Source organism: Hemitrygon akajei, unplaced genomic scaffold, assembly GCF_048418815.1.
Source record: "Hemitrygon akajei unplaced genomic scaffold, sHemAka1.3 Scf000119, whole genome shotgun sequence".
In the NCBI taxonomy this organism is placed as follows: Eukaryota; Metazoa; Chordata; class Chondrichthyes; order Myliobatiformes; family Dasyatidae; genus Hemitrygon; species Hemitrygon akajei.
In genome coordinates, this window is record NW_027332005.1 from 395,354 (window position 1) to 467,442 (window position 72,089).

At 46.2% G+C, this 72,089-nt stretch overlaps 1 protein-coding gene and 2 non-coding genes across 3 annotated transcripts; 1 reads left to right on the forward strand and 2 right to left on the reverse strand.

Annotated features, from left to right (window-relative positions):
• Window positions 1–3,722: 3,722 nt before the first annotated feature.
• On the forward strand, window positions 3,723–33,447 carry LOC140723570 (NACHT, LRR and PYD domains-containing protein 3-like). Its single transcript, XM_073038142.1, has 7 exons — window positions 3,723–3,802; window positions 17,685–17,776; window positions 18,790–18,956; window positions 24,076–24,247; window positions 24,346–24,411; window positions 30,611–32,378; window positions 33,357–33,447. Exons 2-7 carry the CDS (start codon window positions 17,767–17,769, stop codon window positions 33,445–33,447), a joined length of 2,274 nt encoding a protein of 757 aa, XP_072894243.1. The 5' UTR covers window positions 3,723–3,802; window positions 17,685–17,766.
• Window positions 33,448–54,695: 21,248 nt separating this feature from the next.
• Window positions 54,696–54,768, reverse strand: trnav-cac (transfer RNA valine (anticodon CAC)). Its single transcript has one exon. It is a non-coding gene; the product is annotated as a tRNA-Val (tRNA).
• A 14,472-nt stretch (window positions 54,769–69,240) lies between these two features.
• trnav-uac (transfer RNA valine (anticodon UAC)) lies at window positions 69,241–69,313 on the reverse strand. The gene has a single exon. It is a non-coding gene; the product is annotated as a tRNA-Val (tRNA).
• Between the last annotated feature and the right edge of the window lie 2,776 nt (window positions 69,314–72,089).

The following is a 72,089-nucleotide window of genomic DNA, read 5'->3' on the forward strand; positions in this document are numbered from 1 at the left end:
TCACCCCAAACCTCCCCCCAGTTTTGAGAACCACAACTAAATTATCCCACAGACCGGGTTCGGACTCAAAGCTCCAACCGGGGCAACCGGCCCCCGATTTCCACAGACCAGATCAGGCCTGCCGCCCGACCAGGAGAACAACCAGCAAGCACTGGGATCGGCACTACGCCTGCAGCTGCCGAAGGTGCCCACAGCGCCCCTGCGCGTCGCCGTAGGTTACTACAGCGCCAGCAGCGGCTGGAGACCGACAACGCGGACGATTCAGCGGTCCGTCCGTTCACTGGGAGACGCCCGATATCCACATCAACACCATCCAATCGACTCTGGGTGAACCAGGATGACTAACAAACATAATTCCTCTCAGCCCTCAGTTTTCTGAATGATTCTCTGTCTTTTAGAGGACAGAGTACCTAAGGTCTACATTGTCAGAGTGTTTAGTTTCCCAGGAGACAAAGATTGCAGGGACGAGAGGTGTTCTGTTGCCAAATACGCTATGTGTCTAGCCAACTGACAATTCTCGTTCATATTAGTGAAACCGCTGTTTATCAAAATACGAGATCGTTAAATGACGGAAACCACCCCAAACCACATCACCCCGAGAAAGACTCCCCACAAGATTTGGGGTTTTGTGACCAAACTCGAGACAAACCACATGCTGCCCACTCCACCAGCAACACGACAGCGCTGAGACTTTATGTCACACAATGGGACTTTATGTCACACAACACTGAATTCAATACTGAAACCCGTGATTAATGTTGTTGTCCCACTGAAATCATAAGAAACGGCCAACCCCCAACCCCGTTTTTTAAAACATTTTTTTCATTTCCCTCCGAAGGAAGTTGTATGTGCCCTGAAAGGCACCACACAGATTGACTGGGTGGGTAGGAACGCAACTGGAATGCTTCCCCTTCATTAGTCAAGGCATTGAGTTGAAACGTCAGGAAATTCTGTTGCAGCTTTATAAAACACAAATTCGGCCACAATTGGATTATTTCATGCATTTCTAGTCGCCTCATTCTAGGAAGGATGTCAAGGCTTAAGATAGGGTGCAGATGAAGTTGACCAGGATATTGCCTGGATACCGGGGCATGAGTTATAACGAGAGGTTGGACAAACTTGGGTTATTTTCTCTGGAGCCCTGCAGGCCGGTGTGAGTCTTCCAGAAGGATTGTAGGATTACGAGAGTACAGAGACAATATCGTTTCCTAGATTTGAAATTTAATGTGAGATGGGGGTTATTTTAGAAGAGATGTGAGATGTGAGAGGCAAGTTCTTTTACACAGAGAGTGGTGGGTAGCTGGGATGTGCTGACGGGTATTCGCAGATGCAGATACATTAGTGGCCTTTAAGAGCCATTTACATAGGCATATTGATGTGAGGAAAATGGAAGGATATGGACGCTGTGTAGGCAAAAAGGATTAGTTTAATTGGATGTGTGATTACCAACCTTCCGGAAAGCAACACACACACAGCTTGTTGGAGAAACTCAGCAGGTCAGGCGGCATCTCTGGGCAAAAGTCAACCGTTGACGTTTCAGGCCGAGGCCATTCTTCAGGACTGTAATGGAAGGAGAGAAGGCAGAACTTTAAAGAAAGGTGGGGGAGTGGAGGAAGTAGTACAAGGTCGCAGGCGATTGGTGAAGTAAAGATCTGTAAAGCCGATTGGTGAAAGAGAAAAAGGGCTGAGGGAGGGCCAACCTGATATGAGAGGGTAAAAACCATGGATAGAAACGAGGGGGGAGGAGCACCAGAGGGAAGTTATGGACAGATAATGGGGAATGGTGAGGGAGTGGGTGGGCAGTTACTGGAAATTCGAGAAATCGATGTTTATGGCTACGGCTTGAAGGCTACCCAAAGGAATACAAAGTGTTGCTCCTCGAACCTGAGTGTGCCCTTATCACTACAGTAGAGGAGGCCAGGGACTGACATGTCGGAATTTTAACGGGAAGTGGAATTAAAGCGGGTGTCTACAGGGAGATCCCTCTTTTTCGGGTGAAGCATTCTCCAGTCTACATCGGGGTTCACTGATATACAGGAGGCCACACCGGGAACCCCGGATACAGTAGATGACCCCAAAAAGAGAAATACTGATATCTCCTTCCGGTGATCAAAATTTCCACCTCTCCCCTTTTCCCTATTCCACACTCTGGTCTATTACTTCTTCTCACCTCTTATTACTTCCCCCTGAGCCCCCGCCTCCGTCACTTTCTCTTATTGTCCATTCTCCTCTCCTATAAGATTCTTTCTTCTCCAGCAGCTTCCCACCCACCTGGCTTCCCTTATCCCCTTCCAGAAGGCCTCTATGCGCTCCCACTACCTTTTAATTTAGGCATCTCCCCTCTTCCGTCTCAGTCCTGAAGAAGGGGCTCGGTCCGAAATGTCGTCTGCCGACTCTTTTCTGCTGACGGTACCCGACCTACCGAGTTCCTCAAGAATTTTGAAAGTTTACATTCCATAGAGGAATAACAAAGAGGTAAGAGGGAATGCAATGAAGATTCACCAGACTGATCTCTGGAGTGGTCGGGTCATCATGCGACGAAATATCAAGCGCGATAAGCCTTTAATTTAGAGGCCCGAGGACGAAGAAGAGAACACATTGAAATGCACAACATCAATAGCGGTTGAACCAATGGAAAATGGTGTGTATTGTTCGGAATTGAGATGAGGGGAAATGTCTCCACTCCGTGGGTGGTGAATGGCTGTAAATCCCCACCACAGAAAGCAGTAAAGATTCATGATCATCCTCACAGAAAACAGATCTTGGCGGAATGTGTGGAGACTGAAGGGATCGAGGAAATGAGGATCGGGCAGAAACATGTGGCTGAGATGGGAGCGCAGCCGCCATCTTGTTGATCGCTCGATGGGCTGAATGGCCACCTCCTGCAGTTTCTCTCTTGGCGATGTTACATTTTTACTCTCCAGTGAGGCCGGGGGAATGCGAATAGAAGTTAGTGTTTCTAAACATAGAACTGATTTGAATAGAACCTGCACATTTCCGGTCTGGGTGTAAACTGTATGGCGGTCTGGTATGGGGGCCAAACCCATAAATCGTTGACCCAAGGGAGCAGAAAGCGGAAAGATATGGAGGAATAATTTAAAAAACTAGCTGGAGTAAATATGAAATAATGTGGAGAATGTGGCGGGTAGGTCATGCAGCGTGTGAGGGGCGAAGAGCAGAGTCACCAGTTTAGGAGGGAGACCTTCGGCCCGTCACTTCCTCCCGCTCAATTTTCCCATTTTAGCGCAGATCTGCAACATCTGCGGGTTTGTTTCTCGTGGTTGTGCATTTTAATCTTTCTTCCGTTCTGTCAAGACAATGAGATCCAATCTGTCACGCCCTCTCGTTCTGGGTGGGTATTTTTTGACTCATTTCACTGCTACGAGCTGCTGTGCGTTTAATGTTTCCCGATGTACGACCGTATTTATGGGAGAATTAAGCCTTTCCATTGATCTGTGTGTCTCCAAAATGTGTACACTTCAGTTAAGCCTCCTTCCAGAGGATTCAAATCTGCAAACAAGGTTGTCTAATATTTCCACCAAATTAAAATGGGGAATATAATTATTATTGTTATTATGTTAACATTTTTGAACAATTCTAAGCTCCATGGTCTATGGTCTACGCTCTCCTGTCCAACCTCTTTGCTCTGCCTCCAAAAGCCCCTCCCCGGCTCTGAAGACGCGCGGCTCAAATTGCGCATGCTCATTCTTGGTTTTCTTTCCGTTCTGTGTTGAAGCGGATCGTCGCGGGGAGACGGGGGAAGGATCGCTGTCTGCGAGGCAAATACATCAAGTTCCCATCGGTGAGTTCTTGAGGCCCTTCCGAGCGGGCATGTTTGAGTCCCGTTAACTCACCTAAATCGGCGGGTCGGTCCGGGTTGCTGGAGAGAAACTGCCGGGGTCGATCCGGGTTGTAGGTCCTTCACAGTGAACCGCCTGAGATGAGCCGCCGCTCAGTCCCTGTTGCTTTAGTCCGAGGAACGGGTAATGTGGTGATGCCGGGACTGCACTCATCCGTTGAGTTGTACCTGGGGAAATTCGGCCGGTTGTGTTTTTGCAGCCGGAGGTTAAACGGAGTAATCGCGCTTGCGGGACACTGCTCCATGTGTATGAGTAGTTTTATCTCACGTCAGTTCAGATATGGCAGATTTGTGACGTCCCCTCTTTTTGTGTGGGCAATTATTTTTTGTTTCTTGACTCCATTCCACTGTTACGACCCGCCGAAGCGCAGCGAATGTTTTTGGGTACATAACCCTATTAATGCGAGAATTAAGCCTTTTCCATTTGCCTGTTCCTCAAAAATTTGTACACTTTGGTGAAATCGCCCGCCCGAAGTTCCGGAGCTGTAACTCAGACTGTCTAATATTTCCACACAATTAAAATGGGGAATGGTTTATTATTGCCAAGTACCACCGTACAATGAAAATCTTGTCGTGCATACCATCCACACAGATCAATACGTCACAACAGCACGAGGGGCGAGAGAGAAGGAGTCAATTTCCGAAAACCTAGCACATTTATTTTTTCAACATAGTCCTCTCTTACATTTACACTTAGTCCAGCGGTTGTGGAGCATACGGATCTTGGACCTCCAGAAAGTATCCACAGCATGGGGTGATTGATGCGTTCGTGTCCTAAGGTAGAAGGAGATGAGTTATACAGCTCTCGTTACGTGCACATGCAGTTCAACTTTTGGAGTGATTATGCAGAAAGTTTGAAATTAATAAGTTATCTCCACCTACCTTAGGCCACGAACTCATCAATCACCCCTGGTATATTAGGTAAAGCATTAACAGAGTGTAATAAAGCTTTATGGTCGCAGAGACAGTGTACTGCAGGTAGACATATGATGCAATGTCACATGGAGTTACATTGTGAGGTCAGGAGTCCATCTTATCATGCTGAGGGTCTCGGCCCGAAACGTCGCTGTACTTCTCCCTATAGATGCTGCCTGGCCTTCTGCGTTCCACCAGCCTTTTGTGTGTGTTGCTTGAAGTTCCAACATCTGCAGATTTTCTCATGCTAAAGAATATTCAGTTTGCTTATAACAGCAGGATGGAAGCAATCCTTGAGCCCGGTGGGATGTTTTCGGTTTTGTTTTATCTTCGATCGGATGGGAGGTTGAGAATTGAGAATGTCTAGGGTTCTGGGACTCAACGATTATGTTTCCTGATTTGCTGAGGCAGCGGGAGGTATACAGACAGTCCATGGAGGGGAGGTTGGTTTCTATGATGTGCTCAGCGGTGTCCACAGTTCTCTGCTATTCCCTGCAGTCAAAGGAAGAACAATAGCCGTAGGAAGCTGTGAAGTATCGGGATGGGATGCTTTCTATGGTGCGTTCAGGGGCAAAGGTTATATGCGAAATTTCTTATTGTTTGTTATAGCTTTGAAGTTTTAGGATCATATACATGTAGTAGTATGTACTATTAATTCAGTATCTGTGTAATGCTGTACGACCATCAGTGATTGTTCTCGATCCCTTCTCCCGCCTGGTTCTACCTGATCATTCCGTGCCATCTTGTTCAAACTCCTTCCAGCCTGCATCTCACCACGTCAAGGATACACATGTCAAACATCTTTCTTCTAACCTTTGTCTCATTCTGAAGTATTGTACAGCACTTCTACCTCACTGAGCTTTCAGGAACTGTGTTTTTTGTTCGGTTAATTGATGTTTAATTGAATACAGCACGAGGCAATGTAAAGGCAGCCATTAAGCCATTAAATTTCAGTTTCACCGTTACAAAATGGCTGCAGTGCTAATTTTTTGTCACAATGAAACTCAGAACATATTATATTGAGTTTGTTATTTCCTTTCTTAATTGTTTGCGGTGAGCCACTTCCTCCGTTTCCAAGGTAACAGCCATTCGGAGCTGCAAGAAGTGTTGCACATTTTTATCGCTCTGTGGTAGAGAGAGTGTTAGCAGGAGCAACTGTAACGGAGTGATAGTTGGAGGAAAGGATGCTGTAAATATTGGCTGTATGGAATGTATTACACAAGAGTAGGAATGATCTGAAAACTAACAGACTGGCAGGGGTGGCATTACACAAATTTGTTGACCAGTTTTGGGCGCCCCCAACATTTTGCAGTCAAATAATATCTGCGCAGTAAAAGAGTGAGAGAGAGAGAGAGAGAGAGAGAGAGAGAGAGAGAGAGAGAGAGAGAGAGAGAGAGAGAGAGAGAGAGAGAGAGAGAGAGAGAGAGAGAGAGAGAGAGAGAGAGAGAGAGAGAGAGAGAGAGAGAGAGAGAGAGAGAGAGAGAGGTATGTACTTTTGCAGGAACTCTGAAGTAAGATGGCTGGAGGATCAATAGGTTCAGTTCTCCTTAGTTTGTGAATTGGAAATGCCAGGAACACCACAGCAAATTGTTGTTGGCAATGCGTCAGTGGGCAGTCTTTGTGTAGGTTATAATATTGGGCTGGAGTCTCTGAGAATATGGGTAGGGCAGTATATTGTTATTTCTACAGCTGGGATTGAAATTCCCACAGTGTGCAGTGATTCTGAAGATCGGGACGATTGGACTTTGGCTGTGGGAAAATCATTGACCGGACCAGCCAGTGAGATGTTATGTTTGTCAAACAATTTGTAGATTTTCAAATACGTAAGTATTTTGACCGAACCCGATGACAGTAAGCGGAGGGTGATGATTGAAGATGGATTTAGCAAATAGAGGCCAGTGACGAGTGTGATGGGTGTGTCAGTAATGACAGTGGGAGGAAAGGATGCTGTGAGCATTAACTATATGGAACGTATTACACCAGGGTCAGAATGGACTGAGGACCCAAGAAATTGGTTGGGATGGGGTGGCAATTACAGTTTAGGGTGGGAATCAGTTACTATTTGTGCATTAAAATGAAGAGGGAGAAAATACTACAGTTGCAGGAAATTTAAAGTCAGGAGGAGAAAATACTGGAAACGCTCAGCAGATCGGCAGCATCTTGGACAATCTCAGTTCTGGAACTGGGTCTTCCACCATTTCTCCTTTCAGAGAGGTAGTCTGATGTACTGAGTTCCCGGCACTTTCTACTTTATAATTTTACATTTTGTTCCTGCTACACTGCGGAAAACATGACAGCCAGCTCTGCTGGCAAGATCCCACACAGCAGGAAGGTTGTGATCAAATGTGCTCGGTTTTGCTGCTGGGGTCAGGCTGAAGTGTATCCGCATCCTTTATACAGACCGGGGAACCAGTCTGAGCACCGGCCCCGGCAGAGGGTCATTAGCTTCCAATTCCACCTTAGTCTGTGAATCGGAAATGGCAGGAACACCACGGCAATTTGCCGGCACCAAAGCGTCTTTGTATGGGTGGTGATATTGGGCCGGTGACTCGGAGGATATGGAACTGGCAGTATACGGGCTTCAGTCCAGGTTAGTAATTCGACAACTGGGATCGAAATTTTTACAGTCTGCAGTGAAGCTGAAATCCTGGGCGGTTGGGCATTGGTTATGGGGAAATCGCCATCTACACTGTCCAATAGGACATCACATCTGTCGAGTATTTTAGAGGTTATTTAAGAGTTAACTAGGGAGTTGGGTGAAGTTGGGCAGTGATGTTGTTCATCTGAACCTTGGCAAAGTCTGTATCAATATCCCGCATGGCAACTGATCTGGATGGTTCTGTCACGTGGGATTCACGGGGACCTGGCGAGGTGGATTCACACCGGGTTCGAGAACAAGAAGCAGAGGGAGATGATTGAAGATGGTTTTAGCGAATGGAAGCCTGTGGCGAGTGGGATGTGTGTGTCACTGTCGAGACCTCTATAATTAATTATTCATGCCATTGATTTGTATATGAATGTACAAGGCACAATCAGCAAGTTTGAATTGAATTAAACTGAATTGATTTCTTACGTCCTCTTTACAATACGTCTCGGTCTAAAGGTGCAATGTGCAGTCAAAGTAATTTATCATAATTCAAGATAAATTAAACTGTCTACATAATATGGATTACCTCAAATTAACGTGAGTTAATTCATCTGAAGTCCTGGTGGAAGAAGCTGTTCCGGAGTCTGTTGGTCCTGGCTTTTATGCTACGGTACCGTTTCTCGGATGGTAGCAGCGGGAATAGATTGTGGCTGGGGTTACTCTGGTCCCCAATGATCCTTCGGGCCTTTTTTACACACCTCTCCTTGTAAATGTCCTGAATCATGGGAAGTTCACAACTACAGATGCGCTGGGCTGTCCGCACCACACTCTGCAGAGTCCTGTGATTAAGGGAGGTACATTTCCCATACCAGGCAGTGATGCAGCCAGTCAGGATGCTCTCAATTATGCCCCCATAAAAACTACTTAGGATTTGGAGGCCAATACCGAACTTGCTCAAACGTCTGAGTTGAAAGAGGTGTTGTTGTGCTTTTTCACCGCACAGCTGGTGTGAACAGACCACGTGAGATCCTCGGTGATGTGGATGCCGAGGAACTTGAAGCTGTTCACCCTCTCAGCCCCAGATCCATTGATGTCAATAGAGATTAGCCTGTCTCCATTCCTCCTGTAATTCACAACCAGCTCCTTTGTTTTTGCGACATTGAGAGTAAGGTTGTTACTTTGCCATGAATGAGTCAGAGAGATGACCTCTTCCCTGTAGGCCACCTCGTTATTGCTTGATAGGAGGCCAATCTATGTAGTGTCGTCGACAAATTTAATTAGCAGGTTAGAGCTCTGGGTGACGACACAGTCATGGGTATACAGGGAGACTAAATTCGGGAGACTGGTTGATAAGGCAACAGGTGACACTGAATTTGAAAGACATTTCGGTCAGTTTTGGAGATGGGCTGAGGAATGGCAAATGGTTTTCAACTTGGGCAAGTGAGAGATTGTGCATGTTGGACAGTCAAACTGGGTGGAACTGGTATAGTGAATGGGAGAGCATCGGGTGCTGTGGAACAGAGCGACCTGCGTGTACAACAGCACAGTTCACTGAAAGTGGTTGTGCAGGTATTGAGGGTGAAAAAGAAGGCTTTAATCATGCTGACCTTCATCAGTTAGGGAATTGAGTTCTCGATTATGGGCATTATATTGTAGTCATATAATTTTGTGGTGCGGATACACGAAGTGTTATGTACATTTGTGTTCTCCGTACTGTAGGAAAGATATTATCAGTCTGGAGAGTGTGCAGACGAGATTGCTGAAGATGCTGCCTGGACTAGAGTGCCGGCTCATGGGAAGAGGTTGGCCAAGCTGGATCTTAATTCCAGAGGAGAATGGAGCTGACACTGTAGGAGTTTATAAAATCAAGAGGGAGTACAGATAATGTGGTTGGTCATTGTATTTTTCCCAGGGTTCAAGATTCAAGATTGTGTAATGTCATTCCAGTATAGGAGAACAAAATAATTGTTACTCTGTGTCCGAAGCAGGACAGAAAAAAAAAACAACAAAATGATAGGGACCACAATAATAAACAAAACACAGTACATGCATTATGATTGCTTAAAAACATTGATTCTATGTCCATAAAGTGACGTTAGGCACAGGAGAGAGTGGACATATGGAAACTGATATTGATTGTCTGCCCATTAAATTACTTTAGGCACAGGAGTGTCTAGAACTGTCAGGAAATTTTAAACCAGTAATGGGTGGGGTGTGGAGCGTGGGTTAGTGAGTAGACGTGTTGATCAGGCTTACTGCTTGGGGTAAATAATTGTTTTAAACCTGATTGTCCTGGTGTAGGTGTTACAGATCCAGAATTCACTTAAGGTAGCACCAGAGTCAAGAGAGTTTCGGGCATATTGACCTTTATAACGCAGGCTATTAAGAAGAGGGGTTGGGATATTAATGCTAAAGTTGTAATTCACCGTGATTCCAAAACATGTAGGATTGCGTGCAGTTCTGATCAGCTACTTGGAGGACAGATAAGGATAAGCGTGAAAGAGTGCAGGGAAAATTACCCGGACATTGCTGGTATTTCAGGAAATAATTATAGTGATGGGTTGAACAGGTTAGAACTTGATTGCCTGGAATAGAGGAGAATGAGGGGATATTCTAGCAGGCCTCCAATTTTTCTATGCCATTGACCCCTACAATTAAAGGAAGAGTCCACAGACCCCAGGTTGGGACACCCTGCTAAAGATGTAGAAATCTATGATGGTATAAATAGGGTAAATGCAGGTAGGCATTTTCCCCTCAGCTTGGATAGGGTCATGGATTTAGGGCAAAACGTGACACATTTAAGGGGTATCTGATGGGGAACTACTTCACTCAGAGGGTGGTGTGAAGGCGGAACCAGCTCCCAGCAGAAGTGAGAGATGCAGGTTCACTTTTAGCATTTGAGAGATGTTTGGGTAGGTAAATAGAAGAGGGAGGTATAGAGGACTGTGGTCTGTGTGCAGGGGGATGGGACCACACCGAACATGGCACGGTCTGGATGGGCTAACAGTCCTGTGGCTGTGCTCTAACGGCTCTGTGAATCTAAATTGAAATTTCTACACATAATCGATATTTGTCGCATCCAACAATGTGTTTTTATTTTGGACCAGCGTCTGCACTGCTGAGATCTCTGTAGAGCTGAAACAACTATGAGATTTACTGAATATACCTCGAAAGGCTAATAACAACCGCTGGAATTTTAGTATCACCATTACAAAATGGCTGAATGTTCAGTTTATCTTTGTCACAATGAAGCCGAGAACGTGTCACACTGAGTTTGTTATTTCCCCGCTCGGTTGTCTTTGCGAGTCACTTCCTCCGTCACCAGGGCAACGGCTCACCAGAGCTGCAGAGAGTGTTGAACGTGTTTATCGCTCTCTGGTTGCTGACTCTCAACGGAGAGCCACTGCCCTCAGATACGAGGATACTTTGAGCATTTACTGTCCGGCATGGATTGACGAAGATTGTAGGGATTGAATTGATGCAATTCTGTTTTGGGTGTCAAACTTCTAGCAGTCAGTCAATCGTTTCTGCAGCGAAAGAACAAAAACAAATCTCCTGTACTGAGCTTCAGTGCTATCTTTTCAATTTTATGTTGAAAACATTTTGTTCCTTTTACACGACGGGTAAAGTGGCTACTAATTGACCTAGGCTACACCACACTCAACAATAAATTAATGTACCGCTGTGTTCAATATAACTGTGGGGACAAGTTGAAATATATCAGCACCCTCTTTGTGACCCAAATGCCCATGTTTCCCGGCTGATCCCTGTCTAGACAAAGGATCATCAGGCTCCAGTTCTGTCACGGGTTGGTAGAGGAGTGTAAATTTTTGAGCTGGGATTAGCTGAGAAACTGCCACATATTACCAGCAACAAAGAGCCCTGAGAGAGTTGTGCCTGAGATGCAATCTTAAGATGGGAGCTCCAGAAATATGGAATTGTCAGTGTTTGGGCTTCGGTCTACGTTGGTGCTTTTACAGATGCGGCTGGATGTTCCTCCTTCCGCAATGAAGCAGACGTCTCCGGGGGCTGTATATTGGTAGCGTGAATCTCTCAGTGTGAGATCCGGGAACACCCAGTGTGAGATGTGGAAAAGATGTGCGAGGCTCCCGGTGTAGGCTGTGCCCCTCTGAGGTTGGATCCTGGGTTACCACACATGTTTTGACCCAGATAAAATGAACTAGGGGATCAAGGTGTCCGGGTTTATGAGATGTTGAGCGAGTATTCCAGTTCTGTGCTCAGATGTTTGGTTCTGAAGTTCCTTTGGAAGCAAAGCAGAGAATGAGTTCCCATTCCATCCCTCACAGAGAGAGGCTGTGATTAAATACGCTGTTGTGTGTTTGCACCAATAGAAATAGACTGGGGTTTCAGAATTCAATTCACATTTGGAAATTCCCCCTCACTGTCACCTGTCTATCTGCCAGTGGGAGTCAAAGAGAAACTCAAGATGCTGAAGATAGAACAGAATATGGAACAGTACATCACAGGAACAGGCCCTTCAGCCACAATGGTGTGCCAAACCAGCTGAAAAGTAAATCAACCCCCCCCTCAAAAAACAACGAATGACTCCTTCCTACAAAATGTCCATTTGCGTTCAATCTTCCTCACACCCATGTGCCGACCTAAACGTCACTTAAAAGCCTCCAGTGTATTTGCTTCCACCGCCATAACAGGCAGCGCATTCCAGGCATCCACACCTCTCTGAGTGAAACAAGTTACCCTCACATTTCCATTGCATTTACTCGCTCACACCTTCATTGCATGGCCTCTGGTATTAGACATTTCCAAACAGAGAGAAGATACTCCCTGTCTACTCTGCCAATATTTTTCATTCTCTTATGAACCTCTATCTGATCTTCCCTCAGTCCTCACCGCTCCATGGAGAACAACCCAAGATTTTCCACTAAAAAGCTGGGAGATGTTTGAATCCATTCTGACGAAAGGTCAGGAAACCGAATCTCGAACATTTTTCCTCTCCCCACAGCTGTTCCTTACCTGCAGAGCGTTTCTAGTGATTCCAGTTTCTCTTTATTGCATTCACCCTGGAAAATGTTAAATCTCCTGCGAATGGACCAGTGTACCAGCGCTCGTTTTGTGAGAGTTGATAGAAGAGTAAAGAAACCAAAGCTTTTCCAAATACACTATCCTGGTACTAATTGTCCCATTTTCCCCGGAAATGTATTCAGTACATTTGTTGTTAACAAGGTTCACAAAATAAACTCACGAATGATAAGCTTTATTCATAAGGAACATTTGATGGCCGTGGCGGTGTTCAGTGGAGTTCAGAGGGAAGGTGATTGGGGGTTGGTGGGGGTGAGGGGAGTTAGGGCGGGAGTGATTATTTACAAGAACTGAATAACGACAAGTCTCGATGCAGTGGAAATGGAGAGGGTGACTTGATTAGACGGAGAGTCTGGGATCTGAGAGTGCTGGGATCTGAGAGTGGGATCTGAGAGTCTGGGATCTGAGAGATCTGAGATCTCAGAATAAGGAAGCTTCACTTTAAAACTGAGATGAGAGCAATTACTTTAGCCAGAGGGTGGTCGAGACTATCGTTGGGTATATTTATTTTCTGGATTGCTAAATAAGTTGAGTGTTATAGCAAGGAAGCAAGAATACGGTGTTGGAAAAAAAAACATCCTCCATGATTGATTATGGAACAAACTAGAAAGACCGAATCACCTAATTCTACTCCTATGTATCTTATACCATGACTGTGTGATGACTTCTTGGTATCCCATCACGAACGACAAAATATTCAGACGCTGGAAATCCAAGCAACACACACGAAATGCTGGAGGAACTCAACGGTCCAGCCTGCGTCTATGGAAGAGAGTAGAGTCGACATACAGATCTTCCCTGGTCTGATGAGTTCTTCCAGCATTTTGTGCCTGTTCTTTTGTATCCCATGTCAGGCTTGTAAAGTGTGAGGGACAGTTCCTGATTTCTTCACTCGGATCATTCTATATGCGTTCAAGATTTAAATTTCAGGTTAATGCTTTGTTCCCGTTTGTATTAGTAACATACTTCATTGTCTCTCTGGTTAAAGTTTGACCTGTGATGAGAGATTTATTGGCAGAAAAGCCCACATCTGGAATCAAACCACAACTGAAGACGAGGGAACAGCAACAAGTGAACGAGCCCGAGGACTGAGAGCACCGAACGGAGAGAACCCGTCTCACTCGGAGATTCCATTGATTCAGTCAAGAGAAAGTTTGGTTTACTCTAAAGTAAAGTAAAGGAAAGTTGGTCCTTCAGACATTACATTTCTGTACCAAGATAAATAAGAAATAGCTGGAGTGAGACTGAATAAACCCAGAAGTGTCAGTTGCAATCATTCCAGATCTGCTGTCAGCATCCTATCTCTCTGAAGCCACGCACATTCCTCATATTGTCTGCTCACTTCAGACTTGTCACTTCTCATGTTTCCTTGCTTGCCTGTGTTAGGTCATAATAATCTCTAAACGCATTGAGAATTTCCTCCCTTTACAAGATGCCACGACCGCTTTCTGCTATAGTGATTGCAGAAATGTGGAATTACCATAAACAACAGCAACATAATGATTCCTCCAGCTATTGCAAGCTGCAATGATATACTTGCCCTCGATATAAGTATATCGTCGTGCCAGGGTCTGTTAAGAGCAAACCCTCCTGATGCTAAATGTCCCAGGACCACATTTCATTCAGTCCTAACTAGCAAATGCCAACTAATAATTTACATTGACATAGACTGGCGTCATCAAGTATTTTCTACCAATAAATTGTCTGTGATTAAGCAGAAATAGATTTTGCAATGTTCCTATTTGACCCAGTACCAAATGCATGGGTTATACCTGTACTTGAGATGAAGGAATGTTCTTGCAGCCAGGATTGCTATAGCTGCTGGAATCGGTTTAAACTCAGTCGCTTCGGGATGGGAGCCAGTTTGTTCGTTCAGATAACAAAGGAGTTGACGTTAAGGTAGATGCAATGTTCACAGAGACTGTGGGATGTTTGGCTGTGGACAGGGCATCACGTCTTGAAAAGCAGCAACAACTTCTCCTCCCCCCCCCCGACTCCCCCTCACACCCTCCTATTTTTTATTTTTTTTTTTGCCGGTGTTAATCGCGGGAGTTGCGAACTCTTTATACTCACTGATTAGTGAAAGTAGAGCTTTTGATTCCATTCAAAGTCCAGTTTGTTTATAAAGAGCGGGGTTGAAGTGTTATCGAGATGAACATGGGGGAATGCATAACGCAAGTTTAAATCAGATCAGCAGCAGTTTCGGAGGGCCGAGTGGTCCACTTACGCTTTTGGTGTCTTGATTAGAAAAGTTCTCACAGTTTAATTAGTGTAAGCCAATATAACATTAGCAAATTAATTATATTGTGGAACTGACAGGAAACATTACATTGATTAAGTATATACATCGAGATTTGTGCGTTAATGTTGTACCCCTGCTGGTTGCGGATCGACCATGACTCACTCGGTGAGCTGGCCAGCGCGGTACGGGACCGAGGGACGCGCTCCCCGTTCCCTGTTACTGACTCTACAGTCTCCCCATCTACCGCGCGCACCAGCTCACCGCCCACGCGCGCCCTCTCGCGGAGCTTCATCGCCCTCGCGCTCCTGGGTTGACATTGAGACGATTTAAGCAACTGCACGTTCCCGGTATCTCTCATGAAGAGACGTGAGATTTACCTGTCTCTAATTGGTGACAGCAAATGCCAATTTAGCATACCAACCAACGGGGATATGGGTTTCGTCATTAAGGCGTTAGCTCCATAGACCCCACCAGGTGGGGCCCATGGGAGTGCCCATAGTAACACCCTTGGTCTGCAGAAAGTAGGAAGATTCAAAAAAGAAGTTATTAAGTGTGTGTTCCAGTTCCACCAACCGGAGGAGTGTGCTGGTGTTGCAGAACTGGTGAGGTCGATTCTCCAGAAAGTAGCGGAGGGCATGGTGAGGTGGAAGGCATGGGAGGTATCCCGGATGTAGTTGGGGAAGGACTGAACTATGGGTGACAAAATGGAGTCCAGGTAGGTAGACACAAGTTCGGTGGGGCAGGAGCAGGCCGAAACAATGGGTCTACTGGGACAGTCAGGCTTGTGGATCTTGGGGAGGAGGTGAAACCGAGCAGTGCGGGGTGTGGGAATTATGAGCTTTTTTGGCTGAGGATAGAAGGTCTCCGGAGTTGGTAAGGGCAGTTATGGTACGGAAGACAATGGTAATTCCTTCCCTCTCCCTTCACCCATCCCATTTTCATTCTGCCTCCACCTCCAGCTGCTTATTACCGCTCTCATGATTCTGCCTTCTTCCACTACATGGTGCTTTCACCTTACATTCCTTCTTCACCTTTCCTGCCTATCCCCTCCCTGCTTCCCCTCCGAAACCTCTTGATCTTTCCTCTTCCTGGCTTTTCACCTGGCACCTTCCAGCCTTCTCCTTCCCACCCTCCCCCCAATTTCTTTATAGGGTTTCGTCCCCTTCCCTCTTCAGTGCTGATGAACGGTCTCGGCCCGAAACCTTGACTGCTCGTTTCCACGGATGCTGCCCAACCTGCTGAGTTCCTCCAGCGTGTTGTACGTCCTCTTTGTTGGAAACTGCCTCTCTAAGATACCACAGGGGCATCGGCATTTCCCGAGTGTTATTATCTATTCATTGCAGCCTCTGTCATCTTCTGCTTCTTTTACCTTCTGTTTTACTGAACATGAGAGTCTTCTCCAAGGAATCCTGTCATCTCATGGGTGTCCAAAATTTTTCAGCTTTTCAAGTATTTCTTCAAGTATTGACTTGTTGGATCTGCTTGCTGTCCAACGAATTCTTAATACATTCCTCCAGCATCCAAGTTCAAAGTCGTCGATTATTTTGTCTTCAGCCTCACTCATAGTCCAGCTCTCACAGCCATACATCACATCTGGAAATACCATAGACTTGACTCTACGGTCCTTTGTAGACAATTCATGTCTCTGCGCTTCAGTATTTTATCTAAATTTCCCATTGCTGCCCTCCCCAGAAGTAAGCGCCGTTTAATTCTGTGGCTGCAGTTACTATGTATAGAAATCTTTGAACCGGGGAAGAGAAATTCCGTCACTGCTTCCACTTCCTTTCCATGTATTACCACGGAGTTAATAGGACTGGATGGTTTTCTTAATATTGAGCAAGAAGCCGGCTTTCCACTTTCTTCTTTCACTTTCATTAGAAGCTTCTTCAGATCCTCCTCACTCTCGGCCATTAGAATAGTATCACCTGCATATCTGAGCTTGTTCATATTTTCTGGTAATTTTGATTCCAACATGTTGAGTCCTCTAGACCAGCATTCCTCATGATGTGTTCAGCACATAGATTAAATAAGCTGGGTGACTGTATGCAGCCTTGTCGTAATCCTTTCCCAATCTTGAACTAGTTTGTTTTTCCATGGTCAGTTCTAACTGTTGCTTCTTGATCTTGTATTTGCCATAGTTTATTATGGTCCACACTGTTATATAAAAAAAAACAAAAAAAAAATTAGAGTAGTCAATAAAACATAGATAAATACTTTTCTGGAATTTTCGCGATTTCTCCATTATCCAGCGTAGTTTAGCAATTTGGTTTCTGGTGCCTCTGCCTCTTCTAAAACCAGCTTGTACATCTGGCTGTTCGTGTTCCATATATTGCTGGAGACTTGCTTGCACGATCTTTATCATTACTTTTCTAGCATGTGAAAATTTCCCGTCATTTGAACAATCCTTTACATTTCCCTTCTTGGGTATTGGAATAAAAACAGATCTTAATCCAGCCTAAAGTTCATTGTTGTTTATTTTCCCCCCAGATCTGCTGGAAAATTGCATGCATCACTTTTACAGCATCACCTTCTAGAGTTTTAAACAATTCAACTGGAATCCTGTCTCATCCTGCAGCTTTATTATTGGCAATGTTTTCTATTGCCCATTCAACTTCACTTTCCAAAATGCCTGGCTCCAGATCGATGAGAGAGTGATTGCAGATGTCTTCGCTGTTGGATCTTTCTACAATTCTTCTGTGTGTTCCTGCCAACTCTTTTTGATGTTGTCTGCTTCTGTAAGGTCCTTCCCTTCTTTGTCTTTTCCTATGCTCATTTTACATGAAATATTCCTTTGATTTCTCTCATCTTCTGCAACAGATTTCGTTTTTTTCCCACCAATTCTGTTAGCTGTTTCAGCTTCAATGCATCTCTCCTTCTTGAACTTTGTATTCAGTTGGAGGTCTTTGTTCAAATCTCCGTTTGCTCTCTGGAATGTAGGAGAGTGAGCAGTGACCTTACAAAAGTGGTTGAAATTATGAAGGGCAGAGTAACTGTCTCACTCCTTTATTTGTGTAATTCAGGTCATTGCCAGCAGGTGGTGCTTTCTTCCACCCGGCCGGCAGACAAGAAGACGGCAATCAACCAACGTCAGTCAGAGTCAAAATGGACACAGGTATGCTCACTGGGCTGTTTCCCATTAAAAATCTGTTCTTATGCTACACGTGTAGTCAAATCATCAATACTTCAGTACGATAAACTTGGGAGATAAAGGGGCAGAGAGAAAGTACCATCAAACTGGGTCATTGTTCCATTATCTATTCCAAGGGGAATAGTCGAATCACTCCGGTCACCATGTAAATCTTCACCTCAGTGAAAGGAGATGGAGCTCCTGAATAAGGTGGGTAGCCATTAGCAGTGTCCACAAGGATCACTGATACGCCATGCGTCGTGTGTGATGTAAATAAATTAATAATAAACTATGTCTTACTCAAATGATATACTGGGTGAACTGATTCGTTGATTACAGAGTTGACGGAGTTGAGCAAATTTGGGACTTCGTCAACGTGTTCAGCATCCAATTAGAAATATGAAGAGATTCACCAAGTACAGTTAATTCAGGCAAATGTTAGAAGTTACACTTTGGACGTTCGCGAGCAATGTTCAGAGTGAATGCTGGGACCGTTAATAAGATTGATGTATGGATGTGTCTTGTGATGGATATGCATAGCTTCCTGAAAGTAGCAACACATTTGGTAGATTGCTAACGATGAGTTGAGGTATTTTTTGAAGTTGACCTGTAACTGGGTACGCGTTGGTTAAGAGATAATTTCAGAATTGTCCACACATCTGGTAACCAAATCACAAGAATGATGTGGTGATTCTGGTGAGAGTGCAGACAAGTTTCACCACAAATACCAGAGGGAATAGGTTTAAGGTTAGACGGTACAGTTTAAAGGGGATTTAGGGTGCATGTTTTCCACAGAGAGTAATAGGTGTCTGGAATGTCCTGCCAAAGGAGGGGATGGAAACAGACACTCAGTAGCATCTGAGAGGCGTTTGAACCCATGAATATGTCGGGAATGGAGGGATATTGACCATGTTGCTGAAGTTGGGATTGGTTTAAATTGGCATCGTGTCCGCATACGCATGGTACACTCTACTATTTTATGTTCTTTTTGACTACAGATCTGAACTCCACAATCTCCGCCTTCCTGTCAAATTGTGAAGATCACCACCTGTTCCGGTTGACGAGATTCTACATGGAGCGACTGGAGCAGGCGATTGAGGAGGGTGTGGAGGGAGTCAGTTTCATGTTAATGGGCGAGGATCACTTCACCGGGCCAGAGTATCACGTAAGTGGGCGGGACACAGGCTGAGTGTAGAACCAACGCAACGGAACCTCTGGGCAGTGAAAATCCAGCAATGCTTGTGCAGAACATCTGGAAAAGAGTTTTCATGAGCGGAAACTATATTTTCCGATTTTTAGATGACACTCATTTTTAGACAGGTTAGGATACAGACAATGATTGACAGGTGAATTTAGTAATATGACACTTGACGGACATTGCAAGTGGACAGAGACCTACTCTACATCACTCTGCCTGACATCACATCATCCTCCCAATATTCGACTTTAATGGACATTCACCAAACCGTGTTCTGATGACCCACGGGATTCCCACAAATCAAATATATAGTGACTTATTTCTCAGCTCATTCTCAGTCTACCTTCAAACCCATTTTCAACTGACTAGGCAACACTGACTATCGTCTCTCATTTGTCTACGGACCATTTTTTGATCAATATCACAACATGCCTCATGGTTCAGTTAACTTCAGTTCCTTGTGAATGTTCCAATTTGTGTTTGTACTTACTACAGCTTATACTGTTTACACTGGGGAGTGCAACATTATTATCATTAAAAATATTCCGAGCATCTACGGCTAACGCAGTATTACAGAGAAACAGTTTCCTATGGTCCTTGTGCTACTGGAGTGCATTCATCTTTTGCCACCCAGACTGAATTTCAGTGAAGAGCCACACACCATACAGAACACTACATTCTACGTGACGCAGCTGACAATTTCAGTCCAAACTTCTTTTTCAACGTTACCACAGTTGGCTTTGGTCTGTCACACGTGCACAATGGTCCAGAATTTGCTGTCTGTTCCTCACCGCCTGTTCCCAGCTGTAGGCTGACACTGGAGCGCTCATGGAGTCCGGCAGTGAAGTGTGAACCTGCTGGGTTTCACCGACAATTACCCCAGGGAAAATCAACAGTGACCCTGCCATAGTTTGACCTACCCATAGTCATCAAACTCTACAGTACAGGAGCATGATCTTCGGACCATCCAGTCCACAGCGACATATTATCTGCTTAGTCTCATTGATCGGCACACTTGCTGGAGAAGTCCATAACTCTCCCATTGAATGAAATTATCCAACTTGATCTTAAATGTACAAGTCGAATGTATATCGACTAATTTCGATGGCAACGCGTGTTACGCTCTCAGCAACCTCTGAGTGAACAGGTTCCCCTCATATTGCCTTTCACCTGTCATCGTTACCCCATGACCTCTAATTCCAGTCCCACGCAACCTCAGCAGTAAATGCCTTTTCACACTAACTTTCTCTATACCTTTTATCAACGGATACCTCTATCACATCTCCACTGGTCCTCCTACACTCTATGGAATAATGTCCTAGCCTATTCATCATTTCCCTTTCTCTCAGTTCCTCAAGCCTTGTCAACAATCTGTATTTTTTTTCTGCACTCAGTCAATCATTTATATCCTTCCAAGAGACAGGTGCACACATTGCTTTAAATCAGTTTCTGCCACATCAATTTCGACATAATATTCCAACTTCTGTATTCAATATTTTGATTTATGAAGGCCCATGTCCTCAATGCTTTCCAACGCCATCTAACTTCGACAACATTTTAAATACATTTCGGATGTCCATTCTCTGATACCTTAGTTTAACCGCACTGCTCAATGCCCTACCACTCAATGTCTTACTGTTATCATGGTTTGTTCTCATAAAGTACATCACCTCGCAAGGTTCTTCATTAAATTCTATCTTTGAAACTCCATTCCACCTTTTGCAAGCTGTTCCATGTCCCGCTGTAAGCTCTGACACCCTTTCTCACTGTCACTACGCTGGTGTCATCCACAGATTTGCTGACCCAGTTTACCACATTGTCATACAGAGCATTGATATATATGACCGACAACACCAGACCCAGTACAGATCCCTGCCGCACACCACTAGTCATAGACCTCCAGTCAGAGAAGCAAACCTCTACTATCTCTTTTAGCTTCTCTCGCGAATCCAATATCTAAACTAACTTGCACCATGTCATGAATTCCAAGCAACTTGCTGAAGTCCGAGTAGACAACATCCACTGACTTGTTTTCATTATTTGCCCGGTAACTTCTTCAAGAAACTATAAGATTGGTTAGACGGGATTTAGCAGGCACAAATCAGTGTTGAATACCCGTAACTAATCGTTCTCCATCCAAATACTCATATCCCGTCCCTTAGAGTACCTGCCAATAACTTTACCATCATTGGTGTTGACTCACCAACCTGTAATTCCGTGCCTTAATTTTACAGACTTTCAAGCAGCAGAACAGCATTGCCTACCCTCCAATGCTTCCATTTCTGACATTTTAAATTCCTCTGCTGGAGCACTTGCAATCTCTGAAATAGCCTCAAACGAGGTACGAAGGAAAGCACTAGGGATTTATCAACCTTCATCTGCTTCAAGACAGTAAATATCTCCTCCTCTATAATCCGTGCATTGTCCATTATCTCACTGACGTTTTCCCTCACTCTGAAGACTCTGTATAACTCCTAACTAAATATAAATGCAAAACAAAAAGATTTAAAATCTCCCCCGCCTTTTTCAGCTTCATGGATAAAGGCCCACTCTGAACTTCAAGAAATCCAATTTTGTCCGCTGGTATTCTTTTGTTCTGAGTATATTTGATGAAGAGTTTGGGGTTCTCCTTTTCCTTGACCGCTAGAGCAAACTCATGCCATACTTTAGCCCTCCCGATTTCCTCCTTTAGTAACTTTTGCATTTCTTGTACTCCTCAAGTACCTCATTTGATCCTTCGAGCCTGTATTTGCGATGCGCTCCGGGCCTCAATATCTCTCAGAAACCATGACTTGTCTTGCCTTTTATTCTGTCATGAATATTCGATCTGTATTTGTGGACATTCATGGATTCAAACTTCAAAATTTCAGACTTGGACGCCTCACACCTACCAATCACCTCGGTACCAGAAAACAACCTGACCCAATCCTCTTTCGTCAGATCCTTTCTGATACCATTAAAATTAGCCTTTCTCCAATTTAGATTGTTAACCTGAGGACCAGATATTGTCCATAATGTTCTTTAAACTAATGTCATTTCCATCACCACACCCCTGCACACACCTCTACCACCTGACGTGTCTTGTACTCTGATACAATTCCAGTATTTGCTGTCTGTAGTCATGACTTCAATATATTGATTACGGAAACGTCCCTGGACATACTTGAGCTACACTATCCCATCCGGCCCTTTCAAGTATGGATACTCCAGTCGATAAATCGACAATTAAAATTACATACCATCAGTACATAGTGTTTCTTGTAACGGTCTGTGATCTCCCTACAAATTTGATACTCTAAGTCCCATTGACTATTGGGTGGTCCACAATGTCATCCAATTAACGTGTTCGTCCCTTTCGTATTGCTCAGTTTCACCCACGTAGACTCAGTAGATGAGCTCTCCAGTCTGTCCTGTCTGAGCAATGCAGTGATATTTTTTCCTAATACCACCCCTTCTTCACCTCTATCGAATCGTGTCTAACGCTACAGAACCCTGGAATGCTGAACAACCAGTCCGGCACATATTCCAACCAAATCATATGAATGGTTACAACGCTGTAGTTCAATGTGCTGATCCATGAGTGAAGCTCATCTGCCTTTCCGACAAAACTGCTTGCATTGGTATAATACGGATTTCGGAAAAAAATAGCTTCACGATACTCATCCTTTAGCTACTCGACTTTCCCACACAACCGCTCTATTATCCACTCTGGTTCTTAATCCCCCTGCATCTTAAGTTTAACACATCTCCCCTCCCTATGCAGCGCTAACAATCCTTCACTTAAGGGTATCAGCGCCCTCCAATATGAGTGTAAAACCATCACGTCTGTCCAAGTCCCAACTTTCTTGGAAGAGATCCCAATTATCCCAAAAGTCTGAAGCCCTTGGTCATGTGTCATATCATCAGCCACACGTTAAAATGCACTATCGTCCTATTTCCGACCTCACTAGCACGTGATACGGGTCGCAATCCTGAGAACACAATTATGGGGATCCTGCCTTTGCTTAGCATCTAACCCCATGAGCTCACTTTGCAGGACTTCATCATACTTCCTGCACTTGCCATTGGTACCAATGTGAACCACGTCATCTGGCTACTCATCCTGTCCTTTTTACCTTTGCAGAGTCGATGCGAGATATCCCTGACCTTGGCAACACACCATCCAGCAATCTTGCTGTTGTCAGCAGAATTTCCAGCCTGTTTTCCTAACCACTGAACTCCCTCTGTTAGTGAAACTCACTCTTTCCTCCCCTTCTGAGTCACAAAACCAAACTCAGTGCCAGAGGCATAATCGACATGGCTTTTCTTTTCTAGGTCATACCCCGAAACAGAGAGCTATATATCTGTTATAGAGGGGTTCCCTGCAGGGAGATATTCTGATTTTCCCCTGCTGACAGTTACCCAGTTACCTGTGTCCTACGCCTTGGGTATACTTCACTCCCTGTCTAGCCCGTCAGTTAACCTCTCAGCCTGATGAGTGATCCCTGGTTCATCCAGTTCCTTAACACAGTCTATAATAAGCTGCAGTTGTATGCCCTTCTTGCAGTTGTCAAGGACACTGGAGGTCTCCTTGCCTTGCCGCGCCCTGTAGGAAGAGCATTCCCCTATCCTTCCTGGCATTCGCACTGCTCTAACCGTGAAAACGACTGGTAAAATCGTACCAAAAATCTGCCTGAAGCCTCACTGGACCTTCTCTGACAATAAGTCTCAACTCCCCATTCTATCTCTGGCTCACTCACACTATGTCCTCTCCGCTTAAACGTTGCCAAGTGGGTAATTACCCCGCAATCTGTGGCACAGAATGACCGGACTGACCCCACTCGCTTCTTTTAAATTACTTCAACACGCACAGCACGCGGGAGGAACTCAGGAGGTCGGGCAGGATCCTTGCAAACAAACTGTCAATGTTTCAGGCCGACACCATTCGTCAGAAGAAATTTTATTTTTACTTTTTTTCTCCCGCTATGAACACTTCAATGGTTCTTAGCGATCTGTGACGTTCAAAATGTGCTGGGTTAGTCCATGTTCAGGGTAGATTTGAACCCATCCCTCCGCTCCTCAGTATATTCCCCATTGTTCATTACAGAGCGTGACTGAGCTCGCGGAGAAGGGAAACCGAGCGGGCGCTTCCAAACTCCTCCTGGATCTGGTGATGGAGAAGGGCTCCGGGGCCCGGAGGGTGATGTGGGAATCCTTTGTGAAACTACATCATCATTTACCGAAGCTGAGCAGAATATTGGAGGAAATACGGGAACGTGGTACGGTGAACAATACACTGTGTGTTACAGATGTAAATGCTGATGAATTTACAGTATTACACAGAACAGACTTAATGCAGGTTAATCTGTTTGAACAGGTGACGGCCAGTTCGCCTACATGGACACCGAGCGGGGTTTATATGAATTGCCCGCGCATCTGAAAGGTAAGCGATGGAACAGAAATCTCAAAATATTCATTTCGTTACGACAGTCTGAATAGCTGTGTTTAGAGGCAAGTTTCTACACTGGCAGAAACTGGGAGGCAGGTTTTTGTTGCTGTGGCTGACGACAGGAAACCAAAATGCATTTGTCACCACACACGGTACATTTTGGGTCCCAGACGCCTCTATAGGTTTTATAAACTGACATTCCCCTCACTGAATATCAGGAGATTTGACAGAACTAGAGCCAGACCTCTCCAACTGGAATATCCAACTCCAGCAAAGGAAATCTCACACGTCTGGTCCAAAGTGGAGCCGATATTTGTTGTGATTCCTCCATAAGAACAGAAGACATTCGGGAACATTAGGTCATTCAGCCCACTAAGTCTGTTCCGCCATTCCATCATGGCTCATCCTGCATCCCACTCAACCTCATGCACTTGCCTTCTAACATATCCTTTGATGCCCTGACTGATCAGAAAACGACGACCTTCCGCCTTAGCCTCCACTACAGTTTGTAACATAGCATTTTAAGGAACCACTACTCGTTAAAAAATCCCTCCTTACCTCTGTTCTAAAGTGTCTCTCCCTCACTTTTCAGGCTGTGCCCCTTAGTTCTGTGTACTCTCACCATTGAAAATATCCTCTACTCATCCACCCGTTCTTGTCCTTTCATCTTGCGGTAGGGTTCAAGGACATCCCCGTGTGTTCTATTAAATTCAACTTTTGCCCAAAGTTGCCAAAATGTTCCTAATAATGTAACCCTTTCATTCCTGCAATCATCTTCGTGAACATGCTCTGGACCCTCTCCAGTGATAACACTTCCTTTCTGAAATATGGGACCCAAAACTGTTGACAACTCTTCAAGTGCGGTCTGACGAGTGTCTGAAAAGACTCAGCATTACTTGTTTTTGATTTTACATTCGATTCCCCTTGAAATAAATGCCAACATTGCATTTGCCTTCTTTACCACAGATTCGACCAGTAAATTAACCTTCTGGTAGTCTTGCACGAGGACTCAAAAGTACCTCTGTACCTCTGATGTTTAGACCTTCTTCCGATTTAGGTAATGTTCCGCTCTATTGTTCCTTTTACCACAAGGTCTTTCCATACATTTTCCAGTACTGTATTCCACCTTTGACATTTCTCCCTACTTTTCCAATTTGTCTGTGTCGTGCTGCAATCTTCCTCAACAACACCGAAACCTACACCTATCTTCATATCATCCGCAAAGCCATTTTTTAAATTACTGACAATCAATGTGAAAAGCATTGGTCCCAATACTGACCCTGAGGAAAACCACTAGTCACCGACAGCCAAGCAGAAATGGTCCATTTTATTCCCATTCGCTGCCTTCTGTCTGTCAGCAATTCCGTTCGTCTTGCCAGTATCTTTCCGGTAACATCATAGGATTCTAACTTGTAAATAAGTATAATATGTGGCACCTTATCAAATACCTTCTGAAAATCCACTTGACTGGCATCCACTGCCTATCCTTTGTCCACGCTGCTTGCTACTACCTCGAGGATCTTTAACAGGTTTGTCATGCAAGATTTCGCGTAACAGAGAGCATGGTGACTTTGACTTATTTTGTCATTTGTCTCCAAGAACCTGGACTCCTCAAACTGAATAATACACTTCAACAATTCCCAACCAATGTGATGTTGCTATCTGGCCTATAATTCCCTTTCTTTGTCCTTCCTCCCTTTTTAAAGAGTGGAGTCACATTTGCAATCCTCCACTCCTCTGAGACAATGGCAGAATCAAGCGATTCTTGAAAGATTCTTTACCAATGCATCCGTTAACTCTTCAGTAACCTCTTTCAGGACTCTGGGATGTAGTCCATCTAGCCCAGGTGACTTATCCACCTTAAGACTGTTCAGTATGCCGCGCACTTTTTCTTTTGTAATAGCAATGACACTCACACCTCCTGCCTGTCACTCACGAACCACTGCACACTGCTAGCGTGTTCCACAGTGAAGACATATGCAGAGTACCTATTAGGTTCATCTGCCATTTCCTTGTCTCACGTTACTACTTCAACATCATTTTTCAATGATCCCTTGTCAATTTTACTTCCTTTTACTCTATATTACTGAAAAACATGTTAGTTAACGTGCTGTTTATCATTAGCTTGTCTGGCCTCGTAATTAATCTTTTCTATTCTTATCGCTTTATCCGTTGCCTTTTGTTGTTTATTGAAAGGTTTCCTTTCATCCAACTTCCCGCTCATTTTTGCTACCTGATATGCCCTTTAGTTTTATGTTATGCGGTCCGAAACTTCCTTTGTCAGTCACGGTTGTCTACCCCTGCCATTTGAGAACTTCTTCCCATGTGGACCATATCTATCCTGCGCCTTGCGAACCATTCTCAAAATTTCCAGCCCTCTCAACTGTGCTGTAATCCCCGGTAGTATCCTTCCCTAATCCATCTGGGCAAGCTCCTCTCTCACGCCCCTGTAATTCGTTCTGCAATACTGATAGATGCGACTTTTATACTCTGTTTCAAATTACAGCATGAATCAACATCAGGGAATTGCCTGAGTTCATGTACCAGCTCCTCGCAGCAGAGGAGACAGTAGAAATGTGGTGGGGGTATATTGTCTGTGTCCATATTGAAACATAGGAAACATAGAAAACCTACAGCATAATACATCCTTTCGGCCCACATATCTATGTTGAACATGTCCCTACCTGAGAAAGTACCCAGGGTTACCCATAGCCCACTATTTTTCTGAACTCCATGTACCTGTCCAGGACTCTCTTAAAAGACCCTATCTTATTCACCTCCAGCACCGTCGCCGGCAGCCCATTCCACGCACTCACCACTCTCTGTGTAATAAATTTAGTCCTTACAACTCCTCTGTACCTACTTCCAAGAACTTTAAAACGGTGCCCTCTCATGCTAACCATTTCAGCCCTGCCAAAAATCCTCTGAATATCCACATGATTAATGCCTGTCATCACCTTATACACTATCATGTCACCTCTCATCCTCTGTTACTCCAAGAAGAAAAAGCCGAGTTCACATAATCTATTCTCATAAGCCATGGTCCACAATCCAGGCAGCATCCTTGTAGATCTCCTCTGCACGCGTTCTATGGTTTCAACATCGTTCCTGTAGTAAGGCTACCAGAACTGAGTATTCCAAATTAAGTCTGACCAGGGTCCTACACATCTGCAACATTTCCTTTCGGCTTCTAAACTCAATCCCACGACTGATGAAGGCCAATGCACTGTATGCTATCTTAAACACAGTGTCAACATATGCAGCAGCTTTGACAGTCTTATGGAGTCAGTCCACAAAACCAGCCGGACTTTGACTTATTTTATCATTTGTCTCCAGGTACCTCGAAACCTCCACGTTAGTAAGAGACTCCAACATTTTCACAACCATCAGGTTTGGCTAACAGGCCTATAATTTCCCTCTTTTGCCTCCCGCCCTTCTTAAAGAGTGAAATGATATTTGCACGCCACTCCGGTCCCTCCGGAACCATGTCAGACTTAAGTGGTTATTTACGATCATCTGTTATCTCTCCGGCAACCTCTCTCAGGTCTCTGGGATATAGTCCACCTTGCCCTGATGACTTATCCATCTTAAGACCTTTTCGTATGCCAAGCACTTTTTTCTTTTTTAATAGTAATGGGTCTCACTCCTACTGACTGTCACTTAAGCACCACTGCACACTGCTTGCGCCTTTCACAGTGAAAACATATGTAAACACCCTTTATCTGCAGTTTCTTTATTCCCAATTACTGTACTATCTCAACAACATCATTTTCCAGTGGTCCAGTATCAACTCTCAACTTCCTTTTACTTTTTATATTACTGAAAAAGTGCTTATTATCCTGCTTTATATTATTGGCTTGATTGCCCTTATATATTCATCTTATCCCTTTTTAAAGCTTTTTATTAGTTGCCTTATGTTGGATTTTGAAACGTTTAATTTTATCCAACCTTCCACTCACCTTTGCTACCATGTATGCCATTTCCTTGGCTTTTATGCTCTGCCGCTTAAAAACTTCTTCCTCTGTGGGCTACATCTATGCTGCGCCTTGTGAACTATTCCCAGGACGTTCGGCAATCTATATTCTGCCGTTACTCCCATTAGCATCCTCTATAATCCACCTGGTAAAGCTCTTCTCTCATGTCTCTGCAATTCGCTTTATTCCATTGCGATACTGACACATGTAGGTTATGCTTATCCCTCTAAAATTGCGGTTTGAATTCCATCATTTTTGTTCACTGCCTCCTAAAGTTCCTTTGCATTAAGCTCTCTGTTAATATCTGGGTTATTACACAACAACAAATCTAAGATAGCCTTTCCCTGAGTAGTCTCAAGCACAAGCTGCTCTGCAAAGCTATCTCATAGGCATTCAATAAATTCCCTCTCTTGCGAGTCAACATGCTTGATTTTCCTATTTCCCTTGGTATATTGAAGTCGCCCATTGCAATTGTGTCATTCCTATTACATGCCTTTTCCAGCTCTCTTTTCAATCTCAACCCCTCCTCTTGGCTACTATTGTGTGGACTATATATGATTCTGATTATGTATTTCTCACCCTTTTATCTTCGTATCTCCACTCACAAAGATTAAACTTTCTCTGACTCCATATCACGTCTTTCTAAAGATGAAACTCCATCACGAGCCAACAGAGCCTCACTGCCGCCTAAGTCGTCCTGCTTGTCCTTTCGATACAAAGCATGTCCTTTAATATTGTGGTGCCATCAATGGCCTTCATTCAGCCACGACTCAGTGACGCCCACAACATCACACTGACCAATTGCACCAAGAGTTCGGCCACCTTGTTCCGCATTTAAATACAACACCTTCAGTTCTGCATCTGTGCCCTTATGAATTTTGCCTCTGTGGTGCAATTCAATACTTCGTTATGTTTGCATTTCAACCCAATCATGAGCTTCTCCTTCCTTACATTCATGTTACACCTATCATCTACTTGTAAGCCTGTTATCTCATCCTCAGATCTATCATCCTGGTTCCCTTCCCCCTGCCAAATTAAAACACTCCCAGCAGCTCCAGTAAATCTTCCCGCAGGAATATTGGTACCACTCCGATTCGTGCAACCCGTCCATGTTGTACAGGGCACGCCTATCCTAGAGGTTGTCCTAGTTCTCCAAAAACTAGAATCCCTGACCCGCGCAGCAATTCCATTCCTATGTCGACTGTCGTGTGGAACAGACAGAAATACTGTGATTACTATGTTTGAATTCCAGCTTCTCAGCTTCCTTCCTATCTCCCTATGTTCTGTTTTCCAGACCCCGTCCCTTTTTACTTCCTATGTCATCAGTTCAATAAGTGTCACGACTTCTGGCTGTGTAACCTCCCATCTCAGCATATTGTGGACGTATCGAGGAACATTTCGGACCGGGGAGGAAAAGAACCACCAATGTTTCTTTTTTTCTGTCCACAGAAACGCCTATCTGTCCTCCAGGCTATAGAGTCCACTATTGCTATTGCGATCCTCTTCAGTTTCCTGCTCTTGCGGGCAACATCAGAGGATTGCCTGAATTTATATACAAGTTTCCTGCAGCAGAGGAGACTGCAGACGTGTGGTGGTTGTGTAATTCTGAGTTCATCTACCAGCTCCTCGGAGCAGAGGAGACTGTAGTGAGTGCTGGGTGCTTATTGCCTGCATTCATGTCCCAGTCCCTCAGAGAATAAGAGACAGTAGAGTAGTGTAGGCTGTGTTATACCATGACTGGCACAGCCTGGAAAAGGAAACTCTGTGGCTCAGTACTGACAGCTTAAACTGAAAGGACTATCAAGAAGATCAGGTCAGTTATGAGAGAAGTAAAATGACGTAAATTGCCCATTGACCCCCCCCCCGTGTTACCGTCTGCACTGTTGCAGAATTCAACCAAAGCTCAGCAGTGAAAGCAGTGAAACCACCCGCTCCACACAACACTCTCCCCTCCAGAATCACGTGTGCACTTTGTGCTCGCTGGAACACCGGGGAATCTGCAAACTACCAACAGAGGGGAGAGTGGAGCCTTTAACAGCGGATCTGAATCAGATCAGAAATGTTTCTGGGCCAACGTTCAATTTCAGACACTCTGTTTCTGATCTCCTAATTTCGCCCAAACAATGTCTTCAACAAGTTTCTTCATTGTGGGCTGGAATACGTGAGTGTTTGTTGTTCATCAGATCAGTCAGTGACAACCTATTTCTTTCCGTCCTCAGATGTTCGACAGAAACACATGGAGACTCTGCGGGCAGAGACTGAAAAACTGAGAGTGAACACGATCCTGATGAGGGAAAAGGTGAAGGTTTTCCAGCTGGATGATCGATACGCTGAACTCACGGTCATTTCTACTGTTCGAGATCGGAGACTGGTGGAACATGAGCTGCTAGCAAGAGGCAGAGACCAGGAGGAGTGGAGACAGAAACATCTCCGCGGAGAGCTGGAAAAAATCCGCATTGATCACCTGTTTCAGAGCAGTTACTCAAATAGTTTTTGGGAAACAATGAAAAGATTTTTTGTCCGATCAACTTCGGGACGTTCGGCAGCAGTGGCTGGAGTCCCGGGGATCGGGAAAACAACAATGGTACAAAAGATTGTTTATGACTGGGCCTCGGGGAAAATATACCAACAGTTCCAGTTTGTCTTCAGTTTCAAGTTCCGAGATTTAAACTCCATGAACTGTAGAATAAACCTCAGGGAACTGATTCTGGATCAATATCCTTACTTTGGGAATATCCTGAGAGAGGTCTGGAACAACCCAGAGGGATTGCTGTTTATATTCGATGGTTTGGATGAATTCAAACACAGAATCAATTTTGCAGACAGTCGGAGGGATACAGAACCCAAACACCAGTGCCCAGATCCGGAGTGGTGGTGTGAAGTGTCTGACATTGTGTACAGTTTAATCCAGGGCAAGCTGCTCCCAGGGTGTTCAGTGCTGGTGACCACCCGCCCCACTGCGTTACATTTATTGGAAAAGGCTCGGATCAGTGTCTTTGCTGAAATCCTGGGATTTGTTGGTAAGGAACGGAAAGAATATTTCATCAGACATTTTGAAGATGAGACGGTGGCGGCAGCAGTTTTCAAACACGTGGAGGAGAACGACATCCTGTACACCATGAGCTACAACCCCTCCTACTGCTGGATCCTCGCTCTGGCACTGGGCCCCTTCTTCACACAAAGAGTCAGGGACCCACAGCGAGTTCCCAAGACCATCACCCAACTATACTCCTACTATATTTACAACATCCTGAAAAACCACGGCCGTGAGATTGAGAACCCCCGTGATGTGTTACTCAGGGTTGGTCAGATGGCCTTCAGAGGAGTGTCCGAGAGGAAGATTGTGTTTACAGATGGAGATTTGATCAAGTACAATCTGCAGCCTTCCCAGTTCCTGTCCGGGTTCCTGATGGAGCTTTTGGAGAGAGAGGATTCGGCCCGGAGCGTGGTGTACACATTCCCACACCTCACCATCCAAGAGTTTGTAGCTGCAGTCGCACAATTCCTGAATCCACATCCCGGGGATATCCTGATATTCCTCACTGAAGCCCACAACACGACAGATGGGCAATTTGAGGTATTTCTCCGTTTTGTTGCTGGTCTCTCCTCCCCAATGACAGCTCGGGGCCTGGAGGAGTTTCTGGGTCCATTTTCTCATGAAACAACCTGCCGGGTGATTGACTGGGTGAAGGAAGAGGTTAAACGCCAGATTGGTAACACAGAGAATGAAGCTGGTAAAAGGAGCCTCCTGAACACATTGCACTACCTGTTTGAGTCTCAGAATCGTGGACTGGCTCAGGACGCACTGGGATCTGTGGAAACACTTTCATTCCGCGGAATGACACTGACCCCGATTGACTGCGCGGTCCTGTCACATGCCATCGGACTCTGTGAAACAGTAAAACAGCTCAAATTGGAGTACTGCCACATTCAGTGTGAAGGAATCCGACGTCTGGGACCCGGGCTGCACAGGTGCCAGGATTTGAGGTAATTTGTTTTTAACTCTCACACTGTTCTGTTGTTTTGTTTCAGTGTAAAGGAATTTGTGTAAAACTCTAGTAACTCAGACTGTGAAGAATTGTGATTGGTCGATAATCATGTGATTGCTTGTAAAGGAATGTTGGAGACATTCATCAGATCAGTGAACAACGGCCATTGGTTTAATGGTAGTAAATCACAGGAATGGCCGTGTTTCTCGCTGCCTGTGACACGTCCATTGACAATGTTCCTTCTCACTGTTACCGACACCCAGACCGACACTGACTCCAGCAGGTGGGTCAGAAATTCACACCCCCTTCCCGGTGAGGGACAAGAGACCGTCAGCAGCCGGTCCCAGTGAGAAGGAAAGAAATACCATTGTGAATGTCCTCCCCTGCCCTTCCCCGTGTGTGACTATCACCATCAGTCCACCTGTGTGACTGTGCTCACTATCAGATACCCAGACCTCATCTCTTTTCTCCGGATTGTGGTCCTCAAGTTAGACCCACCCGTCCGCGCGATCTATTTCTGCCTCATTGTCTTGTCGATTCGTGTTTCCCTCATAATGGATCTCTGTATCACATCTACCTTCCTCCTGATTGGATCTCTTCCCCATCCCCCTCCCTCCTTTGAGGATCTTTTCCGCAATTTCCCCTGGATATTTTCCAAAACACATCTCTTCCTTACTGTGGAACTTTCTCCCTTTCTGCTCTGGCCCCGTCGACCCTCTCAAGGCACGAACACTTTTCTAACCATCGTGGAGAGAGACAGAATTTGGGGACTTTACAGTGTAACACCGACGGACTAAATCACTGAGGTTCGGTGAATACCCCGGAGCTGGTTAGTGAGAGTCATTGACAGTGATGGGAACTCCGATCAGTGATTTACTGAAGGGTTTAATGTTTCCTGAAATACCCAAGTGAGAGAAATTCCCTCAGACCCGCGGTTTGAATCACTTTGTTCATCAATTTGTCTGTTTGTGCTTAGACTTGGGGATAATAAACTGGAAGATTCAGGAGTGAAACTGGTGTCTGCTGCTTTGAGGAACCCGGAGTGTAAAATACAGAAACTGGGGTAAGTACCAGACTGTGGGAGATTGTGTTTACAGTCACTGGGTGTCTGACACTGAACATTAATGTGATCAGTAATTGTTTTAATAATAAAACACTGGGGATTTGTACCATCTCCTATCTCTCTGTATCCTTCACCCTCACTCTCTCTTATCTCCAGGCTGGACAAAGTCGGTCTCACAGATTCTGGTGCCGAAGATCTCGCCTCCGCTCTCAGTAGAAACACATCACTGACGGAGCTGAACCTGAGCGGTAATGAACTGGCAGATTCAGGAGTGAAACTGGTGTCTGCGGCTCTGAGAGACGCGAAGTGTAAAATACAGGAACTGTGGTAAGTACAAGACTGTGGGAGATTGTGTTTACAGTCACAGGGTGTCTGACACTGAACATTAATGTGATTAGTAATTGTGTTACTGATAAACACTGGGGATTTAAACTGTCTCCTGTCTCTCTGTGTCCTTCACCCTCACTCTCTCTCTCTCATCTGCAGGATGCACAGTGTCGGTCTCACGGATTCTGGTGCAGAGGATCTCGCCTCCGTTCTCAGTACAAACCCATCACTGACGGAGCTGAGCTTGGCATCAAACTCGCTCACAGACCGATCTGTCCCCGCTCTCCGCCGCATCATACTGACCCTCCCGAGTCTGGAGCGGATCGTGTGAGTGTTTGTGTTCATGTTAATATCAGCGGATCCGCGGGTTTTCTGTTGATTTTTTTGTGGGTGTTCTTGTAACATAACCTCAGTCCCCTGTAATGACACTATTGTGTAATCCATTTATTGAAACTTTAATCCTCCATCTGTTTCAGCCTGAGTGGGAATCAGTTCAGTGAGACATGGAAGAAGGAAGTGGAGTCTCTGAAGGAACTTCGACCCGGACTGAGAGTGGATCTGTGAACATCTGCATGTGACGACATCACAGCCCGCGGGATAGGGATATTTTGACCGAATTTCTGCCCTCCCATTAATAGGCGCCCTCCCCTTTAATTTCCAACCGTCCCAACGGACGCTGGCTCCAGCCAAGCCCTCTGTGACGTCAGAGATGGCTCCACAGTGACGCAATACCGCTTCACGTCCCGCGATTCTGCTTCCGGTTTAAGTCCGGGTAAAGAGCTTCGACAAGTGCGACCTCGGGAATTACACAGACAGGAAGACCCCGTGGGTGGGGCCGAGTTCCCCGGATGGGATTATCCCAGGAGAGGATGCTTTTTTTTTAAGGATTGGGCGGAGGACGATGCATTCGGCAGTCTGGCCGATGTAATGATGTTAAATTAACAGACACCTAGGCATTGACTCTCGATGTGCAGCGATCTCAGGCACGGCACTGAGATTTTATAATCAATGGGTGAGAAACGGGACAGTTTCTTCAGCCTGCCACTTGTTGTCGCCGATCAGTTAATTGTATGTGACTGTGAGTGAATCGGGAAAGTGTATTTATTCCTGCACGTCAGCAGCGCTCACAATGTTTAATTTACATCTGAGCTGAGCCGAACATGTCCTTACCTAAGAAATTACCTAGGGTTACCCATTCCCCTCCAATTTTCTGATCTCCATGTACGTGTACAAGAGTCTCTTAAAAGACTCTATCGTATCCGCCTCCACTGTTGCCAGCAGCCCATTTCACGCACTCACCACTTTGAGTAAAAAAATTACCCCTGACATCTTCTCTGTACCTACTTCCAAAAGTACTGTGTGGAGTCACTGCCTGTTTAGGGTATCTCCCCACGAACGCTGATGAAATAGATAAAGAAGTTATTGATTTTATGGGTCCTTACTCACACCACATCCGTCAAATGGAGTTCTGGAAAGATTTGCCTAAGATCAGTCCAGGGGATGTAGTCCAGGAGGGAGATTCACTCCGTGTCTGCCCCCGGGAATGTTTATGAGATAGTGTGGAGGGAGCTTCACTCTGTGTCTGACCCCGGGAGTGTGTGATGGAACATTGTGGAGGGAGATACACTCTGTGTCGGTCCCCAGGAGTCTGTATGGGATGGTTTGGAGGGAGGTTCACTCTGTGACAGACCTACTGGAATGTGTGATGTGACGGTGTGGAGGGATATTCGCCCTGTATCTGACTCCAGGAGGGTCGGTACGGTGTTGGGACGGTACTGAAGTAGATTCGCTCTGTGTCTGACACGGGCAGTGTGTGATGGGAGAGTGTGGAGGGAGCTTCACTCTGCGTCTGACCCGGGGAGTGTGTAATGGGACGGTTTTAAGGGAGATTCACTCTGAGACTGACACCAGGAGTGTGTATGGGACGGTGTGGAGGGAGATTCACTCTGAGACTGACACCAGGAGTGTGTATGGGACGGTGTGGAGGGAGATTCACTCTGAGACTGACACCAGGAGTGTGTATGGGACGGTGTGGAGGGAACCTCACTCTGAGACTGACCCGGGGAGTGTGTGATCGGACGGTGTGGAGGGAGATTCACTCTGTGTCTGACCCCGGGAGTGTGTATGAGACGGTGTGGAGGGAGATTCACTTTGAGACTGACACCAGGAGTGTGTATGGGACGGTGTGGAGGGAGATTCACTCTGAGACTGACACCAGGAGTGTGTATGGGACGGTGTGGAGGGAGATGCACTCTGAGACTGACACCAGGAGTGTATATGGGACGGTGTGGAGAGAGATTCACTCTGAGACTGACACCAGGAGTGTGTATGAGACGGTGTGGAGGGAGATTAAAGCCTTTCATCCTCAACGAAGCCCTACTTCCCGCACGATCACACTTGGGGCAAATAAGGTCAGAAATAACTGCCATCAGGCACGATTTTAAGAGACGCACCCTCCGTCCCGTAATCTCTTTCCGGCGGCAGGTATTCATGCATCTGGAGAGGGAGGACGAAGTTGAGACCGGTTTACTGTCCGGCACGAGGGGGTAGATTATCAGGTGTATTGGAGCTCTGAGCACCCACGGTGCCATGCGTGCGGGGAGGTGGGGCACTTTCGGAGGGACTGTCCTAGCACCCGAAAACCCAGGGAGTCCACTTCGGGAACTAGTGCCCCAGCTACCTCTGCCCCTGATCCCATTCCTGCTCCTACACCTGTGCCGGCCCCTGCTCCTGCCCCTGACCCTGTCTCTACCCCCGCCCCTATTCCTATGTCTGTTTCAGTCCCTGCTCATGCCCCTATGGTTCAGGCGGGAGATCTTGAGGTTACGTGCAAGGATGTTGAGGCGAGGGACGGGGTGGAGCCTGTGCGGGGAAGGAAAGTGAGGAAGAAATCCAAACTCATTAAGATGTCAGCCCCCGAGAAAGCAGAGCTCACGCCCATTTGCCCAGAAGTGGAGCGGGAGGCTCGTGGAAGTGCACAGTTGGACGGAGGGATGGAAGCGAAGAGTACCACTCCATCAGTAAATCCTGCACCTGTGTGCTCCTCCGGCTTGAAGAGGAGAAGGGAATGCTACCCCAAGAGGGCAGGGAATGTAGATGCGGGGGAGTCCCAGAAAGGGGTGGAAATCCGGGTGGAAGTTGTGTCTAATCCTGAATCCCCAGATGTAGCCACCAGTCCTGTGGCAGGTGGTGTGGTTGTGCAAGAAGCTACTGCTGGGCCTGTTTGCACAACTAAAACAGACCTGGAGCCCTCCACCCAGGACTTAGCAGTAAGCGACTCCCTGGAGGCAAGTGTATTAAACAGTATAAGCGGAGAGGAGACCAAGCTCTCTCACTGTCAGCATCAGGCTGCCGGTGAATCCCTTGGACCAGAGCTGCTGGGGTCCCCTTCATACCTGTCTCCTGGGGAGGGTGATATACCTTGCTTGCCGACCCCATCAACTAAAGGCCTGCAGGGAGTCCCTGGGATTTTCCCTCCATCGGCGTAACTGTGGATAAGACTGATGCGATGGTGGAGCGGGAAGGATGAGGGAGGTACCCGCTGCGCAGTGTGGGTTACAAGTGCAGCCGCATATTAGAACACACGAGGAGGAAGATGGGGGATCTATCTGCAGTGAGGGGTTGGAGGGAGTCTCGTTTGATATCGAGACAATGAACATGCTCACCCCTCCTGAAAAAATCCCCTTTGGTACCTGTGTAGGAGATCACAGAGTTCATTCACTCCTCTGTGGGTGCAAAGCATCGGCTTAAACTAGCCTCTCTTCGCTGGCCTAGCATGTTGAGGCTGGTGAAGTCCCTGCGAGACATCCTCGGAGGGAGGGGGAAGGGGAAGAGGAATGTTGTGTCGGGGAATGACAGACGGCAGCTGAAATCCTTCCTGGATGACCTGGTGAGGGACATCAGGGTGGAAAGCAGCCTCGCTCCTTCGGGAGATGCTGGGTCACAGGTTAGCGATGGTAGCAGTCGGGCCCGGAAAGCAAAGAATGTTCTTGGTTTTCTTCGGGATGGTGAGGTTGAGGGCGCCACCGCTCTCAGTGGGAAGGGTATTGGTGCTGAGGCCTAGTGTGCTCCCGACATGAAGCTTACCATAGCTAGTCTTAATATAAGTTGTAGCACGATGGGAGATACGCGGTGAGTTTCCTGCAGGAAACCCATACCACCCCAGGAACGAGTCCGCTTTGCTCCTGGAGTGGTAGGGTGGTGTCTACATGAGTCACCTTTGCTCCAGCTCTAGCGGGGTGGCGATCCTGTTTGTCCCAACCTTCCAGCCAGAAATGGTAGGAGCCCAAGATGTTGTGCCCGGCCGTCTGCTCCACCTGGATGTGCGCCTGGATGGAGTATTGCTGCATTTTACCAATGTGTATGCCCGCGGCGCGGGGTGATGCAGACGCGCCTATTCTGTCAGCTGTCCACCTTGCTGAGTTACATCGATTCTGGGGACTGCGTCATCCTCGGGGAGACTTCAACTGTACCCTCGAGGTGGAGGACCGCTCGGGCCTCCAACGCGACCCAGCATCGGCGAAAAGGTTAAAGGAGCTAGTCGGCTCCTTTGACTTGGTGGACAGCTAGCGGAATCTTCAACCCGACTCTAGCGCCTTCTCCAGAAGATCTAGAGAGGGGGGTTGCCGGATAGACCGCCTGTATATCTCTCGGGCTTGTATCTCCCGCGTGTCGGTGTCCTCCTTGCGGCCGGTGTCGTACTCGGCTCATCACCTTGTGTGGATGGAATTTACTCCTCTGCACCCTCGGGTGGGATCCGGGTATTGGCACTTTAACAACCGGCTGCTGGAAAACAGCCGATTCCGGGATTCTTTCCGAGCGTTCTGGGCCACCTGGAGTGAGGGACGGAGAGCGTTCTGCTCCCTACGGCTGTGGTGGCATGTGGGCAAAGCCCACATCCGGTTTTTTTGTCGGGAGTACACTAGGGGGTCGACAAAGAGGCGGGGCTCTGAGATTGAGCGGTTTGAGAGAGCGTTGCTTGACCTAGAGCCCCGTCTTGGTCCGACCGGTGGAGACAAACAGCTGTGGCAGGAATACCAGGAGAAGAAGGACGCACTCAGGCATCTGCAGCTTCAGCAGTCCCGAGGTGCATATGTGAGGTCGCGGATCCAAATGCTGCAAGATTTGGACCGCGGCTCACCCTTCTTCTACTCGTTGGAGAAGTGGCGGGGTGTTCAAAAGCAACTGGTGGAGCTACTGGCTGCTGATGGCTCCTCCATCACGGATCCCGACGAAATTATCAAAGAAGTCCGCACTTTCTATCGGTCCTTATTCTCACCAGATCCGTCAAATGCGGGGGCGTGCAGTGAGGTCTGGGAAGATTTAGCAAAGGTCAGCCGAGAAGACGCAGCGCGTCTGGACGCTCCCCTAACTCGGGAGGAGCTGTCTACTGCCCTTCGGCAACTCCGGAGGGTTAACTGCCCTGGCTTAGATGGTCTGAGTGTGGATTACACTGGGGGTTTATTACAGCCTTGTTCTAGAGGAGAGCCGAGCCCCCGGGGAAATACCTTTCTCATGGCGGAGAGCTGTTGTGGTCCTAGTGCCCAAGAAGGGAGAACTCCGCCTGCTAATGAACTGCGCCCGGTGTCCCTATTGTGCGCGTACTACAAGATGTTCCCCGGGCAATGACCAACCGTCCTGGTACAGTACAAGGACAGGTGATCCATCCTGACCAATTCTACAAGGTCCCGGGCCGCTCCATCCAGGACAATGTCCACCTGGTACGGGACCTGATCCACCTGCAACAGGAGACTGGGTCCCGGGCAGCGTTTCTTTCTCTTGACCAGGAGAAAGCGTTTGACCGGGTAGACCACAGTTCCTGGTGGGCACTCTGCAGGCTTTTGGGCTCGGACCACACTTTGTGGCCCGAGTTCGGCTCCTATACTCTGCCGCGGAGTGCCTTGTTAAGATCAATGGATCACTGGCAGCGCCCAATCCCTTCAGGAGAGGAGTACGTCAGGGGTGCCCCATGTCCGGTCAATTGTACACGATCTGTGTCGAGCCATTCCTAAGCCTCCTACGGCGAAGGCTGACAGGTCTGGTTCTGCGTGAACCGGACATGGAGGCCGTCCTCTCGGCCTACGCCGATGATGTACTCCTCATGATGACAGTCCCAATGACCTGCACAGGATGCGCGAGTGCCAAGAAGTTTTCTCGGCAGCATCCTCCGCTAGGATCAACTGGGCGAAATGTTCCGGACTCTTAGTGGGTCAGTGGTAGGTGGACTCCTTGCCGGAGGAGATGAGAGCTTATGAGTGGAGCACTAGACGTCTCCTCTATCTGGATCTCTACCTGAGTCCATCTGGGGAGACCTGGCTGGCGAACTGGCAGGACCTGGAGACGAAAGTCATGGCCCGCCTGGGGCGCTGGTCAGGCCTTCTCAGGGTGCTTTCCTATCGAGGCAGGGTGGTGGTCATAAACCAGCTGGTGGCCTCCATGTTGTGGTATCGGATGGTCACCTTGGCCCCCCCTGCCCCGTTTGTTGCGAGAATGCAGAGGAAGTTAGTGGACTTCTTCTGGCGCAACAGGAAACACTAGGTCTCTGCAGCGGTCTTGAGTCTCCCAGTGTTAGAGGGCGGACAGTCGCTGGTGTGCGTTCGAACGCGACCGTCGGCTCTCCGCCTCAGGACTCTGCAGAGATTCCTGGACGCAGAGCACCCTCCCAGGTGGCACTTGTTGGCGACTTTCTTCATCCGGAGGGGCTGCTGTCTTCACGAAGACATGCGGCTACCACCGGCGGGCGTCAGCCGTACTGCTTTGCGGAGTCTGACCGGCTTCTATCAGGACCTACTGAGAGTCTGGAACATGGTCGCCTCAGGCCGGAAATCCCCTCCTCTGGCGGAGGGCGGGGTCCTGGCCGATTCTTGTCCTACCCCAGTGGATGTCGGTGCGGCTCGGGTGTGTGGATTGACTCAGGCCGAGTTGCTTGTCGGGCCCAGGCCTCGCAAACCTCTCCGGGAGCCGTGTCCACACAACTTGAGCCATCTCTCATCGATACCCACAGTCCCTTTCAGGGATGCAAGTAGGAGGTAATTGTATCGGCTGCTGCTCCACACCCTCCAATCCCTTGCCCTTGTCCACCGTCCCGACACGCCATGGCGGTCGATCTTTCCACCCGGAGGTAAGGAGGGTCCCCACTGGAAGTCCCTTTACGAGGGGGTTCTTCCTCTGCACCTTGCGGATCTGGGCTGGAGGCTGCTGCATAGAGCGGTGCCTTGTAATAAATTCTTTAATTTGTAGACGGATCTCCAAGCCGCATGCCACTTCTGCGGGCTGGAGGAGACCGGGTACCACATGTACATGGAGTGTGCGAGGCTGCAGCCTCTTTTTGCGTATTTGCGTGGGCTGCTTCTCGCCTTCTGGCTGCATTTTAGCCCCACCCTATTTATATATGGTCATCCAGTAAGGAGGGGGCATGAAGGGATGAGGATATCCTTGTTAACTTGCTCCTGGGGCGGGCGAAAACAGCCATTGATGGGTCTTGGAAACGGGTGGCGGGAGGATCTCCCCGGGCAGACTGTCTGGCAATGTTTAGAGGGTATGTTCGTGCCCGGGTAAATATCGAAAAGGAACATACGCAGTCCACGGCGACCTTAGAGGCGTAAATCATTGATAGAGATGCAAACATTTTGTTGTAATGTGTATTGTTTATTTTTAGTGAAGTAATTGTGTTAGTCACTGTTTTGTATATTATAACACAGAATTTGTAACAAAGGTGAAGAGAGTCGGGGGGAGGACGCAGCCTTCCTTTACACCGTCGCCTATTGTGAAGGGATCTGAGAGATCGTTGTTGTGTGTGACTTGGCTACGCTAATTTCGTGCAGTTGGATGACCATGCTGGGGAACTTTGGGGGGCATCCCAGTCGTTCCATGATTTGCCACAGAACTTCCCTGCTCACAGTGTCGAACGCCTTGGTCAGGTCTTCACCATCTTCTTCAGCATCGTGCTCGAAAGGGTCACGGAAGACCGTGATGACGAAGACGGTGTCTACATCCGGTACCGCCCCGATGGCAGCCTGTTCAACCTGAGGCGACCGCAGTCCCACACCAAGACACTGGAGCAACTCATCCGAGAGCTCCTCTTCGCCGACGATGCTGCCCTTGTTGCCCACACAGAGACAGCCCTGCAGCGTATAACATCCGGCTTCGCAGAGGCTGCCGAGCCCTTCGGACTGGAAGCCAGCTTGAAGAAGACAGAAGTCCTCCATCCGCCCGCACCTCAGGAAGATTACCACCCTCCCCGCATCACCATCGGCGAGGCAGAGCTGAAGACAGTCCACCAGTTCGGCTACCTGGGGTGCACCGTCTCCTCAGATGCCGAGACCGACAAAGAGATTGACAACAGACTGGCAAAGGCCAACAGCGCTTTCGGCAGGCTGTGAGAAAGAGTCTGGAACAACAAGCATCTGAAGAAAGGCACAAAGATCAGCGTGTACAGAGCCGTTGGACTCACCACCCTCCTGTATGGCTCCGAGTCCTGGGTCACCTACCGTCACCTCCCACGACTCCTTGAGCGTTTCCACCAGCGCTGCCTCCGCACCATCCTCGACATCCACTGGAGTGACTCCGTCACCAACATCGAAGTCCTCGAACAGGCGGAGGTCACCAGCATCGAGTCTGTTCAAGACGCAGCTGCGCTGGGCAGGGCACGTCTCCAGGATGGAGGATCATCGCCTGCCCAAGACTGTGCTGTGTGGCGAACTCTCCACTGGCCACCGTGACAGGGGGCACCGAAGAAGAGGTACAAGGACTCTCTGAAGAAATCCCTTGGTGCCTGTCACATTGACCATCGCCAGTGGTCTACTCTAGCCTCCGATGGCGAGGCCTGGCGACACGCCATTCACCAGTCTGTCTCCTCCACTGGGAACGCACGCAGGGCTGGCCTTCAGGATGAAAGGAGAAGGAGGAACGACAGTGACACAGCAGCACCAAACCCGGAACAGAATTTCCCTTGTAGCCGCTGTGGCCGGGCCTGCCTGTCCCGTGTTGGCCTCGTCAGCCACCAGCGAGCCTGCAGCAGACGGGGGCAGCCCCCTTCCTAAATCTGCTTTCGCAAAGTCAAGCCATGATGATGACATTAAAACAACGAAGAACACAGGCACTACCAAAACTAATTAACACAGATTAATTTAAAATAGTCCAATCCCCGGCAAGGATACTATTCCCCTCGCCTTGCCTACTGTCCCGGAACAACTCCATAATATCAATGGACGTTTAGGACTGTGTGACCCCGTAGGAAAGAGAGATTCGAGAGACCGAGCGTCAGTGTCATGAATCCATTTATTAACATTATTAATACAAACATCAGGGATTGTTGTTGGGATCATAAGTGATGTCACTGGACGATGAGCTGGCCGGACCCCACCTGCTGATAATCCCCTTTTAAGTGTAGATCTCAGGAAGAGCAGGGATGTAGTTAATCTGAAGATGCAGCGTGACCCGGAAGGACATTCTGCAGCTCTCTCTCAATACTCAGATCCGCAGCATCAAGCTCGTTTTATCAATAACATCAACCGAACAGATACTGAAAAATAGTTCGTACGTTTACACCTGCCCCTGCGACGTATGGAACCAAAGAGTGCGATCCGTTTACATGCGCAGAGGAGTGAAGTTTAGTGGGAAGTGCTCACGTGTTGTTGAAGGACGCGGAAAGGATTCACAATGATGTAATTGGAACTTGGAGTTTGAGGTAAGCGGGAAGTATGGATAGTCTGGAACTTTTTTTGTTCAGGGGTAGAGAGTGAAGGGTGAATATATAAATATTTATATAAACGACATGGCGCGGATAGTAAGCATTTCTCCAACCGAGTGGATTCTAGAACTAGTGGCTATATTTGTATGCGAGAAGGGAAATTTTGAAGGGGCTCCTGAGTAACATAATTTTCATTGTGGTGGGCACGGACCGAGATGACAGTAAACATATTTGAGGCAGATATAATTGGAATGTGTCTTTGGCATTTTGACAAGATCATGTTATGAAAGCTTGGGAAGGATCGATGTCTAAACACAGGCAAATGGGAGTCAGTCAGGAAGGCGCCCGCTTCGGCACGTTCACTCCTCCATGGCAATGAGCTGTGAATAAATCAGGCAGACAGTTCGACAGGTTTGAGTGACGTTGAAGCTTGTGGAAGCGGAATGCGAGATTGCTTTGGCTCAGTCGGCTTCAGACCAGGTGAGAATCAGCTTCTCGTGCTCCTTGTTAATAACCTGAATAAATCAGTTTTCACGCAATCCCGACATTTTGGGGATGGGTTTGCTGGGCGTGCTGTGGAGCGTTTGTGAGAGTATTGCCTCCCTAAAATATGAACCATATTCAGATTTAATTAGAAAGTGAATGTGAGTCATCTGTACATGATTTAATAAAATCAATTTGAAAAGCAATACATCGTGTGCTTATTTATTATTTTTCACAGAAAGTACTTTATTGACTTTATTACTTTATTGTCTCCAGACAATTGATACTAGTGCGTACAATCATCACAGTGATATTTGTTTCGCGCTCCCTGAAGTACAAATCGAAATAAATATAATTTAAAAATAAATTATAAATCATAATTAGAAAACAGAAAAGGGAAAGTAAGGTAGTGCAAGTCAGGTCCAGATATTTGGAAGGTACGGCCCAGATCCCGGTCAGGATCTGTTCAGCAGTCTTATCACAGTTGGAAAGAAGCTGTTCCCAAATCTGGCATTGATATCTGATTTCCTGTAAGGGCTGTACTCTAAGGGCTGATTTCCGTAACCAGGGGTACCGCGGGGTAACATCGAATATAATGTCTACAGGATCGGGAATAGAAGATCCAGACCTATAGACTAATCATTACATTAGTCAACCCGTAGTAAAAAAAAAGTACTACTCTTTAAGGGATCTTTGAGCATCCGCTGGAGAATTGTACAGCGGATAGGTCCCATCTTTGAGAGTAACTCTCAATTGTGCTGGAAATAATAGCGTTTGCTTGTAGCCGTCCTGATGAATTTCCGACATAACCGATTTAAAAGCCGTTCTTGCCCTTAAAACTTCCCTAAAATATGAACCATATTCAGATTTAATTAGAAAGTGAATGTGGGTCACCTGTACATGATTTAATAAAATCAATTTGAAAAGGAATACATCGTGTGCTTATTTATTAGTTGTCATAGAAGGTACCCAAATATTTAGGCGTTGATATCTGACTTCTGTAAGGGCTGATTTCCGTAACCAGGCATATCGCCGGGTAGCATCGAATATAATGTCTACAGGATCGGGAATAGAAGATCGCCTTCTATTGCTGAGGGGTGGCTGGTCAATTGAGGAGGTTCTGGTACAGCTGAGTGGTACTGCCGATCACGAAATGAATGGAACGACACAATGTAAGCTAAAATGACACAGGATCTTTTGAAAGGTTATGTAACGCCTTTCCAAATTTGTATTCTTCTAATAATTATCGAGGAAGAATATTTTCTATCCTCAATTCCTGCTGAGGATTTTGGACGCGGCTCTGCAGTATTCGAAAACTTTTTGCCCCTCTTTTTCGCTGCTTCACATTATACAGTTTGGCAGATCGGGAAATATGGAATAAGGATGTTATTGACCGTCGCTCTCTGCTGCTTTACAGAGATCCAATGCTGGATGCAAATAGTCTGGTCTCTTTAACATTGAAATGACGCTTGTCCTAATCCAATACAGTGTTCCATCCGGCCCATTCCACACATTCATACATTTTATTTCTACCATGAGCTAATTCTTATCAGATACGAATGAGACATTTTCAGTTACCAGCATCAGGATGTATTAAATGAGAATATTTATCTTACTATCAATCTAAAAGCGCGGATCTTTTACAAAATGTTGCCTGTTGTAAGACGTGTGCGAGCTGGAACTGAGTTCTACTGAGGGGAGAAAGCCTTAGACGATCTTACATTTCCCTTGATCAATTCCCGGATAAGCGTCCAAGGAGACAGTATCAACGTTTTCAACTCTGCCCTGAAGTTAGTTTGGGTCGCTGCATAAATGCACGTGTTTGTACAGGAACTCATGTTCGTTAGCAGAACCCCAGTTTGAGCAGAGATATATTGGGCAGAGTTATAGTCGCGATCAAAATACATGGTTAGACTGGCAATAGAACTGGTCACTGCCGACGGGAGCCAAAATAGCATAAAGCTACCCGATACACAGAACAGTAATATGATGCTCTTTTTTCTGTTCTCCATCTTCGGGTCACGTTCAATCTTACTCTTATGGGTTCGGAAGCTCCTCCGGGATTTGCTGGCCACTAAGATATGCCTGGCCGTCATCCCGTTACATAAAAGTATTAAACCAAATGCACACAGCAGGTTTTGAAAGGATTTGAATCTGCTGAACGCGGCAAAAGTTGGAGAGTTGAAGATGTCCAATTTCGGGCAAATACCCCACGAAATATTTCCAATTATCCGTTGAGGCTGAAATGCAAACAAGAGGGGTATATTCTCCAAACAAAGCCCCGCCAGTATTACTGCTGCCAGGATTCTGGCTGTCTTCACTCTGCAGTATTTTGTTTTAAACTTCTGACAACATATGGCAGCATATCGATCACAGGTGAAGGCCACCGTGTACCACCGTGATAGTTCCAGAGTGACCGCCAGCACGTAGATCGTGGCTTTAAGGACTTCCGTATAATACAGAAATGAATTTGTCAGGCGGAATATTAAAATCTCATAGACAAGGACATTGATGAGAATGACCGATAGATCTGACACAGATCATCGTCATGTAGGCAGAGATGCATTTGGAAAGACCGCATTTTCCCTGGGACAGAATGATAATTGTTAACAAATTAGCTGCAACAGTAAAAAAACAACAACAGGTAAAGACATCAATCACTAAAGGAGGAAGAGAGGGGAATCTTACAACTTATTTCTGAACTATGTTCGGATGTATTTCTGTTTAGTCCGGTGGTCTGAGAGTGAGCATAGGCAGGACGGAAAGGCACTTCGCAGTGTGATCTTCACCAGCTGGAAACGGGCTGAGAAACAGCACGTGTAATTTACTGGGAGCCTGGGTAATGTGCTGCCCTACAGGAGGGTGAACCAGGTTACCACTGCATGGTGAATGGTAGGTTGTGAGGTGCTCCGCATAAAAGAAACGGAGCTGTAAATACAGATCCGTCATTCATTTAAAGTAAAACACTGGGTAAACCGGGTGGCACAGAGATCATTTTGCACATCGACCATCACAAATCAGGACTTTGAGCACTGGGGTGGAGTTATTGACGCCCTCCTGTGTCCAGAGGAAAGTCTCCTCACCGGTCGTGTGGACAGGGAACGATACAGCGCCTATTGAGCAGCTTGTATAATGGACACATTGCGGTGCATCTTCGGATCATACTTCATAAATAATAACAATGTCCTGCCGAAGGCCAGTAGCTGTTAGACAATGTATTAATACGACTTACCGGGTAAACCAAACACCGCTAGAACAGGGTAACAAACGTCTTTCACCTGTAGGATCGCCGGTCGACTCATGTTCGATTGCTTGAATTATCTCCCGTTGTGCAGTTCACATCAGCGTGTGACTCGGACCGCGATACCCTGCTAATTTATAGGAAACACGAATTCTCCGTCAGGGGTAGGCGGGTTGTGCATTGAATGACGTTACTTACAGCCAATGAACAAACAAGGGTTGATGTTCCGCTCCAGTGTCACCTGTTCCCCAGCTGATGGACTGAGCAGCTGGATCATGAAGCTCCTTCATTCACATTCCACAACAGAACACCCTCACCCCCGAGGGAGTGACGTCAGCGCTCCCCTCGCCCGCGGAGAGCATCGCTCCAGGAGGGTCCTTTCGTTGTCCCACAGTAACTCAGTGAAGAGGTCTCGCTCCGTTCCTTAACTGCATTTGTTACACAGCGTTCTGCTGATTCCCACTGACTATAACATTACTGATGCTGCGCTTGCCTTTACTTTCCACAGAATAATTCTTCAATAACCTTTCTCATCATGCGTCCAGTCTAATGTCAACCCGTTAGTCTCTGTCTAACCTTATAGGCTGTGATTCCTTCCTGAATGTGACGTCATTGAAACCAAACAATTGATGCAGCAACCCGGCAATGGGGTAGTGACGCGAGTCTAACGTCACTGATGATATATTCTGTTATAGCTGGTGGAGTGTCACTGTTATATATGATATGGTTACTCCAAATAAGCAGATATACGTCATCTCCATCAGCACTGAAAACGCTGATATTTAAGCGTTTAGAGTCGCCTGTGCCTCCACATTACTTCGGTGTGGGGACCGAAGCCGCTTGTTCCGATGAAACTTTTCAGACTTCGTCGGAGAGATTACAAAGTTGCACCTTCACCGGCCAATCGACATTACCAATGAAATAGAATAGGATGTCAGTGAGATTTTCTTTCCGTTAGCAGAGATTAGTATGACCCGAGTATTCGCTACGATATTCAGGATTTAAAGGGCCATGTGGAAGATTGTCTTACACCTTTCATCTACAAAGTATGTGGGTGATAAGGAACTTCCTACATCACGCTCTGTTGGAGGTAGGGAGACACAGGATGTTGTTTTTTTTTGTTATGATCTCATACAATATTCTAGACAAAGTTACCGGCTCAGTGCTGGGACCGGGGACTAATGTGCTTGAGCGGAGCGACGTCGGCGCCTCAGAAGGTGTCAGACTACAAGTTAGAGTGGTGATGCACACTGAACACTATCAGTGATCCCCACTCCTGAAAAGTACATTTTGTAAATTGGATAAATTCGCGCAGTGTGGTGATGAACCACAGTGTGTATGTGCGCTGGCAGGTATGTCATACGAAACGAGAGTACGCCAACAACCATGCAGAACGGCCACTGGTCGTGAGATAATGTCCACAGTTCATCAATGTACACATGCGTATGTCCGAGTACATCGGAATTAGGTCGATGATGTATGATATTCTGTCTGCCTTCGGGGCTGAGGTAAATCAAATGTCAAGTCCATCTCTGTGCCGGGGTTATTTACATTAAGCAATTCTCTACAAACACATCAGATAGTTTTGTAAATCAGCATGTTCGCCAATTTGAGCATCAGCCACTCTCAATGTGCTTCATCATTCCAACAGATTCAAATTCTGTTACAATTGCGAAGACATCAATTTTCAGGAAGTATCGGCTTTACAGGGAAGATACCAGCATGCATTGTGGACGGGCTGACGGACAGGAGCCAGCAGTGGCTGGCTGCCAGTGATTAGTGGTGTTTCTCAGAGGTCAGTATTGGGAACGCTACTTTTCCAGCTTCTGTCAGTGGTTTGGATAATGGAATTGATGGCTTTGTGGCAAGGTTTTCAGATGATACAAAGATAGCAGGAGGGGTCGGTAGTGCCAAGGAAGCAATGCGATTACAGCAGAACTTAGACAAACTGCAAGAATGGGCAAAAATGTGGCTGATGGAATACAGTGTGGAGAAAAGAATGTTCATCATTTTGGAAAAAGGAACAATAGTGCGGACTGTTACCAAAATGGGGAAAAAATTCAAACATCAGGATGCAGATGAACGTGGACGTCCCCGTGCAAGACTTGCAGAAGGTAAAGCTGCGGGCTGAGTTTGTGGTAAAGAAGGGACATGCAATGCCAGCATTTACTTCAGGTGGAACAGGATATAAAAACAAGGAGATAATGCTGAGCCTTTATGAGTCAGTAGTCAGGCGCACTTGGAGTGACGTCATCAGCTATGAGCCCCAGATCGCAGAAAGGATCTGTTGTTATTGGAGAGAGTCGAGAGCGCATTCACGAGAATGATTCCGGGAAGGACTGGGCTGGCATATGGAGAGCGTTCGGCAGTTTTGGGACTGTATTCACTGGAATTTAGAAGCATACACCGGGATCTCACTGAAACCTAACGAATTTTGAAAGGACTAGATAGGTGGTAGTGGCGGGGATGTTTCCTTTAGTGGGGGTACCCAGAAGAGGGCACATCATCAAAATTAATGGACCATCTTTTGGAACATAGGCAAAGAGGATTTTCTTCAGCTAGAAAGTAGTGCGTCCGTGGAATGTCCTGCCACAGACTGAGGCGGAAGCCAAGTCCGTGTGTATATTTAACACAGAATTTGATCGTTTCCTGATAGACCAGGGCTTCGAAGGATGTGGTGAGAAGGAAGATTTATAGAGTTGTGTGGGATCCGAGTTCAGCCATGATGAAATGGCGAAGCAGACACGATGGGCTGAAGGGCCTAATTATGCTGATGGTCTTATGGTCTAAAGATCGCGTCAGAGTGAAATATCGAAATTGTTCAACACTCAAGTTCAATTTAAAGCCGAAGTTCAGATTTATTTTTATTGATCTGTACACATGTATGCAGCTAAACGAAACAGGGACCAAGGTGCAAAGCACAGAACATATATCACATACAGCACATAAAATAATATTAAAGCAATACAATAATATTAACAGGTAGAATATGCTGTAGAAATTCAAGTTGACATAAAGTGCACATATACGACGTAGTTTCTTACAGATAAATCTCAGGAGCAGCAGACAGAACAAATCAGGCCGACTCAGAGAATTGTTTCAGGTGAAAGGACTTTACTTATACGTGATATCACGGAGAGCCTCTTTACCTAAAAGCGGTGCTTGGGGGTTCTGTTTGTCTTGCAGACCCGCTTCATTAAATAGACGCAGATTACGTGACTTAAAGCACTTAACAAGAGCATTGCTTGACTTTGAGCTTAGAACTAGATTTCAACCAACAACGTGACTCTGATCTTAGAACGAGATTGCAACAAACAAGAGCATTACGTAAATGCGGGGCCACAACATCTTTCTTGTAAGGACTTTAGCTGAATTCCAAGACCTGTAAGGAATTTAGATAAATTTTAAGAGAATTCACAAGTGATTAGATTAACCCCTACATATCCAAAGAGTCTTAAATTCTTCCACAAATTCCCTCGTTGTTGATCCTTTCAGAGCAACACTCCTCATGAGGTATTTCCTCCTCTTTCTCATAGGGAGTTCATATCCCTCCGGAAAAGGTACTTCTTTGCCTGGATGTATCTCCTTTGCCCACCAGTTTCGCTTAATCCTTTGAGGTATCATAGGCTCTTTTCATTAACTGGTCACAATACAATCGTAATGCTCCTCATGCCCAGCATCCTAAAGCACATGTTATTACCACTATAATTATCCCATGGGTAATCCAGCTTCCCCAGCCAGAAAACCATCCCTCTATTATTTCCCACCATTTCATACCTGAACCAAAATTCTTAAACTGTTTCCCTATCTTCCTAATCTACTCAATCTTTTTCCTTATGTGTTGACTGAGGTCAGTTATGTTTCATGAGGCATCGGGAATATACATACAACATTCCCAACATTCCTGCCCTACCACGGCGCATGCCTCTCCTTTTTCGGCTCAGAGCAGGTCCAGGGCCATTCTATTTTGCAAGGCTACCATTCTAAGGGAAACTACCTCTGTTGTTAGGTCTTTCAGTTGCGTCTGCACGTCAGTCAGGGGCATCGGCAGTGTCATTGGCCAATTTCGTTAGAGCGGTTGCCATATTAATAAATTCTCGCGAATTTCGGGCCACACCATATGAGGGAAATGCTATCATCCAAAACCTTTCACTTTCACTTATCCCTCGTTTACTTCGCCTTCATAAAGGATGTTGCGATATATCTTTTATAGGATGCATGGAAGGCAATATATAGACCAGATTACAGCAGCCCGTCCAATTTCCTGGGGAAACATTCCCACTTTCGCCTGGCGGCCCTGGATGCCAAGGAAAAGCTTTTCCTCCACATACACAGTAAATTCCATTAGGAGTATGCCGAGGAGGACCCATCCTCCGTTCAGTTCAAGAGCTATTACCCAAAAATGTCCCATTTCCCCCGCCATATTACAATAACAAATCCCATTTACAGTTTTCTGTGCATTTACTTACTCGGAGGGCATCCCTTTTCCCTCCGTCGGGGTAAGGAGGTACCATCCTTTGAAACAGATACATCCACAATCCCCTTCACTGCCATCACAGTCATTCTCTCGTTCTGAAGATGGAACAGGATGTGTTAAATAGGTTCACACGTTGCACAGAAATCATTTCGCTTCCGCTCATGGGGACCCATTCCAGGGACATTACCTGGGCGACATGCGGATGTATCTGAACACACACCCATCCAGAAGCAGTTTCAGCGACAGGTTACTATCGATGCAATGCTCCTCAGACAGGATGAAGAGGTCAATACTCCCCAATGCCATTAGGCTTTAAAATGCAACCGCCAGGACTTAAGAACTTTTTAAAAGCTATTATTAATGCTTTTTGAGATAGTGGTTTAGATGCATATCATATTTTTTTTTACTGAGTTAAGTATTGTATGTAATTAGTTTTGCTACAACAAGTGTATGGGACATTGGAAAAAAGTTGAATTTCCCCATGGGGATGAATATAGTATCTATCTATCTATCTATCTATCTATCTATCTATCTATCTATCTATCTATCTATCTATCTATCTATCTATCTATCTATCTATCTATCTATCTATCTATCTATCAAAAGCATCTGGCTTGTCAGCTTCATGCTTTCGTGTATTTTTGCACACACTCAACAAGAGTCCAACTCTTCACCTTAATGACTGGCATAAGTGTGACATAAAGACAAAGAGGTATTTCTGGACAAGGCCATACTGACTCTCCGCGGTATCAGTCCCCATAAAAGCATCTGGCTTGTCAGCTTCATGCTTTCTTGTCTTCCAACTCCTGGTGCCTTTTGCACCTTGTAGCGTGAACCCATCTTCCGTTTCCTTCAACCTTCACCGCGGTTCGGGTCCACTTTCTCTGACGGACCGAGCGTAGGTGTTCAGAGAAAGCAGGATTTCCCAGTGGCCACACATTTTAATTCCACGTCCCATTCCCATTTTATGTCTATCCATGGCATCCTCTACCGTCAAGATGAAGCCACACTCAGGTTGGAGGAACAACACCTTATCTACCGGCTGGGTAGCCTCCAACCTGATGGTACGAAGATTGACTTCTCTAACTTCCGTTAATGCCGCTCCTCCCCTTCTTACCCCATCCCTGATATATTTAGCTGTTTGTTTTTTTCTCTCTCTCTTTGCCCATCACTCTTCCTGCTCTCCATCTCCCTCTGGTGCTCCCACCCCCTTTTCTTACTCGCAAGGCCTCCTTTCCCATGATCCTTTCCCTTCTCCAGCTCTGTATCACTTTCACCAATCACCTTTCCAGCTCTTAGCTTTGTCCCACCACCTCCGGTCTTCTCCTATCATTTCACATTTCACCCTCCCCCTACTACTTTCAAATCTCTTAGTATTTCTCCTTTCAGTTAGTCCTGACGAAGAGTCTCGTCCCGAAACATCGACAGTGCTTCTCCTATAGATGCTCCCTGGGCTGCTGTGTTCCACCAGCATTTTGTGTGTGTCTGTCAATATACTACCCGTCTGTTCCTTAACGTCTAAAGGCGAGGTGTTATTTTCCAACTGGACTCCACTGATATCCCAGGATACATTTTCCCTGATCACTTTTCAGTGGCATACATTTCAAACATTTCACATCACTGTGGGGATCCTGGAGTAAAGCATCACTGGTCATTACGGTGCCGAAATGTTAAACAATATAATTGTGGCCGGTTTGATCAGAATGACCGGTCGTAAGACTTTAATGAGGTTATAGAGTTAAGAGTGTAACGGAGAAAGATTGGCAGTTATTTCGGAGTAACTCTACACGGTCTGGTCTGCGCGTTGAGTCAGGGGCGGAGCGTATTCCGAGATAGGTATTTATTCCTGACGTTCACGTTGCGGAAGAAACTCCACGGCCAGTTACTGACCCTTATGCAGCGTGAGATATTCCTCCCATGTTTTAATTTTAGATGGAATCACAACAAATTCGATATATTGAAAAGGACCGTGATCCCAATTCTGTACCAATATGCGATCTCCCACCGTCACCTCATTTCAAAACTAAACAGTACCCAGTTTTCCTGTTCTACATTACCGTCATTATACAGGAAGGTTTTAACCATACTTTTCGACATTCCCGCAGAACCACGATGTCAGTGTTGTTATCAGTCCTTCCTCCTTGGGCTTTTAACAAGAATGGAATGTGCGATACCAATGGTAAGATATTTGACTTCTGTTTGCGCTGCAATATCATCGGAAGATCGCTGGTTCGAGACCTGAACATTTTAGGTGTTGATGTTACCAACTGTTTCCACCGCGGCTTAAACTGTACGAAGCACAAATATTTGAGCGGTTGACGTGGGGTGGCTGTGGTACTGCTCGCGACAGAGAAAACAAAGAGAAGCAGAGAGATTGAATGTGTGTGTGTGTGTGTGTGTGTGCGCGCGCGCGTGAGAGAGAGAGAGAGAGAGAGAGAGAGAGAGAGAGAGAGAGAGAGAGAGAGAGAGAGAGAGAGAGAGAGAGAGAGAGAGAGAGAGAGAGAGCGGGGGAGGGGGGAGAGGCAGACGGAAAAGATGGAACCTAGAAGACTGTGGCGGAGAATTTGAACAGAGAGTCTGTATGGTGGGACTAGGAAGGAGTGGAATACAGGAGGAGGAAAAAGAAAGCGATTTCACATTTTAAAGTAGGTTCGAAAATTTGCAGCACACGGTTATTCTTCCTGATGTTTCTCTGGATGGGAACATTTGAGATGCGAGCTCCGTTGAAACCACAATGCATCCTCATGCGACAATACATGACAACAGGTTTGACGGCTAATTCGCCCGTTACGCAGTGTACGTTATCCACGAACATCCTTAGGTTTAAATCCGTTTATGTTCTCCTGTAAATTATATATAATTTCTATTAATTCTTCTTTCTTTAATTTACCTTTGCCAGGTTTGAAGTACAATGGGCTTTGCTAGAAAAGCGAATGTTCATTATATTTACACCTGGATGCCCATGACAGTAAACTTGAACACAAACTGAAAAGTTGAGTCTCAAGTTTATTTGAAGCACTGGAGCCCAAACAATGTTTCTGCCCAGGATTGAACTGGGGACCTTTCGCGTGTGAAGCGAATGTGATAACCACTACACCACAGAAACTGTGCAAAGCGCTCAATGCTTTGCGCTGTTGAGCAATGACCCGAGGCACTCCCTCCCCGCCCTGCTCTGAAGCACAGCAATAAGTACAAAACTTTGCCCACTGTTCCTTTCCGTTTTCAGGAACAAGTATTACATAGGTTAGAGAGAAAGATTCAATAGTTTAGGACTTTATTCCATGGAGCGTAGAAGAATGAGGGGAGACTTGAGTGTGGAATGAGCTGCCAGATGAAGTGGTAAATACAATAGACAATAGACAATAGACAAAAGGTGCAGAAGTAGACCATTCGGCCCTTCGAGTCTGCACCGCCATTTTGAGATCATGACTGATCATCTATTATCAATACCCGGTTCCTGCCTTGTCCCCATATCCCTTGATTCCCCTGTCCATAAGATACCTATCTGCCTTCTGCGTCAGCGCATTCCAGACCCCCACAACTCTCTGGGAGAAGAAGTTTTTCCTTCACTCTGTCCTAAATGACCTAAACCTTATTCTCAAACCATGCCCTCTGGTACTGGACTCTCCCAGCAACTGGAATATATTTCCTGCCTCTATCTTGTCCAATCCCTTAATAATCTTATATGTTGCAATCAGATCCCCTCTCAATCTCCTCGGGCTCAGTTTTAACATTTAATTAAACCTTGGACAGGTACATGGATGCGAGGTGTATGGAGGGATATGGGCCAGGTGCAGGTCACTGGGACAAGGCAGAAAAATGGTTCAGCACAGCCAAGAAAGGCCAAAAGCCTGTTTCTGTGCTGTAATGCTCGATGGTTCTATGGTTATGCGCCATATACAGAGATATGTATTAACAATTTCCTGTCGGGTGTTAGTTAAGGCGCGACATGTGACAGTTAACTAAACTGTGTTGCATTAATAGGCAAGGAATTAAAACACCTTCTGTACTCTAGCTTCCAGTAGTCTCCACAGGGTGGCGCTCGGGCTCACGTGCTAAATTTAACAGTGCCTTTAAGCTTTCTCATCCTGTCTGTCTCTCTCGTCCGTTCTCATCACCTCAGATTACAAGTTAATTGAAGCAAGTGAGTGAACCACGTGCCGATACATTTATATACAAAAGGACGCGTTACAAGCCAGGTTTACTTGTGAGATGATGCCAGCTGTACAGTAACGAATCACGGTCAATCGTCCCACCGAATCCGCACTGACACCAGACACACCGTCACACTGATATTTCATTAATGATCACGGTCCAATCTGTTCCGTCGGATCGCAACCAGACCAAAACATCAACGGCCAATTAAACAACCTATTGTGAAGGAAAATTATATTGGTAACAACAGCCTTCAGGAACGGAGCGGCAAGTCGATCAGCTCTGAGGTCGCAGTGGAGTGATCACTCTCCAGCCGGAAGCACGTCAGCAGAAACGAGGGAGCTGTCCTCTCTTTAACAGCGGCTTGGTGAACTCCGGATATGTGAGAATTATTTTATAATTCGGTACAGACGAATGCAGATTCATGTTGAGAGAGGGGGAGAGAGATGTCAGCATCTCCATACCATTTGTGCCTATTGAGGCTACGATTAATATCTTTTTTTTCGCAGGTGCCTGAAACAATTCGCCGATGCAAGTAAATATTGAGATTAATCGACAACACAACGAACCAAGATGAGGTGTAATTAGAGGGTTTCTGAAGCATAGTTTCAGGAAAGTTAGAGATCTTTGCTTCACCATTTCGTTAATTGAACTAAGATGACAGGAATGTGGGGGACAATTCTGCCTTAATTCAGCAAAGAAACCATCTGCTCAGACACTTTCAACAACGGGAAGTGAGGCTACGCGTGTTGAACTAAAGAACCAAGCAGGGAGATTGTTTGTAGCCCTGCGGGCACATGCCTTTTAGTGAATGAGGGAGAATCTCTTGCAACGTTTGTAAACTTACACTCTCTTGCTCAGATCACACTCAAAGGTGCATCGATTCACAGTTAAATACAAATAACGTAGGTTATCTCAGAAGCACAAAATCGAATGTAACATTTTAGTGGAATGCTCAGCTTGAGAGACGCTGAGTCACCCGGGCGTTGCAAGTGTTAAAAATCACAAGCGCTTTCGGTTCGAACTCACAGCCTCGGCATTTCTCCGCCGCGTACTGCCATATAAGTACCGCGCGCTAACCGATTGCGCCACTAGAGCCCAGTGCTGTAAACGCGTGTTTTTACATATGGAAAGAAAATTTAGAAGAAATTTACAGATATAGAGCCTAAAAATATACAGCACGTGAAAAGGCCGTTCGGCCCACAATGTATTGCCATACTAGCTAAAAAGCAAATCAAAGGCACTCAAACTCTAATCCCTCCTTCCTACCCTGTCCATATCCCTCAATCTTCCTTACATCCATGTGTATATCGAGTCAGCAAATGTGCACATCAAATACCACCTATAAATTTGCTGAAAATGCAAACATTCTTGGTCGAATCTCAGATGGAGACGAGAGGGCGAACAGGGGCGAGATATGTCAACTAGTTGAGTGGTGTCGCAGCAACAATCTTGCACTGAACGTCAGTAAGACGAAAAAGCTCATTGAGAACTTCAGGAAGGAGAGAGATACCAATCCTCATAGAGGGATCAGAAGTGGAGAGAGTGAGCAGTTTCAGATTCCTGGGTGTTAAGATCTCTGAGGACTTAACCTGGTCCCGACATATCGATGCAGTTATAAAGAAGGCAAGACAGCGGCTATCCAGTACTTCATTAGGAGATTAAAGAATAAACTCAAACAACTTCTGGAGAGGATTCTGACAGGCTGCATCACTGTCTGGTATGGGGGTGGCGGGTGGGGGAGGTGTTGCTACTCTACCGGATGGGGAGATGGAGAACTATATGATCATGCGGATGTAAGCAGAGAGCTATGGATGGGGAGAACAAGTGAGCACTCAGTACTGAGTAGGTGAACCTTAAGTACCGACTTTCCATGAGCGAAGGTGGCAGACAACAATTGCAGTCTGATTCTTAAAGGAACAGCGGCATCTAACCATTCCCCGGCGAAATGTAGTGTCGAGACTTGGATGGCAGTGTCGCAAGGATGTGGCGGTGGAACGAACCCAGGTGCTGAACACGGGCGCGGAGGCCGAGTCGGGAGGCGTTACCGTCGTAGCGACCGTGGAATGGGTGCCAAAGGAGTCTTTATCCGGAGTCTTGGTTTTAGTACAGAATTCAGAAACGATGCTAGACTTAGAACTGATAGTCCTAAGAACCATGGAACGAGGTTACTCATACACGAGTCGACTAACAAACAACTAACAAGTAGCTCCTAGTTGTGGTCACAGGATTTTTACACTACATTTGCTGATGGAAAGCAGGTGTTTGTAGGTAGTGGAATCTGGGAATGATTGGGAACTAAACGAGATGATTAAGGCACAATTTCTGAGCCTGGTGCCAGAGGGGTCAATGACAGGCATCCTTTGATATGTTGGAATAATAACGCTGGAACTCTTCCCTGGTTGGGAACAGATTACTTGATGTTAATATTCATCTTCTCCTGAATCTTTCTTCGTACGTTGTTACTCTGTGTGTCTAGACACCACATTATGGCTGAAAATTTTAACTTTCATTTTAGTTGATTATCCGCTCGCAGTGCTACATTTTCTCAGCCAGATCATGTGAACGTTCACTTACCTTTCGCACTTGAGGTCCCTCCAATAATATATCATCAATGCCGCTAAATCTGGGGCACCAAGTGAGAGACAGCTAGTTACCGAACCGCTAACTATTGGATCGTGACATTCAGTCAGCCTTTGTAAATCTGTCCAGTAATACTGAGAAAGTAATCATTTCTCAACCTCCACTGTGCTTCTCATTGATAATCGCCTTGTCAATTCCGCTCCATCAAATTCGCAATATCTGATACAGCACAACCAGACAAAAACAGACAGCAGACGTCAGGCAGCAAGACAGACGAGTAGATAGACAGACAGATAGATAGATAGATAGATAGATAGATAGATAGATAGATAGATAGATAGATAGATAGATAGATAGATAGATAGATACAAGCACACAGACAGTTATGACGACCCACCCTGTGGCTCAGAAGGAGAGGGAAAGGAAGAGGAAGGCAGGAAGACAGTAGTAATAGGGGACTCTATAGTCAGGAGCTCAGACAGGCGATTCTGTGGACACAGGAAAGAAACTCGGAAGGTAGTTTGCGTCCCAGGTGCCAGGGTCCGGGATGTTTCTGATCGCGTCCAAGATATCCTGCCGTGGGAGGGAGAACACCAAGAGGTCGTGGAATATATTGGTACCAATGACATAGGTAGGAAAAGGGAAGAGGTCCTGAAAGAAGACTACAGGGAGTTCCGAAGGAAGTTGAAAAGCAGGACGTCAAAGGTAGTAATCTCGGGATTACCGCCTGTTCCACGCGACAGTGAGAATAGGAGTAGAATGAGGTGGAGGATAAATGCGTGGCTGAGGGATTGGAGCAGGAGGCAGGGATTCAGATTTCTGGATCATTGGGACCTCTTTTGGGGCGGGTGTGACCTGCACAAAACGGGCGGGTTGCACTTGAATCCCAGGGAGACCAATGTCCTGACGGGCAAGTTTGATAGAGCTGCTGGGGAGGCTTGAAACTAGTTTGGCAGGGGGAGGGGTGGGAATCAGAATGTGAGTGCAGGGATTATGGTAGAAGGACAAGAGCATGATGCTACGAGTTCTGGGTTGATGAGGAAGGGGACAGAACATAATTGTAGCCAGTTAAAGGGGTTGAAATGTGTCTATTTCAATGCTAGGAGTATTAGGAACAAGGAGGATGAACTTAGAGCATGGATTAGGATGTGGATCTACGATGTTGTGGTTGTTACCGAAATTTGGTTGAAGGAAGGGCAGGATTGGATGATGCAGGTCCCGGGGTTCAGGTTTTTTAAAAGGAATAGGATGGGGATAGAAAAGTGGGGTTGGGTGGTGGCATTGCAGGTCAGGGATAATATCACGGCTATAGAAAGTGAGAACGCTGCAGAGGGAGTGTCCACTGAGTCGGCGTGGGTGGATGTCAGAAAGAGGAAGGGTTCAATCACTGTGCTGGGAGTAGTCTATAGGCCCCCAAATAGCCCTCGAGACACCGAGGAGCAGATAAGCAGGCTTATTTTAGAATGATGCTGGAAATACAGGGTAGTAGTTATGGGTGACTTCAACTTCCCTTATATTGACTGGCACCTACTGAGTGCAAGGGGGATAGATGGGGCTGAATTTGTCCGGTGTGTTAAAGAAGAATTCGTGACACAGTATGTGGACCGGCCGACGGGAGGAGAGTCTATACTGGATCTAGTTCTGGGGAATGAACCTGGTCAGGTGACAGACCTCTTGGTGGAGGAGCATTTTGGTGAGAGTGACCACAACTCCCTTAGCTTCAGCCGAGCTATGGAAAGAAATAAAATCAGACTAAATGGTAAAGTGCTTAACTGGGGAAAGGCTAACTTTGAAGGGATGAGGCAGGAACTAGCAACAGTAAATTGGAAACAAATGTTCAAAGGGGAAAGCACAGAAGTAATGTGGGAAAAGTTTATGGATCACTTGAGCTGGGTTCAGGATAGGTTTGTCCCACTGAGGCAAGGAAAAAATGATAGGAAGAGGGAGCCGTGGCTGACAAAGCATGTGAGGCAACACTTCAAGAGGAAAAAGGAAGCGTATATTAGATATAAGAAGCAGGAAGTAGGAGGAGCTTATGAGAAATATAGTGTAGCCAGGAAGGAACTAAAGAAAGGACTTAGGTGAGCTCGAGGGCGGCATGAGAAGGACTTGGTATGTTGGATAAAGGAGAACCCCAAGGCGTTCAATGCGTATGTGAAGAATAGGAGGATGACGAGAACGAAGGTGGGACCGCTAAAGTATAAAGAGGGCAACATGTGCCTGAAGGCAGAGGAGTTAGGGGAGGTCCTAAATTAATATTTTGCTTCAGTATTCACAAGTGAAAAGGATCTTGATCAGGATGAGGTCGAAGTTGAGAGGGCCTGTGCACTTGACAATGTGGAGATTAAGGAAGATTAAGTGCTTAAGACTGATAAATCCCCAGGGCCGGATATGATACACCCCAGGTTGTTCTGGGAATTGAGAGAAGAGATCGCAGGAGCATTAGCTATGACCTTTGAATCTTCTTTGGCTGCAGGGGAAGTGCCGGAGGACTGGAGAATGAAAAATGTAGTTCCCTTGTTTAAAGAACGCAATAGGGAGAAACTTGTGAACTATAGACCGATGAGCCTTACGTCGGTGGTATGAAAACTACTGGAAAGGATCCTTAAGGATAGGATCTACGAGCATTTGGCGAAGTACATTCTACTCCTGGATAGTCAACATTACTTTGTGAAGGGAAGATCGTGCCTCAGGAGCCTGATTGATTTTTTTGAAGCGGTAACAAAAGAAATTGATGAGGGTAGGGCCGTGGATGTGGTCTACATGGACTTTAGCAAAGCATTTGACAAGGTCCCTATTGAGAGACTCATCCAGAAAGCCATGAGGCATTGGGATGTGGAACCTTAGCTGTTTGGATAAAAAATTGGCTTAAAGGCAGAAAGAAGAGGGTAGTTGTAGAAGTATGCAAGGTACAGGGTATGTTAATTAAAATGGCTTCTTTGGTTTTCTGGAGTAGGAATGCTTTTATGTCTGATAAGTGTTTTCTCTCGCAGTTGTTTGGATTTGGACTTGCTGATATGGGGATTGTATTCATTTTTTAACCAATGGGGAATGTTATTTTGGCTTGTGGGGCTGGGAGCTTGGGGGTTTTCGCGGGTTTTCAGGGGAGTCGGGAAGAAAACGCCGAGGAAGGTGGACGTGCGCTGCACTGCTCGGTCGACGACCCGGGTGGTCCCAGGTGCGAGGACGTGGAGGTCGGAGGAAAGTGACGAGGGGTCGAATGGTTCGATGGTTGAGCTCCAACGATGTGCACTAAACTGACTGAACTTTGATAAGTTGGCGCCTTTTACTTTATTTTCTTTTCCATCACATATACTGTATTGCATAGTACTCTTTTAGTTTTAGTAAAATCTTTAAAGTGTATTCCATAAAGGTATCTGGTGTGAGTTTGATACTGTGTGTTTACGGGAGGCATAAACTTGATTCTCACAGCACCTGCGTGTACGGGAGATGGAGTTGGTGAGTGGTTGGATCTCCTTTTCCCCTAGACATATACCGGCCTGTTGGGTAAGTGTTACAGAAGGAAAGTATTCTGCCTGGAGGTCGGTGACTACGGGAGTGCCGCAGGAATCCGTCCTGGGACCCCGCCTTTTGTGATTTTTATAAATGACCTGGATGCAGAGGCGGAAGGATGGGTGAGTAAGTTTTCGGATGACACGCAGATTGGAGGAGTTGTGGATGGAGCTGTAGGTTGTAGAAGGTTACAAGAGGATATAGACAAGCTGCAGAGTTGGGCAGGAAAATGGCAGATGGAGTTCAATCCGGACAAGTGTGAGGTGATGCGGTTTGGAAGCGCAAACCAGAGGACTGAATACAGAGTTAATGGTCAGTTACTTATGAGTGTGGATGAACAAAGGGACCTTGGGGTTCAAATCCATACATCCCTCAAGGTCGCTGCACAGGTTGATAGGGTAGTTAAGAAGGCCTATAGGATGCTAGGCTTCATTAACAGGCGGATTGAGTTCAAGAGTAGAGAGGCCATGTTGCAACTCTACAAATCTCTGGCGAGTCCGCACTTAGAGTATTGTGTTCAATTCTGGTCACCTCATTATAGGAAGGATGTGGAAGCTATGGAGAGGGTGCGGAGGAGATTTACCAGGACGTTGCCTGGTTTGGAGAACAAGTCATATGAAGCAAGTTTAGCAGAGCTGGGACTTTTCTCGTTGGAGTGTAGAAGAATGAGAGGGGACTTGATAGAGACCTACAAGATTATGAGAGGCATAGATAGGGTGAATAGTCAGTACCTGTTTCCCAGGGCACCAGTAGCAAACATCAGAGGGCATATGTACAAAATTAAGGGAGGGAAGTTTAGGGGAGAAATCAGGGGTAAGTTTTTTACACGAAGGGTTGTGAGTGCCTGGAATGACTTGCCAGGGATGGTGGTGGAGGCTAAAATATTAAGTGTATTTAAGAGCCTCTTGGACAGGCACATGGATGAAAAAAAATGGAGGGTTATGGGGTGGTGTGGGTTTAGTACTTTTTTAAAGGATTACATGGGTCGGCACAACATAGAGGGCTGAAGGGCCTGTACTGTGCTGTAGTGTTCTATGGTTCAATGGTTCTATGGGAAGAAGTATAGTTCAGGTAATTGTGTGAGTCGATGGACTTATGATGTACGACAGTAGATGAGCTGGCTCAGAAGACAGAGAAAGAGAGATTGGAAATGGATCAGGTAAAACTCAAGGCGTGTTGGGAATTGGAGCTGGTTGATGAAATCAACGAGCAGCGTCCAGGAAGCAGCAGCAATGCTGTCGTCAGTGTCCCGCGGGAGATTTCGGGCAGTGACACCGCTGTCGGCTTGGAACACGGACCGTTCCACGTAGCCAATAAAAAGGCAGGAATAGCCGGGATCCATGCGAGTGCCTATGGCTACAAGGGTCTTCGAAGTGGTGGAGGAGTGGGTGGGCGGGGGATGTGAATATTTTTACAGGCACTGTACCTGTTATCCGTTCAGCGACAATTGCCAGTTCAACACATTTATTCGAATCTAATCTGAGTTGGGTCTGGATGACCACTGTCCTTACTGCCACAGATATCTGCGATTCATGTTTAGTAGTATGGTTTAGCTGACGGACGTGTTCGTATTCAGGTATTATCGTTATGTTTAAGATTGACAGGATAAGCAGTTTGATTCATGTGTGAAAATGTCACCACTAGTAGAACTATTTATGTGTCGGGAAAAGACCCGGTCACATCAGATCCCTCCAAGTAAAAACACGATACCATGTGATACTTAAAAATAAAACAGCGAGCTTTTTCTCTGAACATTTTGGGCTATCCCCGATATTATTGAGATCAGAATAACAATACATAATGTTCCTATCTCCCTCTGTCCGTGTGGGCACTCGATGGGGCCCTTGTTCAAAAATATCTCTCCTCCAAACTCGATAATATCTAGCCCACATCAACTTTCAGGACCATTCTGTCCGCGGCAACGGGGATTGTAAATGACATCATTGATGACAATGGGTTTTTGACGATTGTAGCTGGATGGAATATCAGCATTTTATTTCTTGCAATACAGCGGACACTGGAAATGCATTTTTTTCGCCAGTGTGATCTCCGTTGTCCAGGAATAACCAGTACCTGCTGGAAATAATGTCTGCAGTACGGTTACAGGAACAAGGGAGACTTGTGCGGACCGCTGGTAGTCAATGGAGTCGCGCAGAGGACGATCAGCAGAAACCGGAGATGGGGGAGGGAAAGTCGTGCCTGGTGGTAGAGTGGCTATGGAGATGGTGGAAGTTACGGTAAAATATCTTGCATGCGGAGGCTCGTGGCGTGTTACCTGCGGACAAGGAGACCCAATCTCTTTTATTATTCTGGGTGGGATGGAGTGATGGTACCGGGGGGAAATGCGTCAGAGAATGGTGATAGCAGCATCGATCGTGGTGGAAGGGAATCTCCATTGACTGTAAAATGTCTGGAGATGAAATTCTCATCAATGGAAATGATAGAATGGAATAGCACTTTGGCGAGTGTCCGTTTGGCAGAAAGTATCGTCAGGATGACTGTTGGAGTCAGTAGCATGGCTTTGTAAAATATGTCGGTAGATAATCTCCCCCTGGAGTTCGGAACAGAGAGATCGAGAGACAAGATTGGTGTCAGAACGGGTACAATCTGATCTGAGGGCGGTGTGGCAAGTTGTAGGCCGTGTAGATGAGACTGACGAGCTCAGCGTGGCTGCAGGAAGAGGCACCAATTCAGTGGTCAATGGACTCGCAGCAGCAATTCAGCCGCCACTGTCGGGAATGAACGGGTTGGTTCGGGAACACGGATGCCCTCGCAGGAATATGGCCTTGCAGCTGGACCAACGAATCGGGAGGACAGAGGAATGTACTGTGGAACTATGGGGCGAAATGCACTACAATCAGTAGAGCAGAGAAGGGAAATGAGCTAGCGAATTCGGGACCAGCATTGCAGCTGCATAAGGGGCTTGTCTATGCAATTTCCGCTTGTGAGGTGTGACAGGAATAAGGATAGCGCCGGGCCAAGAGGGACAGAAAGTGCCCGCAATATATAGTGGTATCCGGACGGGCGACGCCGCTAAGTCACGATTTTTTCTGAACAATGAGGGCAAGCGGAGATTTTACCACATTCTTTAGCTGCTCCCTGAACTTGGCCTGTGTAACGGCGTAAAGGGCCGTGTTCGTACAACAGCTCAGAAGCTGCAGAATGATGCCCAGCTCTCGAAGGGAATCTGGCGGAGGCAAACGCATGGGAAGATAATTCAGCCGATCCCATGCGGAGAACACGCTGAAAGGTGCCCACAGCAGGATGAAATTACCCGAGACCATCAGCAATAAAACAAGGGATTTCCTGCGTTTCTCCATCTCCGGGTCTCTGGCACTCTGTCCGTTACCGGAAACTCTGAGTCTCCCGCGGGCTCTGCTGGTGATTAAGACGTGCCTGACAGTGAGGCCGTTCGTCAGCAGAATCAGCACAAATGGGAGTACAGGGGTGAGGAAGGAATAAAATAGGTCAATTTGATTCGTGAATTTGGAATAATGATACCTCTGTTGACAAATGAATGGAGCAATTATCCATGTGTATTCCTCTGACAGTCGAAAATACCAGTAAATATTCTTTAAATTGCTGATCACAGTCACTGTCCCCAAAACCACGGCCGCGGTTTTCCGCGTGCAATATTTTGTTTTCATCTTTTGGCAACAAATGGCGACAAACCGATCCAAGGTGAACGTGACGGTGAACCAGACAGAACAGTCGGTTGCGGTGCAAATCAGAGCAGCGTGGATATTACACCCCTTGGACATTGAGCGGGTGAAGACGTAGTGCTGCATGTACGTAAGTGGAATCTTGCTCAATATCAGGTCCAGGATAAGAACCAGAAGATCTGCCGCTGCCATGGCAACCAGGTAGCAAGTGACAACTCTGGAGAGGCCGCACTTTCCCCGAGACAGGATGAATATGGTCACCATGTTCACTGCGAAGCAGAATAAACCATCAGGGTAAGTACAACAGGAAGAGCTCTCTTAAAACGAGTGCAATGTGTGTCAATTATTGAGATGAGTGTGCCTGACGGAATAATGTAATCGTAGCGATTACCAGTTGGATAAAATTGAACCGGTTTGCAAAGTAGTGTAATCTTAGTGCAATCTGTTCGATGGAATATTAGCAACGAAACGGAAAGCGAAGAACACAGATAACGATGACTGATGATTGTGAAATTCCGTACATGCTGAGCGAAAAAGATCTGAATGATGCTCCGCGGAATCTCAACTGTCGTGAAATAATAATCCTTGACACCCATCATCTCTGGATGAGGCGCAGATTCCCGCCCCTGATCCTTAGCCAGGGCGGCTGAATTTGCAGATGGAGTTGTAGTCCAAAGCCTTATTTTTGCACCTCTCTTCCTGTTTGTCAATATTGAGGGAGTATTACCTTGAAATCGTGCCGCGAGTCTCACCAGCTCCTCCTTGTACTTCTGACTTTACCATCCTATGCCAGTCATTAATGTCTCGAAAATGCCTTTTTTTTTCCAGCAACAATGAAGTTCATTTGTCACCAGAACAATACGTCATTACAGTGGTCTATCATGTTTTCAGGGGGAACAAAAGTCATGTTTTCAGAAATATGTTCCTTAGGCTTTACACACCGTCAAATGCAGCGGGCGTGAAAATATATATTAAAGATCATTGCATTTTACAATTTTTGGGTCCCAATCGGAACATGCATTTTATGAACACAGTGGGCAGGAGGGTGGCCAGAGCCAGAAGATGCAACCAGTGATTATATTCCGGAGACAATGCTTCCTTTGCTTCAGTGCCACCTCGGTCAGCACATGGAAGTTGGAAAAGAACTAACGAATTCATTAACTTTCTAATCCGACCGATGTTGTTGGAGATGATCAGAGAGAAACGGAGGAGGGGTCGTCACACTAACGTCATTCTTTCTGCTGGAAGGCAGATAATTAGACGATTTATCCAACACAATTCTGCGGCAGCCTCACGCTGCCAACTGAAACGATAACAAAAGAAATGTGGATACAGAGCTGGCGAACGCAAAACGCGCGGAAGCGGAGCCATTAAGATAAATGTTCACAGTTTAGAGAACGTAATGTCACTGCTGAACGACAGCAAATGTGGAAACGTGAAGAACGAACGACGTTTTCTAAGGAACTCCCGCAAGCCTATAGGGCGAGATAGGAGCCAAAATGCGAAAGACACTTCGATAATGTGGTCGGCACGGCCGAAGGTCCTGACAGCGGAGTGACCTGGTTAAGTTTACGGAACTCCTGGACTACAGATGACCGATCAGACCGATTAGCCACGGAAAGACTAGGGGTTGGAACCCAGTTTAATTGCAACTGACCCTCAAGTGAGGGGAAACAAAATCTTGATTCATCGCAGACATTCTCGCGGCGAGGAGAAAGTGAATGGAAAGCGGAGATCCATTTTTATATGCAATGGTTCAACGTCTCGGTGGTAGGCTGCTGTGCTGAGCGACTGTCAGTAAGTTTACTCCTCAGAAATTTAACCATTACATCAGGAGCATTAACTAAGCCAGCCTGACCACGCCACAGGACCATAAGCTACTTAAATCATGATTGACGTGTTTCCCTTCTAAAACTGTCTTCTTACCTTCTCTACATAAACGTTGATGTCTCAGTTAACAACCGCTTAAATTACGCAAATACGAGCACAGGGCCATCAAACGCGCCTCATACGTGAGATCGTTTAATCGCTGGACCATTCTCGTAAACCTGCTCTGTATCAACACCACTGCCAACACATACTCTCTTGAACAGAGATCGCCAGGACTGAAAACCACCAAAGTGCATAGGAAAAAGGTTTGTTTAATTAACACATTGCAGTGCGACAGCATCATTAATTATTATAATGAGAGGTACACGTGATAAGAAAAATGCGGTGACGTAACAAAGAGACTCACCAGGAAGAGCAATAATGGCGAGGACGGGGAAGAAAACCACTTGAATGGCGACGAGAACATATGTAACTCGAAAATCTACCGGCACCCAATAGTCTGCAGAGATATATGGTAACATCCAGAAGACACTTCTCCCATTTCCCGTTATATTCCAGGCTGCGCTTCCCGGATTCCGATCCATGACAGAACGAGCCAATCCGTCCTCACTCTCCCTGACACTGCAGCTCCGGTTATCTGTCCGTGGCAGGGGAAGCTGCTCTCGCTGAAACTGGGGGAACCGAGTGAACGGGGCTCTTATTAAACAGAGAGAAAAATAATCTCCGGTGACGTCAGCAGCCTACCCTGAAAAGACTCTAATTATTTTCCGCAAAGCTATAGGAAGAGTTAACCCTTGGTCTACCAGGTGGCTGAGGAAGAAGTGTGTAGATAAATGCTGCTGTGGCCACATATCCTGAAATTACTAAAATAAATTTTAAAAATATCCCACTGCACTGGTTTAACACAGTTTGAGGTGGAAATAAGTCCAAAATGAGCAAATATATGCATTTTCCTTAAAACACCCGGGTTAGCAAAGCGGTAAATTAGTCAAAATCACATTTGATCCATCTTGGCTGGTGTAAGATGAATGGAAGGAAACAGCGGTTCTGAAAGAGAGCGGCATTAGCGTGGAAAGTAGAGGTTTTATGAGAAAGAAAAGGACTGTCAGCCATCTGTGCAAATGTGCTCTCATGTTCGACAGGAGTAGCAGGTGGACAAGAAAGGTAGACAAGGGGAGGAAGGGAAGAGTGAGAGAGAGAGAGAGAGAGAGAGAGAGAGAGAGAGAGAGAGAGAGAGAGAGAGAGAGAGAGAGAGAGAGAGAGAGAGAGAGAGAGACACACACACACACACACACAGAGAGAGAGTGGGGGGGTGCGGAAGAGGCAGACGGAAAAGGTGGAACCTAGAAGACCCCGGTGGAGAATTTGAACAGAGAGTTTGTATGGTGGGACTAGGAAGGAGTAGAATACAGGAGGAGGAAAAAGAAAGCGATTTAACATTTTAAAGTAGGTTTGAAATTTTGCAGCACACGTTTATTCTTCCTGATGTTTGTCTGAATGGGAACATTTGAGATGCGAGCTCCGTTGAAACCACAATGCATCCTCATGCGACAATACATGACAATAGGTTTGAAGGCTGATTCTCCCGTTACGCAGTGTACGTTATCCACGAACCTCCTTAGGTTTAAATCCGTTTATGTTCTCCTGGAAATTATATATAATTTCTATTAATTATTCTTTCTTTAATTTACCTTTGCCAGGTTTGAAATACAATGCGCTACTGCTGGAAAAGCGAATGTTCATTATATTTACACCTGGATGCTCATGACTGTAAACTTGAGCACAAACTGAAAAGTTGAGTCTCAAGTTCATTTGAAGCACCGAAGCCCAAACAATGTTTCTGCCCGGGATTGAACTGGGGACCTTTCGCGTGTAAAGCGAATGTGATAACCACTACACCACAGAAACCGTGCAAAGCGCTCAATGCTTTGCGCTCTTGAGCAATGACCCGAGGCACCCCCTCCCCGCCCTGCTCTGAAGTACAGCAATAAGTACACAACATTGCCCATCCTTCCTTCCCGTTTTCAGTAACACGTATTAAATAGTTCAGGACTTTATTTTATTGAGTGTAGAAGAATGAAGGGAAACTTGATAGAGGTATGTAAAATTATGATGGGTATAGATAGAGTGAATGCAAGCAGGCTTTTTACACTGAGGCCAGGGGAGAGAAAAAATCAGAGGACACCGGTTAAGGGTGAAGGGCGACAGTTTAAAGGGAACATTGGGGGGGGGGTGTTCTTCACGCAGAGAGTGGTGGGAGTGTGCAATGAGCTGCCAGATGAAGTAATAAATACGGGCTCACTTTTAACATTTAATTAAACCTTGGACATGTACATGGATGCGAGGTGTATGGGGGGATATGGGCCAGGTGAAGGACAGTGGGACAAGGCAGAAAACTGGTTAGACACAGCCAAGAAGGGTCAAAAGGCCTGATTCTGTGCTGTAATGTTCGATGGTTCTATGGTTATGCGCCATTTACAGAGATAGGCATTAACAATTTCCTGTCGGCTGTTGGTTAAGGCGCAACATGTGGCAGTCAACTGAACTGTGTTGTATTAATAGGCAAGGAATTAAAACACCTTCTGTACTCTAGTTTCCAGCAGTCTCCACAGGGTGGCGCTCGGGCTCACGTGCGAAATTTAACAGTGCCTTTAAGCTTTCTCACCCTGTCTCTCTCGTCCGTTCTCTTCACCTCAGATTACAAGTTAATTGAAGGAAGTGAGTGAACCACGTGCCGATACGTTTATATACAACAGGACGCGTTACAAGCCAGGGTTACTTGTGAGATGATGCCAGCTGTATAGTAACGAATCACGGCTAATTTTCCCACCAAGTCTGCACTGACACCAGACACACCGTCACACTGATATTTCATTAATTATCACGGTCCAATCTGTTCCGACGGATCGCAACCGGACCAAAACATCAACGGTCAATTAAACAACCTACTGTGAAGGAAAATTATATTGGTAACAACTGCTTTCAGGAACGGAGCGGCGTCGATCAGCTCCGAGGTCGCAGTGGAGTGATCACTCTCCAGCCGGAAGCACGTCAGCAGAAACGACGGAGCTGTCGTCTCTTTAACAGAGGCTTGGTGAACTCCGAATATGTGAGAATTATTTTCTAATTCGGTACAGACGAATGCAGATTCATGTTGAGAAAGGGGGAGAGAGATGTCAGCATCTCCATACCATTTGTGCCTATTGAGGCTACGATTAATATCTCTTTTTTTTCGCAGGTGCCTGAAACAATTCGCCGATGCAAGTAAATATTGAGTTTAATCGACAACACAACGAACCAAGATGAGGTGTAATTAGAGGGTTTCTGAAGCATAGCTTCAGGAAAGGTAGAGATCTTAGCTTCACCATTTGGTTAATTGAACTAAGAAGACAGGAATGTGCGGGCCAATTCTGCCTTAATTCAGCAAAGAAACCATCTGTTCAGACACTTTCAACAACGGAAAGTGAGGCTGCGCGTGTTGAACTAAAGAACCAGACAGGGAGATTGTTTGTAGCCCGTTAGTGAATGAGGGAGGATCTCTTGCAACGTTTGTAAACTTACACTATCCTGCTAAGATCACACTCAAAGGTGCATCGATTCGCAGTTAAATAGAAATAACGTAGGTTATCTCAGAAGCACATGATCAAATGTAACATTTTAGTGGAATGCTCAGCTTGAGAGACGCTGAGTCACCCGGGCACTGCAAGCATTAAAAGTCACAAGCGCTCTAGGCTCGAACTCACAGCCTTTGCATTTCTCCGCCGGTGCCATATAAGCACCGCTCGCTAACCGATTGCTCCACTAGAGCCCAGAGCTGCAAACGCGTGTTTTTACATATGGAAAGAAAATTTAGAAGAAATTTACAGATATCATAGAGCATAGAGCCTAAAAATATACAGCGCCTGAAAAGGCCGTTCGGCCCACAATGCATTGTCGTACCAGCTAAAAATCAAATCAAAGGCAATCAAACCCTAATCCCTCCTCCCTACCATGTCCATATCCCTCGATCTTCCTTACATCCATGTGCATATCGAGTCAGCAGATCAAATACCACCTATAAAGTTTACTGATAATGCAAGCATTGTTGGTCGAATCTCAGATGGAGACGAGAGGGCGAACAGGGGTGAGATATGTCAACTGGTTGAGTGGTGTCGCAGCAACAACCTTGCACTGAACGTCAGTAAGACGAAAAAGCTCATTGAGAACTTCAGGAAGGAGAGAGATACCAATCCTCATAGAGGGACCAGAAGTGGAGAGAGGGAGCAGTTTCAGGTTCCTGGGTGATAAGATCTCTGATTACTTAACCTGGTCCCGACATATCGATGCAGTTATGAGGAAGGCAAGACAGCGGCAATCCAGTACTTCATTAGGAGATTAAAGAATAAACTCAAGCAACTTCTGGAGAGGATTCTGACAGGCTGCATCACTGTCTGGTATGGGGGTGGCGGGTGGGGGAGGTGTTGCTACTCTACCGGATGGGGAGATGGAGAACTATATGATCATGCAGTTGTAAGCAGAGAGCTATGCATGGTGGAGAACAAGTGAGCACTCAGTACTGAGTAGGTGAACCTTAAGTACCGACTTTCCATGAGCGAAGGTGGCAGACAACAATTGCAGTCTGATTCTTAAAGGAACAGCGGCATCTAACCATTCCCCGGCGAAATGTAGTGTTGGATGGCAGTGT

Coding starts and splice junctions, on each gene's coding strand:
- LOC140723570 (XM_073038142.1), top strand. Junction 18,957..24,075: donor TCACCGGGCCAGAGTATCAC/GTAAGTGGGCGG, acceptor TGTTCATTACAG/AGCGTGACTGAGCTCGCGGA. Junction 32,379..33,356: donor CACAGGTGCCAGGATTTGAG/GTAATTTGTTTT, acceptor GTTTGTGCTTAG/ACTTGGGGATAATAAACTGG.